At 35.8% G+C, this 55,291-nt stretch overlaps 1 protein-coding gene across 2 annotated transcripts; it reads left to right on the top strand.

Annotated features, from left to right (window-relative positions):
* Positions 1-11,158: 11,158 nt before the first annotated feature.
* LOC113099582 (maestro heat-like repeat-containing protein family member 1) lies at positions 11,159-40,192 on the top strand. Of its 2 annotated transcripts, XM_026264439.1 has the most exons (43): positions 11,159-11,392; positions 12,181-12,277; positions 14,020-14,165; positions 14,783-14,914; positions 15,309-15,471; positions 15,979-16,077; positions 16,506-16,657; positions 17,007-17,147; positions 17,405-17,497; positions 18,046-18,124; positions 18,756-18,869; positions 18,987-19,060; positions 20,160-20,282; positions 20,634-20,741; positions 22,511-22,655; positions 23,142-23,185; positions 23,616-23,757; positions 24,321-24,373; positions 24,564-24,671; positions 25,159-25,278; positions 25,574-25,696; positions 25,914-26,060; positions 26,969-26,995; positions 27,658-27,780; positions 28,013-28,092; positions 28,216-28,354; positions 28,463-28,558; positions 28,644-28,748; positions 29,382-29,517; positions 29,648-29,760; positions 29,867-30,019; positions 31,563-31,717; positions 31,824-31,989; positions 32,757-32,962; positions 33,048-33,185; positions 33,483-33,597; positions 34,117-34,263; positions 34,621-34,809; positions 37,699-37,848; positions 38,028-38,162; positions 38,442-38,544; positions 38,793-38,858; positions 39,171-39,253. In XM_026264439.1, the coding sequence occupies exons 2-43, from the start codon at positions 12,247-12,249 to the stop codon at positions 39,245-39,247; spliced, it is 4,956 nt and encodes a 1,651-aa protein (XP_026120224.1). In that variant the 5' UTR covers positions 11,159-11,392; positions 12,181-12,246; the 3' UTR covers positions 39,248-39,253. The 2 variants fall into 2 exon arrangements, with proteins under 2 accessions (XP_026120224.1, XP_026120225.1); XM_026264440.1 differs by lacking the exon at positions 11,159-11,392 and having other exon boundaries at positions 12,247-12,277; positions 39,171-40,192.
* Positions 40,193-55,291: the final 15,099 nt, after the last annotated feature.

Below are 55,291 nucleotides of genomic sequence, written 5' to 3'. Positions count from 1 at the left end.
GAAAACGCTTATTGCAGGCCATAAAGTGTTCAAACTTACAGCAAATTGTCAATAAAATGTATGAACTTTCAGATGTACTTTTTGAAGCCTAACAGGAAGTTTTTGCTATTCGTTTATGATGGTGTTTTAGCACATTTGGTCATGCGGTCTATTCATAATTTAAACTGATTCCTGTGTTCGCAGAGTTCGAAGGATCCTTAGGACATATGCTTGTCATTATCCATTGAGGAAAAGCTCTGAGTGAGCGTAAGGGACAAGGCATATATCAGTCATAGATTGGCGGAACATTTGCCCTCACACATCTTTTTTCAAAAAGTACATTCTCAATAGCATCCAAAAACAAATAATTGTGGTCACTCCGCCATCTGAAATGAGTTGCCAGTTGCCCTCTTAATACTGCCTCATTTCAGATGAATTTTTGTTGCTGAGTTAAGCCTGAAACCGGCCGGAGACAGAGAGGGGATATCAGCACTTCATCAGCACACAACAAAAACCTTCTGTAAAAGAGTTTCATCAGTGCTATCACGTCATCATGGGATGATAATGGATGTATCATTGATGAATAGTTTCATAGATGTTTTTCTTTTTTTCGCCATTCAAGTGAATGGGAGCTGTACTTGAATTAATGGAATAGCTGCCTGGAGATGCCAAAGATGGCTGCAAAGTGGACTGACCGACTGAAACTGGAAATGTCTGGGTTTCTGGAGTGTTTTTAAGAGGTGAGTGACACAGAATATATATATAAATAAAAAATTGCTTCCCATCCTCACTTATCTCACATTATCTGGATACCTCATTCATCATTTAGATTATTCATGAATATTTTGAAAGTTTTCATTTCATAACTATTTCTTTTACTGAGATGTAACTTGCTTGTTTAGATGTGCAGTTTTTCCTGAAGGTGGGTTGGAATGTTGCCTTGTTGATTTAACCTTTGCCCTGAAACGGTCTTTCAAGAGTATAATGCATTAATTCAGCTGAAATGTCCTCACGGCGGCCTGCAGAGATTACAAATCACACAAATGTGTTTGTAATGGCTGTAAAATAGAAAATAAATGCAGGGAAAGTGCAGCTTACAGCTCAAATCCTCTGAACGCTCGATGAAATGCAATAAATTCTGGCCGAAAAACCCTGCACTGGAACTTGACAAATATTTGTATTCTTATTTCTTATTTAAGCGTTGCTTGGCTATCTTTGAATGGAGAGGAGGAGCTTTAGGACTGAACTGAGAATGTTTCAAGACTTTTAATTTCTACAACATCCACTCAGGCGCTGATTAGTTCTCTTCCAAGCCTTTCCATGCTGCCCTCAGGAGTGATCTCTATGCTTGGTATATTTCATGGCGTAAGATGTTTCACTTACACCAACACTACGTTTTCATGGACCTGCCAGAATCCAAAATAAAGAGTATTTTTTTTCTTCTGCTTTCCCTCAGAACAGCAACCAAACTGATGTAATCTATCAGTTTTAGACTAAAGTCAAAATCAAATCAAACTATTTTTATCTTGTGATCTAATATGCAACTGTGGTGTAGTTAATCTACCGTATACCCTAGGATTTTTACTGCTGCCAATTGTATTTAGTCTTCAAAGTTGTGCTTATTTGTGAAGATTATTATTATTATTATCAGATTTTCACCAACAATATGTTTTGATTCAATTCGCATATTTATTGTCATGATGCATATTTTCCATCTCGTCTAATCACTGACCAAATTGAAAACCCTTTGTTAACAAACTTCTTTGTCCTTAATTTCATGACAAGATTAGCAGTGCTTGTGGCTTGCAGAGAGTTTGTAAGTTTGGAATATATTTCCAGCTGTCAAGTTCACTCTGAAGTCATGAGCTAAGTGACCTCAGAGCATTTCAAGGCTCCGGTTCTGTGACTGTGGATATGCTTAGTTTCATTCACCGAGCCGATGCTGGACCTGACAGAGGATGGAGGGGTCTCCAGCCAGTGAAATGCGCTTCTGACACTTTTGTCTACTATGCTCATAAAGTTCAACCATATATGCATGGACAGAGGCTCCTTGTGAAAAACAAGATGGCCATGCAGAGCTTTGCCAAGAGAAACATAAGTAGACAGAAAAGCATGCTCAAGCCTGGAGAACATTCTTCTCCTCATGGCAGATCCATCATTTTTGAGTTCCACATGGTTTGGTGTCTGAAATGTTAAGCAGTGTGTTATAATGTGTTGGGTTTGTGGAGTTTGTGTAACCTTTCTTCTGTCCCTCTGAACCTGATACGTTCCTTTATTGCTAATTGACTTGTCTGATACGATCTATTTTTTACATTTTATGAATTGGAGTTATAACGCAACTTTAGCAAGCAATGCCACACAAAAATAGTTATTCAAATAATTTGTGAGAATTCAGAATGTTATATTTATAACACAGTATCATTAAAGATTATTTGCGGTGTTCATTCACATTTATGCAGAGAATTTGAAGATACAGAATGTTCTGTTTGAGCCACATACATATACATGTGGTTTTGATGTCAGCGAGATTCAGTATCACTCAAAATGTATTATGCTGAATAATTTAGATGCATGGAAATGCAAACTCTCAGCCAAAACAGTTTTCCGTCTTTTTTTTCACTCAAATATGTTGTTGTAGATAGTAATATTTGACTTGGCTTACACAACGGCAAAACCCAATGTAACACCTTCTGCTTCAGAAAAGCACGTTATGTGATTCAGAAGTGAGATTTAACAGTGACTGGTTGCATGTGTGTTCTGACATTTAATAAACTGTCATAATGAAGTGAAGAGGTCCATAAGGCTTACATTTTCCCTGATACCAAGCATAAAATGTTTGATTTTATTATTGAAAGTTCTCTTTATGAGATATGGCTTGAATAAACTCTTTTTCTTCAGTTTCCTTTCTTTCAGATAATTTTTTTTTGCAGATCTCAAATACCACCAGTGTTCCAGGATTGTGGGCCTCTTTTAAGGTGCGGTTATTATTAAATTGGTTATTTTGGACTTGATATGATGTTAGCTGATGAATATCCTCTCTCTATCTGTGGAGGGAAGTCTAAAGGATTTTTTATTTCACGTAAATAAAATAATTCCCTTAGGAAATAATGTTGGACTGAGTATGAGGATGAGGCTGTGATTTCTCACATTCACTTCAATTGGAGAAATATAAGAAGAGATTTGTTACAAAGTCAAAGTATAAAAGCACTACTGTAAGAGCAGGTGCTGTAGTGTTTCCTGTGTAATTCATTTTCTTATGAGGATACCCACTTGAGCACTTTAGCTGTCAAAAACTGACCATGGCAGCCGTGGTAAAGCAGCTCTTCCTGCTTCCTTTCCTTGATTACCCTTTTCTCTCTCTCTTCACCTCCTTCATAACCGTACTTTGATTTATCCTTCCCTCATTCTCAGGCATCAGCTGTGTATTGACCTTCAGCACAACAGGAAACCCCCAGAGTGCCGTGAGCCAGAAAGCCAGAGTCCTCAGCTGGAAAGCACTTACAGGGATAGTTAACCCAAAGTGAAATGAAAAATTCTGTCATTATTTACACACCATCATGCTTTCTTCCTCTATGCAGAAACCAAATTTGAAGTTTAGCAGAATGTCTGAGCTGCTCTCTTCCATACTCCATAAAGAGCAAGAAAGTTCCATAAAATTATCACAAAATTAGTCTGTGTGACTAACTAGATTATAAATCTATTTTAATAAATCTAGTTCTGTGGTAATCAGACTAAAGTTTACAGAAAATCTCACTTGACAGTTTTGGTCACCATTTGCTGGTGAAAAGAGCAACTTATAAATAACTATAAATAATAATAATTATATATATATATATATATATATATATATATATAATATATATATATATATATATTGTGCTCCACAGAAGAAATGCATCAATTTGGAATGAGGATAACTAATAATGAGTTTTTCTGTGATCCATCTCTCAGACTTAGTGGTTTAGAATTAAGAATCGTGTTGTTTGCTATTGAAGCTTGCATGAACATTGTACCGCAATAAATCTCTTAATTTAAGAGTTAGACGGGCCATTTTACACTCTTTAGGCATGTGCAGAATGACCGTGAAATGAATCCCTGGTCCTCTTAGTATAAAACACATGCTTGACAAGTGGCTTACTTCCAACAGATGGCACTGGACTAGTCTTGCTCCCAGACAACAAGAATTTTAGCAAGCAAAGACTGCTCCCTAATTTGAATAACAATGAATTATGTTTGAAATATGGCTAGATGAGGCGAAAGTTCTTTGTGGAGCCAATTACAAAAACATTTAATAAATAAATAATAATAATTAATAATAAAAAAGTACTCATTTACGGTCCCTGGTCTGTTTCACTTCTACAGACAGGTACCAAAGAATGAGGTAAATGAAGTGCAATAAAGTGGAACAGAATGCAGCACTCTGGGATGTGTTTTAAAAGTTCATTTTTTAGCTGTTTTTAATTTGACACAGCCTTCTAAATACAAGGCTGAAAAACCATTGGCCAAAGTCATCCATCTAGTGCATGTCTAAGCAAATACTTGCATTGATTTTCAATGAGATGCCTGTAGAAGGTAAAAGTTTGGATAGCCGAGTTGGACCATCTACTGGAGACCAATATAATGATGATTCCAGCATTTTATTCACCATCAATAAAAGTGTAGCTTATTATTATTTTTTTATGTATAAAAAAAATAACTCTATGGCAAAATGTGTTGATGGATTAAATTTAATGGTTCATATTTTTAACAGATTGACAGCTAGGTTAAAGTTAAAAGTGGCTTGAAGTGGTATATTCACAGAAACAAGGACATCTTCAGATAAGTTTGTTGGCTAGAAAGATTTAGGACCTGGCAGATCTTATATGCAGTCTGAACATGTCCTTAGTGGATCTTTAACGGTTCAGGTTTTCTATCCTAAACGTTAGCCAAGCACGCATAAAGCATAAATTCATACTTCTGCTTTGTAATAAAGTATCTGGTAGAGCCGAAATTTATACAAAGGACAGAATGTTTCTCTCTTTCTCAGATTTCTCTGACTGTCCAATCTCAGCCACAGTGATTTAATTAATTGAATACTAAGAATATATTGTGCATGGTGTTAAAGAGAAATATTGACATGCAGGGGCATATTTATTTCAGGGTATAGTGTGTTAAAATTCCGTTCATTCTTTCTGACTTTCAGTCTCACAGAAAAAACTGTGGGGCTTGTAAAGCACCACTGTGTGTGCCAGGACACTGAAGCCTTTCTCTAGCTGCACAACGAAAGATGAAAAATGTTTCACAGTTGCTGCTTTTCACTGTATTTTGAGGACCTCCCGGAAGAACTTTAAACAGCATTCATCTCCTTATTATGTTCTAGTTTATGTAATATGTGTACAGTTTGACGCATGCACATCAATTGCTTTGTTTTATATTCCCCTTATCAAAGCATTAATTTAATCCCAAATTTTCCATTAACTGAAAATAATGCGGTCTTTTTTTTAATGCAAAAAGGTTTTCATAGAGTTCGTTATTCACTGGATCAGACATTCTTCACACTGTGCAAAAAAAAAAAAAAAATTATGGTAAGTTTGAAGCAATAGGCAAAATGTTGAAACTAACAATGTTGGCGGACTTGCATTACTGTTGCTCACTTCAGCACTTCATATACAAAGTGCAGGTAATTTAACACCATTTTAGTTGGCCGATGGATATTTTTTTCCATTTCAAATGGAATGGAATTGAGACAAAGTAAAAATAAAATGCTGAAACAACATGATTAATTTTTTAAACCTTAATCCTCTTGCTTAAGAGAATTAAAAACTGATGCTGCCAATTCTTTCTTAACAAAGCCCTGCTTTTAATTTAGGGTGAAATACAATACACTGTATTTATGGTAAATGTTCATTTTTTAAATAAGGTATTATTGGAACAAATATTGACATTTTAACTCAAATGGACCATCACGCTTGTTTATGTCCATTGGATGTGTTCGGAGTATATAGAGTTCTAGTTTAAAGGTTTTAATTAATTAGTTACGTTCTTACAACTGTGCCTCTGCAATTCACATCCTCCGAGTAAGCAGTTAACTCCAAAAGCGCCCACCTCAGATTCGTGATTAATACAATTCATGTGCAAAACGATAAACTCTAAAAGATTTCTAAGCATGCCACCGTAGAGATTTGTAATGGGTCAGCGGGTACAAGTTGCTCTTAGCCTTAGATTTAGAGATTAAACCTGCAATTAAAGGATTCACTATTCAAACATGATCATGTATCATCTGACTCATTGCTGAGAATGGCCCAAAGCACACACACGTATGAGCTCAGCGCTGCCTGGTATATGAAGCCCAGCCTGCGGTCGCCAATCACTCAAAGCCTAGAATAAAACTTTATTCATAGAGATTTACCGATTTACAAGCTGGTGTCAGTGTCCAGGACGAAAGACAGGAGAGGGGTGAAACTCATATTTTTGCAAGTGTTGAGTGTCCTCAGGAGAAGTAAAATTGTAGTTCACAGCTGTTCAAAACACAAAGATATTTCAGCGTGCTTAATAAGAAAAATCCACAAGGGCTGTAAAATATTGTGTAATAAAAAGCTGTGTATGTGGAGAGTGGCAAAGATCCTAACACTGCAACTGTTTCCATTCATTCTGATAAGCTAGGACCTTCCGCTCCCGGCAATGGACAGAAATGAAGAATCTTAAAATGTTTTTTCATTTTTGGATCATTATTGCAATTGATCATCATCTAGAAAACATAGGCATGTAACTAGTTCCTGTTATGCTGGTTATTGCTGAAGTTGTGTCAGCCTTATGATTTTTGCCAGGCAAACAGGAAAAACTCCCAAAGGCAAAAATCCCATAGACTTAAACTATAAAGATCACAATTTCATCAATACTAGAAGTATCTTCACTTTCTAAAAATGTTTTTGAAAGAACACTTATGCTCACCAAGGCTGTATTTATTGGATCCTGAATACAGTAAGAGATGTCATTATGTTAAATATTGTTACAAAATTTATAGAACGATTTCTTGTTTTAATATATTTCAGAAAGTAATTTATTCCTGTGATGGCAAAGCTGAATTTTGCTCCATACTTCAGTGTGACATTATCCTTCAGAAATCATTCTAATATGCTGATTTATTATTATTATAAAATAGAAATCTTTTATAACATAATCAATGTCTTTAGTGTTACTTTTAATCAAAAGGTTAGAATTAAAATTGAAATATTTCCAAGAATTCCAGAGTGCAGGATAAGAAAAAAAGAAAGGGATTCATTGGAGAAATAAAAGAATTCAGACACACATCTCATAGGTCACTAAAATGACCTCATTATCATGACTTCATTGTTTCCTAAGGAACTAAATTCCACATGCTCAATTTCTCACTGGGATATTTTACACGCAGCTATATTCACATATTTTAAATCAATGACAGTGACAGCACAATTGGATCTTGGAGAGCGTGTTATTTGGGACAGGTATGGTGTGATAAATCTGGCCTTTGGAACAGAGAGATAGAGCGTGCCTGGATCTTTCAGATCTCTCTCCTGTGTTTGTAGATTGTATTAATGTCAAGAACGCTAGAGCCACATTTTAAAAGTTGAGAAAGGCAGGAGCATAAACCACAAGGAAATATTTCCAGGTTGGGCTGGTCATTTGGAAGTACGGTTCAAACAAACATACATACTTCAAAAATTGTATCTCATATTTATGCCTGATTTGCATGATGTCTCATTTGATCCAAGACACATATGTTGCCAGACTCTTGACAGGTAGATGCCGTATTAGCTTTTCAGCCACGGGGCCCTCGTCATATGGATTGCTTTACCAGCCAACAGCACTGGATTCATGCTGCACACAAAACAAGCCCAAGGAGAACCTTGGCTCCAGACCTTGCATACAGTTTAATACCATTAATAAGATCATTTCCTCCTCTTCCAACCTCCCGCCCGTTAGCGTGATATGACATCATAACAGGTAATCTCCAGCTGTAGATATGTGACTTAAAAACAGTTATATTAGACTCTAGATTTCAAACCTCTGGGCTTGCATATTCTTCATAACGGCAATAACTGTCAAATCTGTCTAGTATATAAAAAAGCATTAAAATACTGTTTTTAAACCAGCTGTCAACAAATTCATCAGCTGAAACGACCTAGACCTGCTGTCGGTGTCCTCAGGGGGATGTGTCACCTTTAATAAAGCTAAAATGCTCCTGCACTTTTTTTATCGGGCAAATATGTTTATGTTGTGTGTTTCATATGGAAGTTATGTAGACCTATACATGTAAGTGCAGATCAAAAAATCAAAATCACAGATCAACCCAATTAAGAAATGAGACAGAAGTTTTCTTTTAATTATGTACAGTCTTTAGTGCATGTGCACACACTTGTGCTTTTGAAGCCATGGGAAATCTACAAACTTCTTTTGGACGGTTTGATTCAATGAACCAGTCAAAAGAGCGATTCAGTAATTATTTTACAGCATCGCGTAATGATTTTCTCAATTGTTTCTCAGAATTCAATGAATGATTATTAGACATAATGTATAATTTTGATGCTGAGAAGGTCTCTAAATTGAAATGAGTAGTTTATTTTGGACTGTTCGATTCAATGCACCGGTTAAAAAAACCTAATGAATTTTTTTTTTCTTTTTTACATCGTCACAAAATGACTTCACTTGTACGTATCTGTATTTCTTAGTTGGTTCTAAGTAATCACTGATTGTGTTTTAGACAATGCATTATTCTGATGCTGAGAAGGTCTCTTGATTAAAATGATCAGTTTCTGTCAGATGATTTGATTCAGTGCACTGGTTAAAAAAGTGATTCAGTGGTTCTTACATGTCACCGTGTGGCTAATAACGTTGACTATAATCTATCTTTCTATATCCATCCATCCATCTATCTATCTAATTACTATGCCCCTGCGAGTCCTGCAAGTCACCCCCCCCCCACCACCTTTTTTCTGTTTTTTTTTTTTTTTCAACTATTCAAATGCACAATACTAAAAATAGGACCTGATCAACATAAAAACATTTGGAATGAACATTGCTTGATGAATACACTGTCCTGCACTGTTCTCAAGCTCTGCATTAGAGATCTGGTTTCAGATCAAATTCCACTGCCGTCTGTACTGATCCATACCACCCTGCACTTACAGCAAAACTGCCCCTGACGTAGTGCTGCTGTTTGGATTTTTTCCCCTACATGTGGTCTTGATTTCTAGGGTAGATTTAGAGCTTTGGCGTGTGCCTAACCTTTTTATTCATGTGATACACCTTTCGTTTCACTGGATATGAAAATATTCATTCTAGGAGTAATGACAGAGGTGCAAGGGGCTCTAAAATTGGTCATGCCATTAAAGAGACTGAGTGCATTACAGACACTACTTTTAGCAGTGTGATTGACTTTTGTTAACTTGATTTATTTATGCACATTTTTAAAACTAACAAATTCTTGTGCTGATATAAAGTCAGACCCATATGTGAATCTGATTGCTAGACATACACCAGATTTATTGAGTGTGTAAATGTTATATGAATTATTGATCTATATTAAAGGTGGTTTGCATATTTTGATGGCAGCGAAGCCTATCGTTTCCACATGAAAGCCGAAAAAAGAATCCTTTCCATTATAACTGGCTGTTTAAACGAACGTATATTACGACACATATTCAAAGCAGTTCTAAAATGTCACATTTTTCATGACTGAAGATATCTCATCTGCTTATTTGGCTGCATAGAGGACACATGTTTCTGTCACACATTAGGTGCCTCTCAGTAAAAGCAGCAGGTTTTTGTGAACGATCCATTCTGAGCTCTGTTTATGAGACTGACTCTGTAATTCTCTTTCAGACTAGAGTCCCTACTGGGGTGAAACAGAATGACTTTAAAGGTCCTCTCTATGCATTAACAGAGGAGAAAATGTCTCAGTAGTTTTTGGATTCCTAATTAAAAGGCCACACAGTCTAGTGGACGTTGGATTTTGTTTAATAAGACTCAAAATCCCTGTTGTATCTCATCAATTGCAGTAAAACTTTCAATAAACTCTCTGACAAGGCCAAGAAATAAAAGAGGGAGCGAAAAATATGGTGCATGCTGTGCAAATAAAAGCTGTGTAATTACAGCAGTGTCTGAAAAGCAGGCCACACAAATCACTTATGCAATACATCATTTCAAGACATTTGCATTCAAAGCTATGTTGAAATGCTGTTTGAATTTTAGCACTTAGAAAAAATGCTGGTAAAAAACATTTAAAGACATTCAAACCATTAAAAGAAAAGGTTATCATTATAAGAAAAGATTGGATGATTACAGTTTTAGAAACTCCTCTAAGCTAAATATTTGTAGAGAACAGATTTATAAAGAGCCACAAGTCCTTCTTAAGGGCAAATGTATTTGAGTGATGTAACCATACTCTCAGTACTTGAATGCATCAGATATCGAAAACTTCTAATATAAAATGTGCATGCATGATAACTATTTATTTTATGTTGGCCAGTTGCAGAATGCATTGTATTGAATTTTACAGTATATGCAATGTGACTGTAAATGTTTACAAACACACAAATAAAATTTGAAAATTAGAGATATTAAGTTTTTAAACCCATATGGAAAAGGTTTTAAGGCTAGGGATATCCCTTCTGTCTGACAGCCTGAAAGGTTGCTGATACACTTCATGTCAAAAGTGCTCACTATCTCCCTCTAGTGGGTATTGTGTGAAATGAGAATAACACCTGATAACTTCTAAACCTATTTGGGACAAGCTCACTGGAAAAAATCGAAATGTAAGCATTTATTTTTCGGGACATGGCACAGGTAGCAATACAGTAAGAATATAGTGGATATATTTTCATAAATCATGCATGCTGCTCAGTCTGTCTTTAGTGGTTAACTGTGGTTAGTGGTCAACACAATATTTTAACATTTAGGTTATTTCTGGTAGTACTGCTTTAGCTGGTTATTTTTAAATAATCTGTTGATCGTGATGTACATTCATAAACATCATATATATATATAAGCATGTCAACGTGGGTGAAAAATGCATATTCAGCTATCCCAAAATGTACGTTTTCATCTGACACGTCATTTATGAATAATTAAGTAGGTCGATTTGGATGCTGTGCGTTTTTTTCGCTGGTGTTTGGATGACTTGCGTGACAGACCACGCCCACTCTGATGCGTTCTTCCTGAGCAGAAGCACGTGATTAGGCGTGTTTACCTATGGTACAATGTAGCGTCTGTGAGAACGTCAACCTCAACCCAATAATCAATTATACGGTCACGTTTAGGATCAGAGGAGGTTATTGGATTTTCATCAGGCCCTTCGCTGACTATTAACTGCTCGATGCATCTGAGAAAGAGGGAGTCGTGTGTGTAGACTGAGGTCGAGCGAGTCAGCCAGCCAAGCAGACAGACGAGGGGAAAGGTAACACAAGATTGACATATTGCGCATCTATAGACATTTGACGTTGTTGTAGAATCATATTAAACCGTTGTATTCGTATTGCAGTCGTCTTGACTGCATACAGCTAACGCTATTGAAATGCAAACGCTGTCATAGTAGTTTGATGGGTCGCTTTGGCTTTGAGGAAGTTGACATTGAACGTGGCTGTGGATACTTACGACTGTTGAAGTGATCAACAATGCTTGTACAATAAGACTGGAACAAACATTATTATGTGTCAATATCTCGAAACGTTGTGTTTTCAATGGATATTACATGATCTGAGCTTTTTCTGTGTCATATTACCCAATCACGTGGGACGCTTTGTCGGACTGCGTCTCAAAACCTATTGAGCTGCCTACCTAGACCGCATTTTTAGGTTTCATAGGTGCACTAACATATGATACCCCACACCGCTGGCTAGGCTTAAACACTACCTGTAGTTTAGATATGTTTTCTATGACTGGTACTCTTGTGTACAACGGATAAGTTTATGTTTTCGATTTATGACAATGATAATTAAATATTCTTTATAATGCAACAAGTATGCTACATATGCAATGCATACTACAATAACGTTGATTTTAACCCTAAAAATACTAACAAATCATAAAGTTGTTGAATTAGTTATGTATGTCCAAAAAAAAAAAACATTTTTAAAGAAAAACCTGATCTTTATTGGTAGGCCTGATATTACGAAATTTGAATAATAGTGGTTAAACTGATCATTGGTTCTGATTATGTCTTATGTTGTTTGTTTATATCTGTAGAGTGGGCTCTTCTGAGGGATACTGGACCACCAGATGAATTCCTAAATCTTTGCTGCTAGCCTCATTATGGGCCTTATAGAGGAGACCGATGTAGAGCGTGAGTAACACACTTATCCACTTTGCCCACTATATACTTCGTGCCAAATAATCTAAGTCCTAATGGCCACACACCTACACATATGCAACTTTAAGCAAGATTGTGAGAATTACAATATCATTTATGTTTGTAACTGCACACAGCTTTACCATTTACTGCTATTGTTATTTATTTATCGTTATAGCAGCTAATGAAACAGAAGTCTCACCCATAGGCTTACTTCCACATTGATTAAAAAGGTGGCTACAGCTCAACATTTGTATATTTGTCCTGTAAATTTTTCTCAATTAGTGGAACTATAATTTTAGGCAAACAGCAAATGTTCTTAAGTAGATTCAGAATGATGAATGGACAGTAATTAAGAGTTTCAACAGTAGAAAAAAAAGTTACAAATGTTAACAAAATGTACAAAAATGTAATCTTTTCCTGGAGAAGTGCCCAATCTGCCCATACAAAATTTCACAATTTATGATGTCATACAGGGCCTCACTCAAAAAACATTCTGAAACTTAAACGAACCCTGAAGGAGTATATTTGCCATACAAATTCTCCATTATATGTCTTTTTTTTATTTCTTTTTTTTACTTTGGTCATGTTTATTGTGATAATACAACAATGTAAATAAGTCAGAATGCATGAAATAGCGTTAGACCTCTTCAAAATGTAATTTATTCTTGTGATGGCAAAGCTGAATCTTCAGCAGCCATAACTGAAGTAAAATGTCATATGAGCCTTCATAAATTATTTTAACATGCTGATTTCTTATTATTCTGAAATTTTGAAAGCAGTTATTTTGCTGAATATTTATTATTTTTATTTTTTTTGGAAATTGTGATATATATATATATATATATATATATATATATAAGCACCTGTTTTTCATATAAAATGGACTCCCACATGAATCTAACAGAGTCAAGAGTTTCTTATCCCATTAGTGTCTTTCAGCACTATCCTTTAGGTTGGATTTGAAGCTAATTGCCCAATGAGTATGTTTAGGCAACTCGATTACTCAGTGCGCTGTAGGTAGATTAGAACAATCTAATCAGATTGGACTGTATGTGAAGATTAAGTGTGGTTAAAATGTCCAGATGTTGCAAAGTCTGTCTTAAGATATTCTGCATTGCAGATCTCCCCCCGTTATGCTGTACTCTCTGTAATGTGAGTTTAGGAGCAGGAGTGAGTCATATGCATCCATCATGTCCTCAGTGCAGAGCTTGTGACCAATTAGCGCACATCTCAGGCAGAGTTAATAACACTAATCCCAATGATTAACTGGTCACTCACTCACTAAAGAGTTGTTTTTCAGTAGGCAAGAAACTGCAGTTCCAGGTGTTGAAAGAATATATTGTGTAAGAGTGTTCTATCTGGATTTACCACATGGTCTGATATATACTATTACTAGTAAAATGATTTCAGATGAATTTGTCTTTTGAGGAACAAGCACAGTGGCTGTTCTTTTGAACTTTCTAATCAACAAAGAATCCTGAAATATATATATATATATATATTTAAATACAAATATCAGGCAACACAACAGTTTTCAACACGGATAATAAGAAGAAATATTTCTTAAGCAAATCATGTGACATTGAAGGAGTTTTTGACTGCTGAAAATTCAGCCTTGCCAGCACAGGGATAAATGACATTATAAATATATATTAAAATAGAAAATATGTACCAGTATACATATATTAGCAATTCATGTCTATCAAATTAATGTGTTTGTTTTATCCAATCAGAGGTGACCCTGGCTCTTCTGGATGCTGCCAATGACAGGGATCCAGTGGTGCAGGAACAGGTCAGGAAGTCCATCTTGACACTGGGGAACCAGCAGCCTGATAAAGTCCTGTCCATGTGCCAGGACTACCTGCTCAAACACCCCAAGGTCAGTCAAAGAGTTTCCATCTAGATATACTACCATTCAAATGTTTGGTGTACCATTTACATTTTTAAAATGTTTACTCCGTAAGGATGCAGTAAATTGATTATAAGCGACAATAAAGATGTGACGAAGATTTCATGTCCCATTAATATAGTCAGCACCACTGTTTTCAACATTTATAATAATAAGACATTTCTTAAGTGCTATTTGCTTTGTCATAACAGGAATAAGTCACATTTTTAAAATATATTAAAAACAGTTTCAAGTGCATGTTCATTTTTGAGTTCAACATTTTCTTTTGAAAACACTTCCCTAAACAGAAATAAAAAGATGATAATTTAGTGCATGTTTCAAGGTGACTCATCTGTAATAAACCTTATCTGTAACTAGAGCTTGTCCTTTTATTGATTTGTATAACCTAATGTTGCAGGGCAAGCCGATTGCTCACAGACATGTTTCTGTGTTTCATGCCTCTGATTTAACTCCGGTCTGTTTTAAGAGTTGAATATGGGATATATGAGTCTGATAAATTTAGTACTGTGAGAAGCATGTCTTTCAAAGTGTATCTCTGTAGTACATGTTCATGAGTTTTACTTGCCAGTCATCTTTGTCCTGTGTAGCTGGTGGTCGGGCACAGAGTGTTGATCTTGCAAACCATTGAATTGGTGGTGAAGAGCAGGATTGATGACATCAGTTACCCCAAAATCAAGAGTGTCATACAGCTGGCATCAGATGAGATGACTAAATCAAAGGTGAGACTGCTGATGTTCTCTACTGTCCTAAGATACTAATGCTTCATATTTCTGAAGGATCATGCTTTGCCCTCACAGGAATGCATGACATTCTAAATATACAGTAAAATAGAATAGAGTTATTTTAAATTATAATAATATTTCACAATTTTACTGCTGGTGAGTGTTTGAGACCTCTTTAGAAAACATGAAAAAATCTTACCGACCCCAAATATTTAAACATATAAAAATATATATATATAAAGGTCCTGTTCTGATTCTCTTGCTTTTAATACAAAGGATTACATTTATTAGTAAGTTATTTATCATTTGTGTATTTAACATACAACACAAATTATAGAATGGTGATTTTTATATTTAAACGTATTAAAAATCTTTGTCCGCTTCTGTATAGGAGGTCGTCCCAGAATGGCAGCAAGCAGCCAGTAATATTCTGGTTGCTGTGGGAAACAAATATATTAATGACATCATGGAGGAGATACTCGGCAAGTTCCAGCCTGGAGTTTTGCCTCACTTTTTTGTGGTCCAAACACTAGCCAGTCTCTCGGACTCAAATGGTAACGTATCAGAGCTCCTAAAATTAGTTATGTCTTTCTGTTCTGTATCCATACAGTTTTATTTAATGTTTGGACACTTTGGTACTTTATTATTAACTAGAAAATGATATGGAAGTTACAGTATGACCTGCAACCTTTATGTTAGATTTGCATTTGACCGTTGATCATGACAATTGTTTCTGTTCCTCATTTCACCAAACTTTGTTTAAACTGGTTTATAACATGTGAGCGTTTACATTTTTATTTTCACTTGCTATAAACTTTTTTTTAACATTACAGGTTTCAGTGGGATCAACACCAATGTTTCCCAACATATTTTGTACCTTTGTAGCCATTTTAGCAAGGCTCATGAGTCCTTTTGAGTCGGTTTACACCACATACAGCTTAAACTGTCCTTAGGCCTTTTTTGAAAGGGAAATGACATTAATAATTAATTAAAAGGACTTTGTTTAGGTCTTGGGTGGTTAAGTTTTTGACCTGTTTTGATATTTTGACCTCTGCCCACAGTATATGGTATGGTGCCTTTTCTCAATGCTATAATGGGGACCATGCTGCCCATGCTGGGCATGACCAAACAGGACAACATGAAATGGGTCTTCTCTTCTGGTAAGCTCAGTTACAGCTCTGCGTAAGTGTTAAAATAAATCTATATATATATATGTGTGTGTGTGTGTGTGTGTGTGTGTGTAAGATTATATATATATATATATATATATATATATATATATATATATATATATATATATATATATATATATATGTAAGATGTAAACATTGAAAAAAAAAAAAAATATATATATATATAAACATTGAAATATATTTTAATATATTTAAAAATAAATAGGATTCTTTAAAGCATAGGACGTTAAAAAAAAAAAAAAATTTAAAATATAAAAAAAAAGTTACATCGTAAAATTCTTTATCTTCACCTTCTTCCAAAAAAGTATATATTGTCTTTTACTTGTATGAAATGCTTTGATTACTGTTAAATTGTGTAGTGACGTGGCTTCTTCTCTCTTAACATTTGCTCTCAGCTCTCTGCCGCTTCAGCGAGAGCATTCTAGAATACCTGGCCAACCTGGACAAGGCTCCGGACCCCACTGTACGTAAAGACACCTTCTCTAGTGAGATATACTCAGCCTACGACGTCCTGTTTAACAGCTGGATCCAGAGCAGAGAGTCCAAGGTACACTCAATGAGAAAGAGCACACAGCCAATTACAGCTAACTCACTTTGAGACTAAAGAGGGACATGAATGTGTGCCAACTGGGTTCAATTTAGTTTTCTCTGGGATTGAGGCGGGAAAAAACATGAGATTGTTATCTAAACCCACTACTTCCAGAGAGGTGGATTTATTTGATTTATTTTAATTGAACTACTTCCTGGTCCATGCTCATTTAAGATTAAAAAATAACTATTTCAGATTTCCTCTGCCTGGTTTGGTTATTATCTGTTTCAGTGTTTGTGTTCATTTGCTCTAGTGTGAGCGTGGATTCAGTTATGCGTTGCAATTCCTCTTGTTTGTCATTGTGCAGTTGCGTCTGACTGTTGCAGAGGCTCTTGGCTCAATGAGTCACCTGATGGCACATGATAAACTGGAAGAACAGCTTCCCAAACTACTCCTAACTATACTGGGCCTCTATAAGAAGAATTCAGAACACTACATCATCACCAAAGTAAAGCCCTCCTCAACAATTTTACTATTACAGGAAATGTTTGGTGGAAGTTAATGGGTCAATGCAAGTTTCCATATGTTTTCCACTCTGTTTCCACATTGGTTTTGATAAAGACATGTATTTGTATCATTGTTATTGTATTATTTAAGCAGTCTGCTGTGACTTTGACGGAATCAGATCAGATTTTAGGACCAATCGATGAGAAAATCCAGTACTCTGTACTGCCTAATATAGTCTAATTCAGTTTGTTTGTGCAGAGCTTATGTCAGGTCCTGGAGGCCTCTGTGAATATGGGCAGCAGAGTGCTGGAGACACAGATTGATGGTCTTTTACTCGCTCTGCACCAGCAGGTCAGTGTCTCTCTCGCTCGTTCTTTATGTGCACCACTTTTCATATTCATAAGTCATGATGACAAAGGCATTTTATAGACTTCTTCTAAATCTCTTTCACAACTTCTTGCAAGAACAGGTTTTAAGTTGCCTAACCACACTGTTACATTGAAAACAGCCTAGGGCAATTTAGCGGTTTACCATAATAGGAATCGTTCACAGATATTCACCTCTATGGGTTTGGAGTTTGTTTTGATTTAATAGGATAATATTTAGAATCATATTAGAATAGTTGTTTATTGACTAATGTTTTTATCATTTTGTATTCCTTTTTAAGTTAACAGCTTCTTGCTAGTTTAATTTTGATCATTTTCATTTAGATTATTTCATTGTATTCATATGTTATTACTGCTTTTTCCATAGAAAAATGTATTTTTGGACAACTGTCAGTTACTAGAACAAATAAAGCATATACTATAAAGCACATTAAATTAACTTAAAATATTTTGAGGTGACAGTGTTTTAAGGTACTCATTGTTATTAGATTTATAATTATTTTTTCCTTCCAGGTATGCTCACCTGTGGACTTCAGCAACCCTCCAACTGTGAAAAATCACAATGAGGTCCTGCGATGCTTCACTATCCTTGGTGGGTCTTGGTTAAACCTTGTATTTATTTATTTTTGAAGGTGCATGATAAACATCTGATTGAAATCTATTTTTGGGCTAGTCATGTGGACATGAACCCAAGCAAAGGTTGCATTCTCAGTCAGCTGTCTGCTGAAGCAATATCCCTGTCATGTGCTGATGGAGTTTGTGCTGAGATTAAGTTAAAGTGTCAGACCAGCAGACTTCTCCAATCAGTGAGATCATATCCTAGAGTTGTGTGCTTGGTGGCTAATTTGAGGTGACACACACCAGCTGGACAGCTTTCCTCTTGCTTTTGTGTTTTGTAAAGAAGATGCAAGGAGTCCAGGAGTTGTTGTGCATTTTCAGTGTGTGCATGTCAATCATGATGTTTTAATCTTGAGCGAGTGTTTCAACTGTGAAAAGATTTGCTGTTAGTTCCAGACCTGCACTAATGCATAAAAAAATATAAATTTAGAACAATGACACCTTACATTTATTAGAATTTTAGAATTACCCAGGTTTTGAACCAATTAATGTTCAACTTAGTTCCTTTGTCAAACTGTTCCACTGTCAAAGCCTTCGTTAACTGAGGGTTAACTTGACAAATTGCATTCATTGAAGTTCTATATTTGGCTGTTTTTGCCCCCCAGCCAACACGTTCCCGGACCGTCTGATGGTGTTTGTCCTCCAGAGGTTGGAGAACAGCAACGAAAGGAACAGAATGGGCTCGCTGGCTGTTCTCAGACACCTCATCAACTCATCCAGTGAGTTATAAACATGTAATTAAATTCATGAGTGATTTCTTCCTCAGCCAGATTGTCATACCTGGCTACGAAAAGATCCGAATCTCTATTTTTAAAACTCTGCTCTGTCTGTTCAAGCCTCTATTATGGAAACCAAGAAGCTCCTGATTCTAGCCAGCATCAGGCAACCTCTGGCTGACCACAGCAATAAGGTACAGAAATACATCCTCTCAATGTGATAAGTGACAAAATATGTGTTTCATCAACTTTGGGCTCTCTTTGTCCTGCGGACCTTTACAAAATAAACTCCTTTAAAATACATTTGTCACAATATCACTATTATATTTAATTTGTCTACTAAAATTCCCAACAGTTAGTCACTGTACTTACATCGTAGGAGGATTTGACATTGGCTGTACTTCCATCCAAAGTTGCAATTACAATATTGGATAAAATATTTGCGATTAAAAAATGATTTCCATCCCATGAGTTCAAAACAACAAAATCATCACTTTCTGGGAAAGTGCGGGAAAGTATCTATAGTATAAATGAAAGATGCTGCAACAGGGGAAGCCTGTGGCTCTTTTTTCCTACATAATAAATTATGTGTGCATTTATATTCTGGGTTATATGCTTGCCTGTACTAAGTATGAATCATTAGTAAGGTGCCTACTGAATTTGCCCTTTAAATATCACTTACTTTATTACTTCTTAATGCAAACTTCGTAAAAATAACTGCTGGTCAGTGGAGGAAAGCCTTGTTTTGCCCTCCATGAAAACGATGAATTCCAGTCCTTGCATACCACCGATCTGCATATTTTGCATGTTTCTCTTATTTAACACACCTGATTGAGATCATCATTAGGAGAGAGCTCCATGCATGAACTGTGCTCTGATTGACATGGTCCCTACACAGTGTTCTTTGCTCCCTACTGCCTGAGCAGGGGAAATCCGTTAAACTTTACTTCGCTTTGGAACATTCATTCACATATTTGTGCTACACCATTTGGATAAAAGCGTCTGCTAAATGCATAAATTTAATTTAATATATATATATATATTCATATTGATTTTTTTTTTTTTTACCACAATTGATATTTGTTTTCAGTCTTTATTTTATCTTTATTTTATCATTTAAAGTCAGACAAGGGTCAAGCGATTAAAATATTTACCAAAATGTATATTGTTTTATGTGTTTCATGTTTTTAAAAGTTATAATGTGACAATAAACCATATAAGTTATATAAATATATGTGATCTGTTTCTTTCATGTGAGATAATTTTGCTGAAATGCTCATTTTGTCTGTGCAGGTGAAGAAGAGAGTGGTGCAGGTGATCAGTGCTATGGCTCATCATGGTTACCTGGAGATAGAGGGAGGAGACCTGCTTGTCCGTTTCATCATCCAGCACTGTGCTCTACCAGACACTTACCATGTACAAACAACCATTACTGACTAACACCTCTCTTACTGCAGATCAGCAGTGTCACATGACTGTAGATCATATTTGAACTTCTCTTTGAGTTACAAATCTCATTGCTTGATTTCTTATGCAACAAATTCCAAAATTGTCTGTACTTGATTTGTTTGAGATCTATGTAGCAAGCTTTTTTAATTTAGTTAAAAGCCCATGCTGTGTCATATGTCAATGCACTCCTCAGCTTTTAAATATTTACATTAGCTAGGGGTGATTCCCTTCTCTTAGTTAGCTTTGAACTGTTATAAGCCCTAGTTATGCTAGGTTGTGTGATCCATTATAGCTTATACATTTTCATTATTCACACAGCGAGGACCGCGATCTCCAGACCCAGAGGAAGTGACCAACGAGGCTCTGCGTAGCATGTGTGATAACACATTGCATCTTTTCACTACCACAGTGGGTCGCCTGACAGATGTGAGTATACAGACGAGTGCAAACAATTAACACCTACCTCATATTGACACTTGAAGTCATGGTTCTTCTTTCAAAATGTGCTGTCCTCACTTTTGTTTTGCTTTATTCTGTTACTGTTGTGCAGCATTATGATTGACCATGTTTGCATGTCATTTGTCATTTTATGCCCTTATAAGCGAGTAAATGTCATAAAGCTGTTATAACTTAACTGTCAATCTTAAGGCTGCTGATCAATCTTTGATCTAATTTTCAGTATTGGTGGGGTCCGAATGTAATAATTAAAAAAATCAACCATTTGAAAACCAATATTGATCACTCATTATTCTAAATACCCTTAAAAAAATAGCCATGGTTTTACTACAAATAAAATCAAGAAACAATTTGTTTCCTACACTAACCTTAGTTTAACCATGGTGTATAAAGTAATCAATCCACCAAAAAAAAACATATTTACCACACTTTTACTATAATAAAACTGTGTTTAATTAGGGAGAACATCAGTGTCTATAGTGGTGACAGTCCTGCTGCCACTAAATCAGACACCTGCACATCTGCAATGCGTCTTATCCTACAGACAACTCAATGAAACGCTTCCATAGTGAGAGATGGCCTTTGCAGTCATTCAGCACACTCCATCATCTTCACAGCCAAAGTCAGCAGCCCCGGCCCGGCACTGCCGCTTGTAAGAGAGAGTGTCTAGAGTAATTTTAGATCCTTTTTTCCTGTGAGCTTCCCAACATCAACAGCAGGCTGTTGACAGTGATCTCTCCTCAGCAGACAGACGAAGACAGTTTATGTGCAGATGAGACCGTCTCCATTCCTTCCTCCAAAACAAATGAAAACCAGGAAAATGTCAGGAAAAGAATATACAGCCAGACTATTTTTAGATTTTCGTTGTTAACGTTGTTTTAAAGCACAGAGTTTAGACTTTTGAGATTTATTGTGAGTATGGATTTATGTTTCGTGGGATTTATCAGGGCAGACACTGATTTGTTTTCCTTGAGGTCTTCCTTTGTTTTATTTATATATAAACTTTAGTTATAAATCACTTTAATGGCACAGAAAAGGTCCTATACATTGCCATTGAAGTAAAATTACTGAACTTTAACATACAGTAGGAGCCAGATAAAGATTTTTTTTATTCTTTTTACTTATATTATGGTTTTTATACTGTACAAACTGTATATTCTATCGCCCTACACCAACCCTACAACTAAACCTAACCCTCACAGGAAACTTTGTGCATTTTTACTTTCTCAAAAAAACTCATTCTGTATGGTTTATAAGCGTTTTGAAAAATGGGGACATGGGTTATGTCCTCATGTGACCCCCTTTCCTTGTAATACCTGTGTCATACCCATGTCATTATACAGAGTTGTGTCCTGATAGGTCACAAAAACAAGAACACACACACACACACACCTACATAATTATTCATATTTATGTATTACCTCAAGGAAAATGTTAAACAAAAGTCCAATGTAAACATCATAATTTTAATTGTAAAAGACTGTGTGTAGTGAAAATTTAATAAAATGGTAATAGAAATTTCATGTAAATTTACAGTAAAATACTGTTAAATGTACAGTTTTTGAGTAAAGATTCATATCATTTGCATTCTTTAATTTGTATATCGCATTAGAGTTTAATGTAATAATTGTGGCCCTGATGGGAGGTATTAACCTTAATTGACCAAAACTAACGCTATGTATTTCTTTGGTTTTCTTCATATAATTATTGCATTTGAAATGATGTTGTTTCTTGTGTAGGTTCTGTGGCCTATGTTGCTTTGCTACCTGACCCCAAATCAGTACGCCAGCGCCACTACCCCCTTGTGCAAGAGTTTAATTCTGCTGGCCAATAAGAAACGAGCAGCCCAAGAAGCCAGCTTCATCATCGACTTCAATGCACAAGGTGTGGACACTCACACATACAGTCATGATGTCACTGATGAGCCTAGTCCCAGACTAAGAGCTTTTCCACTGTCTGACCTAAAGACACCCTGGAATCACACGTTCTGTCTTCTTGGCAGTGTGGCGAGTGCAGCAGCAGTTATTAAACCTTTATTTTCCGATGTTGGCCTGAAACTAAATTGCACTTGCCGACGTTTTGTTTTTATTGCAAGTCGTTTGCTTTGCCTGTTGAGTCTGTTTCTAATTAGTTAAATGAAAAGTGGTATTTATCAAGTTAATAAAGTGTTTGGGGCAGATGGTAATTGTTTCTTATGCTGACAGTGATTACATTGAACTCTAGTAGGACAAATAAGTCCCAGGTTCAGTGATTATTTATTCGTTAAATGTAATGCTTTTGGATCATGTGCTTCACTAATGGGTTACTTCCCTTGTCTGCCCCCCCCCCCCCCCCCCCCTGTCTTACTCTGTTTCTTCCTTCTTCCCACAGGCTCTAGTCTTCCCTCACAATATATCCTGATGATAAGGCTCTTGGTAAGTGTTGCATTCCTAGTGATTTTTTAATTAGGTTGTTAATTCAGTCAAAAGTGACAGCTTAAATGTTAAATATTACGTTGTACAATATATTCAAATAGAAAAGCTATTTGAAATAAAAAATAAGTGTATTTAAAAATATTACTGTTATTACTGTTTGTGAATTCTTTGTGAACATAAGAGAACATAAAGTCATACCAACACTAAACTTCTAAAAGCATAATAAACACTATATTGATTTCAAGCTAACAATATCCATTTTGTTGGGGTTTTTTTAGTCTTGATTGCTGCATTTCTTTGTCCCTTTTTTTGTTGTTGACTTTTTTCTGAAGACAGTTTCAACTCAAACAATCTTTTGAATCTTGATGTCATTCAGTCACTGCTAAATGCAGACCTTAAACATCTAAAATTAATGTCGCATTTTCCTCAGGTGAATGCAGCGTTCCCGTTTCGATGCAGGGAGCACGGTGCTCCCTCCCTGAGTCTGCTCAATGCTCTCAGCCCTAACATTCACCCTAAAGCCGAGCCTCTTTGGGAAAACGAGATTCCAAAGCTGCTCAGTCATCTTGAAGGTTTGTTCAAACATACCACAGTGATGTAGTGTACGTGTGGATTAGGTACAGCCTCATAAGGCAATCAGACCATGCTACATATTGGTCATAACATCCAGCTGCACATTTCAGTGTTTCACCATGATTGCCAAAGTGCAACCATCTCAAAACTAGTTTTGGATATCAGCTCTGTCTAATCTAACCTGCTGTGATATTTTAGAGAAGTAAGTTTTTCTGGCATTAGAGGTTGTTACCATATTTAGTCTAGTAACTGATACTTCACAGGTTCTCAAGACTCGCTCGAGGTTCTTAAATCATCTGCTTTGACGAGGTTTCAGTGAAACCTCTCGTGTGTCTTCCAAAACCACAACCACCTGTCTTTGAGACTCACAAGACAACCAGATGTTACAAAGATACAGCCAAAATCATATTTAAATATGATAAATCGTATTTCACATTCTTCCAAGATAGTTACACGGCACAGCTTTAAAAAATTATATTGGGCACCCCATTATCTTTGACTCTTTCCAGAGAGTGGTTTGAATGCATCTCTGACTGAATATTGTCCTCTGTCTTCTAACCAGAATCAACAGATGATTCTCTGGATCAAAAGAAGTGGGAAGAAAGTTTACTTCAGGTCTGTAGTAATATATACGACTTTATAAATGGGTATTGCAAAAAAGGCTTGCGTTATTAGTAATCTATAGGAATAAATTATATCTATATCTAGAAGAATAAGTAAAAGATCTTGCATTGACAAGATGCACACATCCTAATGGCCAAAGTTAATGTGACTAATCAGACATTGTTTTCTGATTGTGATGAAGCTCCTGTCTAAAACCCTGGCAGCTATTGACGACAGCCAGTGGACAGGTCAGCTTGCAGTAGAAGCCACACGATATCTTCCAACCTACAACAGTGCTCTGGAGGAGAAGGTCAGTTTAGAAATCTATCTAGGAGTTTTCATTTTGTAGACCTGTTTCACATAAGAAACATTCTAAGTCCTAAAGATTTAGGAATTTTATAGGAATCCCCTTTTTCCCCTCTATTTTATAAGTCTCGTTATATTTTGTATTACTTTTGTTTTGTTCTTGTTATTTTGTAGGGCTTGAAAATAAAACACATAATCATCATTGTGATTGCAGCTGTTGCCAATAAGTAATCATTTCTGAAGGAACTGTGAGAGCAAATGTTTCTCTAGTATTGATGCGTTGAATGTGTAAAAGTTGATTTGGAGAAATATAAATGTGTATAAAACAGCTGTTCAAGACAATTGTTCTCACCTTTTTTTATTATTATTGCCTACATAATAAATCTCCCATGCAGTTAGCCCAAACAGAGTATTTGAATGTACATTTTACATCATTTCCTGGGTTCTTGTGGTAAACTGTTCTTTCCTTCTCTTTTTTTTTCTTTCCTCAGAGTTTTTTGTATAGGTGTATCGGCGTGATTCTCCAGCAGTGCTGTAATAAAGAGCTGGTCCGGAAACAGCTGCAGGAGATCCTGATCAGCACTCGACACAATGATGCAAGCGAAAGAACGGTATGGCACTTATTCGATCACGTTTCAGGTGATTAAAAACATGACTTCTGGAAAATATGTTCTGCCATTTGTTAGATGACCAGTCAACCATTCTGACCCATTCCTTTACCCAAATTGAGGTCATTCTTCAACTGTCTAGTATCAGTTATCTCAAGAGAACACGGATCACATAATTTCCAATCATAGATTGGTATATAATTGATTCAAATGTTCCACAGTTTGGATATCTGAGGTTTCTGCAGTTATTTTAAAGCCGCTAATTAGGAATAATGAACAGGCAGTAATTGTTATGCAGGGTGTTGCCATGGGAATCGGGCTGTGTGCCAGCAGTCATCTCGATGGCACTCTGGAAAAACTGGAGGAGTTTGGGAAGTCTGACGCCTTCAGGAAAGCCTCCGGGATATTTGGTCTTCTCAAAGTAGGCCGAGCTTCATTGTACTTCTCACATGATGCAAATTACATTTAATTTCCCACATTAGATTATTAAAAACTGTAACTTATAAATATGGTTTGCAATAATTGTTTTAACATAATATATATATTTTAATAATAGTAATTGCAAAATGTAACTAGTCAAAGTGGTTCATTGTACGTTTACATGTATCTTGTTGTGTGTCACTTGTCTTCTCATTAAGGATAAGAACGATGTTGATGTGGAGAAAATGAAGAGCACTCTCATTTTGTGTTATGGATATGTAGCGTTGCACGCTCCAGAAGAACAGCTCCTCACTCGCATAGACAGTGACATTCTTCAAAACATCTCCAAGAACTTCAACACCAAGGTAAAACACATTGGGTTCAATTGAAAATCCATTATAATGATGGTCTACAACAGCATCTTTTTGTGATTCAAATGTATTTGTGTGGTTCAGAAATACAGCACAATTACTGTAGTGTTAGTGAGATTCTTTTCCAAATTCTAAAGTGTTATTTATTCCACTTAAGTTAACAAAAGTAACTTCTAGTTGATTTTTCTGGGAAAATGGTCTAAAAATATGACTCAACTTGCATTTGCAATGTTACGATGCTTGGTGGAGGTTTTTGGATAAATTGAAATGCTCATGCCTCTGTAGTTCTATTATGTTAGAAGAACAGCTCATTTATTTGATCAAAATTAATACATGAATCATTTCTCATTGTTTGTTACAGCAGTGAGGAGCAAAACATGTGTTTAAAAATTAGTTGTTTTGCTAAACGAGTCCTCTGAAAGTCCTAGTATATTGTTGACAAGATTCAGTTGGTTGCTTTTGATGCTGCAGTTATGACAGTTTGATCTAAATGATTTCTAATGACAAGGATCATTAATTGTCTGAAGACTGAATCATACCTCATCAATAATCAGAACGTAATTGTGCAATTTGAAATAATTTCACTGTTAGGGAACCTTGTGACTCATTTTGTTTTAATGTTCTGCAGTATTATTTGAATATCAAAGTTGAGTTCATTCTTGGACTTTGATGGGATTTGAGGAGAATTTTGCTTTTTTTCTCTAGCGAGTTCGCTAAACTGAGATGATATATATACAACAGATTAAAGGTGTTTATTAGATTTATATCTCAGTTTACAAACAGTATCTGAAGGGTCACATAATTCATCATTGTTATACAGTAATCCATTCTGTTGTTAAAAAAAAATGATTATCTTTAATGTGTGTGAATTACATTGGATCATTACTTTTATTGTTGTACAGGTCCTGGGATTTAAAGTAGAGACCAAGGTACCGTGAAGGGAAGCGATCACAAGGAGCTTCTCTCACCTCTGACCTTTAAACTTTAACTGACTTTCTCTTCAGTCTTGATGCTGCAATCAAAACCTTTACTGTATAACCTTTTGAGCTTCTCAAAAAAAGTGCATACACCTCTCAGCTATCTCTTTATGACCCTGAGACGGATTTGAAAAATCCTTTATAGGCATCCTATTTATTTTGGATCCTTTAAAAGGTCTATTGATATATTAAGTGTTGATATGTTCAAGTTTAAACTCGCTTTACACTACAGTCGTAAGTAAAAGTAAATTGTTCTTTTGAGAAGGTCAAAAAGTGCTCACTAACCTGATAACCTTTGTTTCACTAAAGCATCACAGTGTCTAGATACTTGGTTTTCTGGCTTTTGTGGATTTTAGGTGGCTTGATTCATCAGTTCAACTCTTTTTCTATTGAATCACAATTATAGTGTCATAGATTGTCTAGATTTGATAGATTTTCTTCTCTTATAGCACTGTCAAACATGTAAATTGAGTTATAATGAGCATGCTGAGTACAGCTTTGACCAGGATTGCCTGTGCTGTTTGATTGACACATGCACTGTTCCATAGTTTGAGTGTGTGTTAACATCTCTTTCTGTGTGTGTGTGTGTATGTATGTAAATGGGCACTTCATAGGACCTGACTATGAAGCTCAGTCTTATTCATAGTGTCGGACTCATTGCCAAGGCCATCAGCCGAAGTGTTCGTAAACAGGGCTTCCTGTTCTCCCGCAAACAAGAGCTAATGGGTGTTATGATGGTGAGATGATGTATATAATTCAGTTGTTTTATACAGTATATGCATTTATGTTTTCAATGATAGAAAAAAAACAAAAAAACATTCCACTGGTTTCCATTGGCCAAAATCTCGGAGATAAATATGACATCATGTGAAGTGGTGGTGGTGGTGTTGTTGTTTTTTAGTAAATCTCAGATCAGTTTCAGAATTATATGCAGACTTCTTTGACATTTTGTCTTTTATTTACCTGCAGGATTTCATAAAAGCAGAACCAACGGATGTCATGCGGACTCCTGTTCGCCATCTTGTTTTGACCACATGTGCCAACCTTATGTATCCTACCATTTCCAATAATTATTTTGTTGTCCTTCTGCATTCATTCATTTTTAAAACTTACCCATTTGACCATTGTGATGCAGTGCCACAATCTATTAAGTACTTGACTCAAGCCTTCAGAAACTTAGATCCTCCTTTAACGGAAAATGAAAACTTTGACTTGTTAAAAACGTGTCTTAATGGAGTTTATGGGCTTCCTACTGTGGACACTCCTGACAAGGCTAAAGATGAAGAGGTGCTGGATCCACAGCAAAGAGAGGTCAGAATAAAATATGCATGCGTTTGCACATACCTGGGAATGTGACTACTCTCTCCTGTAGGCTTTAAACATAAATACTATTTTTCACTGCAATGCTTTTTTCCTCAGATCTTATATTCAGACACTTTTAATGCTCTTCATGAATTGTTGAGGAATGTGTTAGCCAGAGACTTGAGTCCTGATGGTCTGCAGTCTGTGTTCAAGGTAAAGGAGAAACTATAAACATTTCCTGCCAATTTGTAGTCCCTTTGTCTGAGCCACATTTATTGAGTGCTTGTGCATTTCCCAGCATATAGAGAGCTGGCTGAGCTCAGGACAAGACCATGAGCGGGAGAGAGCAGTAAAGACCACAGCAGAGCTCCTGCAGTTCTACTTGGACAACCTCAGTGTGAAGGTAAGGAACAGCATTAACTAGTGTGTGTGTGTGTGTGAATGTATATTACCTACACATATGTAAGATCCTTAATGCAGTAATTAGTGATAGTTCTAATGTTGGGAAAGGTTTTGTTTAAAGGGTTGTGTGTTACAATGTTGAGTTACTCATTATTATTATTATTACCTTTTTTTTAAGCATCTCTTAAATGCACAACATGCTCAAATATATTTCAGCAATTTTTAAAATACTTGTGCAACCAAGTTAATTAAGTGTGTGAGTGTCTTTCAGTAACACTTTATTTTAAGGTGTCCTTGTTATATGTACTTACTATTATAATAACAATTAATTATGCATAATTACATGCAATAACCCTAAACCAAACCCTAATCCTAATGCTAACCATGTAGTTAATTCATATTACTCAGCACTTAAATGTATAATTACAATGTAACAATGTAACATTTACTTTGAACACCTATTATTTTTTATTTTACTCTGCCCAAGCTGAAATGTTAACTAAGATCATTTATTTTGCTCTTCCTTAAAGATGTTTAATGAAGTATGTGCTTTGGGAAACAAATGTAGTATTTTTCTACTGGATCTCCAGCTCAGTGTTAATGAATCTTTTTCTTTCATTCTCTCGTCGTCTAGAATATAGTGTCATTCCATAATTTGGGAGCTCTTGTGGGGCGTCTGGGCCCCCGGTGCACAGACCCAAACCCTGAGGTGCGACGGGCAGCCATAGACTGCATCTATAGACTAATGTACATACAGCTGCGCTATGAAGGTACTGATTGTTTTTATAGCACAAATCAGTTTTGTCTGTAATCAGTCTGTGTCAATATGAACTTGTTTACGGTGTTATGTTATGCTGAAATGCTTAGCAAAGTATTTTGCCTCCTTCATTTACCTGACAGGCTTTTCACTGGACTACAAGGATGATTCAGTTGAGGCCCTGTTAGATGTTCGCGAGAAGCTAAGCAATCCTGACCATTCAGTCTTGTATAAAACATGCTCTGAGCTGACTAAGGTTAATTGTCCTGATGGAAAATACTGATACTTTCAAAAAACTTTACAGATCCACCAGTTGTCTTTCTGAAAGTGACTCTCTCCACTCCCTGTGTCTTGTGTTTTAGATCATCAGTAAGCGTTTGCCCCAGCAGCAGTTGAGCACGCTGTTGTTTATGCTGTTTGATGGTTTGGTGGACTCCCAGTCCAACTGTTCCAGAGCATCCAGCGTGATCCTCAACACCTTGCTGAAGAACAGAGGTGCTGGCCTGCAGGATCTGGTACATTGCACTTTCATCAGATTCTGAAAAAAAAAAAAAATATATATATATATGTATTCCAGTATTCTTTGAAGAACAGTACTTAGTTGAAATAGAATCTTTTGTAACAATGTCAAACACTTTATCCTTGCTGAATAAAAGTATTAGTTTGTATATTGACTCCAAGCATCTGCAATTTATGTCATTATTCACTGATAATCTAACTCTTCAGCTGATTTGTTAATGAATCATTCATGAAGACACAATTTATTGTCAAATTGAGTAACACTTCTACAGTGACCAAAGCAAGAAGCACTAGAGTGGATTTTTAGCGAGTAAAGACTTCAATTTCAATGTGGAGTTTAACTGCTAGTAGCTCAGAAAACTAGTTTAACACTAGCACTACCGGAATTCTATAACTACTAGAACTGCCAATAGCGGTCATTTTGACTGTTCATACCAGACAGCAGTGAATGTCATTTTTGTCATGTTATATTTACTTCAAAGCTTCTATGGTCATGTTTTATGAAAAATGTGGGGTAATTTAAGCATACATTATATAATGTTCGTGACATTATTGTGTAAGAGCTACTAGACCTCCCACAAAAGTGCATGCCGCAATTTGCTTTCTGCAATTTGCATCCGGCAAGATGGAGATCTAAGTTTTTCACCGCAGTTAAAATGTTGTTTTTGAAAGTCAAAATGTCAACAAATATAAAATTAAGCAGAATATTTCGTTAGATAAAAACATATTGTGAATTTTGGAAATTATTACTTCTGTCTTTATTCAATACATTTGGCTTTTGGAGTTTACAATGCTTTAGCATTATCGGAAATGTTTGGACCACACGAATCGGAAACAATTTTATGCAGCCTCTAATGAAATCTAGAATGAATAAATAGTTCTGTTATATTAGGACAGATAATAAACTCTGAATCACTCTCAGAATCAGTGTCAGACGAACTGTCAAGAGACCAAGAGACATCGCTCTCTGCTCCTCCATCAGACTCTGCATCATCAATGTTCTCAAGCAAGGATAAAACCTCAGTGACAGTCATTTTCTTTCTTGTTGCCATTTTGACGGTAAAGCTAAGTTTTAGCTTAGCAAAAGCATACAAAACTGCCAGAAAAAGGTTGCTAGGCAACAGCTACGCACATCTTTAACGGTGGGAAAAAGCGCTAAGGAGATACAACGCCTGTAAATATGTGCGGTCAAATTGACCGCTATGGCCATTCAAGGTAGAAATACTCAGAACTCTTTTGTGTTTTGTAATTTTAATAAAATAACAATGTTAAAATAAAATGTACATTAATTTAAGAAAAGTCATGGAACTGTAGTTATATGGGTTTTATTTCAACAAAGTTATTACATTGCAAATCTTTAAAACGGTCAAAATGACTGCCTTGGTAGTTCTAGTGTTAAAAGTAGTTTCTCCAACATTCCCCAAATCCCTTACATGTGATACAAGTGTTCTCTTCATACTTAGGTTTTCATGTTCAATTAAATTGTAATTATTTTCTGTTTTGTGAGATTTCACTTCTTTTGTGTTGACTGTTTGTCAGGTGCCAGAGATGCTGGAGGTGTTGCACAACCGGCTGCAGGTGATTGGTGAAGAGCAGGTGAAGGTGGCCATCGGTCAGTCCGTCCTCATCCTCGCTACACAGCATCTGCAGACAGTGGTCAACACACTCGTTGCCTACCCACTACCATACGACAGGTAATTACTGTTCGTGTTGTTTATGGGCATAGCATTCATTGTCATGTGCTCCGTGATGTACATGCATAATAATAATGATGTTTGTGTCATTGTATGTTTTCTCCAGCTGGAGCTGTGAGATGTGGATGGCTCTAGGAGCAGACAGCACTCTGGCCCTGCAAATCATGGAGATGATTATCGAGAAGCTGACTGTTATGGTTCCCTATGTAGATAAGAAAGAGTCTATGTTAAGACCCGGTTTGACCAAAGTTGCCACAAGTCAGCCACTGGCTGTAAGTATTAATATCTGTAGGATTTATATAATTCGGCTTTTGAAACCCTTAACGCTTCATCCTAACTAGGCACAATGTGTCAATTATGCAGCGTTGAATAATTTCAATGAAGGAGAAATGCTGCATGAAGCTCCAAAGTCTAACAAATAACCCTAGATTTGAAACAGAATGCTTAAAATGCAGCTTTGAGAAGCAGGATTTAGAGATTTTACTGTGAGCAGTGCCTAAACACATCAAAAATGGAGACTGTTTGCAAAAAGTCTTGACATGTGATTCCACTGACTCTCACAGAAAATTGTCAAATTAGTTAGGAAATGGTGTTACACTTTTTAACCTTTTTTGTTACATTTATTTATTCAATGGCTTACTCAACTGTGCATAATTTTGGGCTCGGTAATTTGTTTTTGAAAGAAATCTCGGTCACACTTTATTTTAGGGTCCAATTCTCACTATTAACTAACCATTAACTATGACTTTTGCCTCAATTGACCCCTTATTTGCTGCTTATTAATAGTTTATAAGATAGTTGTTAAGTTTAGGGTATTGGGTAGGATTATAGATGTCATGCATTATATGTACTTTATAAGCACTAATAAATAGCCAATATGTTAATAACAGACATGCTAATAAGCAAGTAGTTATTAGTGTGAATTGGACCCTATACTAAAGTGTTACCGAAATCTCTTATGCTCACTAACTGTTTTCTGTTTTAATATATTTTATTTCTTAATAGTAGGGATTTAGTTTTTTAATGCAATGTTTTCTAGATGACCTGTGCCCTGCGTGAGATGATGCTGAATGGCCAGTCAGCTGACGCCGTGGCGTACGCGTTTCCAAAGCTCTTCAGCTCTCTGCTGGTGCGTTTGGGCTCCAGCGTGGGAGTTCAGCTACCTAAAGATCTCAACAGCAACAGCATCATTTCAGACCGCAAAACAACCAACAAAATGAATGTGGCCAATTTTGATGTTTGCGGGTGAGTGGCGTAAATATGGGATTCAGGATTTAGATATCTCTAACAGTTTATAAGACACCTGTGTTTCTCTTTGCTGTGTGTTCAGGGTGGCAGTGGAGGCCCTGCGGATCCTGCTGGGTCGAGCTCAGCTGGATGCTGTCGTGAAACCGTTAGATCAGGAGGGAGCTTGGGACAAGATGAAGGACCCACAGCAGCACACAACAGGAGTCACTCTGCTCGCCAGGTACACACACCTGTCCTCCGTCATACCCCAGTCCTCTTGGAACTTTTCTACTTTGATAAAGGACATCTGAATGACGGTAGAAATGTTCTTTTTTTTTTACCATATATTGTGAATGCCACATGTCAATTTATAGCTTTTGTAAAATGCATGGTCTCATGCAGTGTATTCAAGGAAATTAAGTTCTGAAATATAAAAGTAAGAATTTGGAGCTAACATGCTGCTTTCTATTCCACTGTGGTAAGATTAAGTGTGATCCTCTACAATGCTACATATTGAAGAAGCTGTTCTTTCTATCAGAGCAATGGCAAAGCATGCTGGTCCAAGACTGCCTGCAATTGTGGAAAATCTGTGTCCTTCTCTCTGTAATATTTATGAGTGTCAGAGGATCACAGTCACAGCGTTCTTCTCTGAGGTGAGATCTTTTGATTTTGTTTTAGATATCTTAGTCTAGTTATCTTAGTTCAAAATCGTAGTCTTTCTTTTTCTTTTTAAGTGTAATTAAGAGTGTAATTGTTTAAATTTCTCATGGTTCGATTTGCTCTAATGTTTGGGTTCAATGTGAATTCGTTTTTTTTTGTTTTTTATAAATTAATCTTTCAAGCATTTAGCAAGGATGCAATAAATTGCAAAATACTGCAAATATCATTCAGTTTTGCTTGTATGTTTTAATATGAATACTTTCTGAGGCATTGTTAGATCAGAAATGAACCATGCAACAGCAATGTACCAAACAGTGGGTGTTTATACACACACACACACACACACACACATATATATATATATATATATATATATATATATATATATATATATATATATATATATATATATATATATATATATATACAGGAGCCTTTTCACCTTTTGTTTGAATGTGTACTAATAAATGTTGTAAATTAGATGTCAATATTTATTTGTTTCCTCCATCAAGCTGCTGAACCACCACGTAGTGACTGAACTGATGATTTTGGACATGTTGATGAACAACATGATGGAAAGAATTACTGACACCTGTGGTACGGTTCGCATGCTGGCGGTCCGAGGCCTGGGGAACATTGCTGTGGGTTCACCTGAAAAGGTATAGACACTCTGCTTGACATCTGAAAACACTTATTGGATGAAGAGTCTAATTGATTTTCTGGGCAGTGATTTTTGGCAACAGCGTGAGACATATGTCAGCTCATTCATGCAGCAGTCAGTAAGGACGTTTGCAGTAATTTGTCTGTATTCTGAAATGCTGCCTAACAACTGCTGTCTCAAAGCTCCCCATGTTGTTCTGCTCTGTTATTATTCTTTTCTTAGCAGTTTATGTCTTCTCTCTATAGTCGAGTGAAGTTTTGTCATTACTCACAACAGCATTGTAACAAAAGCGTTCCGTTAAGTGTGTAATTATATGTTGCTGTATGTTCATCTCAGTGCCTTTGTTCCCATTCAGGTGAATAAATATGCAAAGGAGCTTTTAGCAGCCATGAGTTCGGGTATGGAAGAAAAGGACGATCCAGGGAAACTCATCACACTGGAGGCCATGTCTGGAATGTCCAAGATTTTGCTTTACCTGGACCAAAAGAACGTCCAACTGCTTGTGGTTTACATCTTCATGAAGATTAAACCATTTCTGGAGAATGTGAGTCTTGAGTCTTGAGACAAGACACAGAATATTTAAATAACAATTGACCCTTTGCTGGGAGCTTGACTGATCAAAACAAAAAACTAATAATTAACTTGGACTTGGACTTGAAAAATGGTGTGTATTGACATCTTTCAATTCATGTTTATTTTGTGCTATTAAACTAGTGAAGAGGAAGAGATGATTGGTTCACGTGTAGCTGAAACTGAATGTGTCATGACACATTAAAAAGCCAAAAAACTGTATTTATTGTTTGAACTTCTTTAAAAAATGACCAAATTTAAAAGCTGACAGTGTCCTCTTTGCTCTGTGATTGTATTTTTCTACTGCGTGAGAACAGATGTTTGCCTTGAGAATGCTAGGGGTGCTCCGATCACGATCGGCCGATCGTTATGCGCATCTCGTCAGTAAAGCCGGTTCTCTAATCAGCGGTTAATTCCATCAGGTGCGTGATTTCACATAGAGCAGCTGTTACTACACAGAGCCGTTGTTAATAGAGAAGATGCGCAAATCCACTTCATTTTCAGCGTTTTTTGGTGTATCTTCTCAGTTAACAACGGCTCTGTGTAGTAACAGCTGCTCTATGTGAAATCACGCACCTGATGGAATTAACCGCTGATTAGAGAACCGGCTTTACTGACGAGATGCGCATAAAGATCGGCCGATCGTGATCGGAGCACCCCTAGAGAACGCCATGGCTTGTCGGACGTAACAACAGTAACAAAGCGGAGCGGGTCTTCACAAAGGGTCAATTGTGGAGCTAGAATTTGCACACAGTAGTATTTATGCTGCTGCTTTAAGATAACCTCAGTTTGATTACTGATAAAACAGGTTAATTTGTATCACAATTTTTTTAACCCTCTGGGGACGGATTAGGCGGTACCGCCCAAAATTGCATACTTTTACAAATGTGTAGTTATCTCAAAAACTATTAATGCTAGAGAGATGCGGGTTTTTTTTGCCGTCTTCCTCAGATTCCGCTGAAAACAGCGGTGTCCAGTTTGTATATTAAACACTTCCCTTATTGCGCAATACCACTGCGTAAACAGGCCAATGAAAAAGATTGTGCTAGGCAGATTCAACACGCAACAGCCAATGGAAAAATTGCCGCTGGGAGGAGTCTTTTTCTAACCCAATCAGAGGAAGGTTATGTCTTCTAGCGATTCAGAGGACTCTGTAGCTCTGCTGTAGCCTCGTAAAAGCTGGCTGGACTAAAGTAAAAGACATGTAATCAATAAGCGTTCAGAGAATCAGCATCAGGGTGGAGAAAGCAGAACGCGATCGGAGTATTAGCGAGCACAAAGAGCTAAATTCGAGCGATCGGAGAATCAGCATCACGTGGAGATAGCAGAAAGTGTGTTAGCGAGCACAAAGAGATCAATTCGAGAGAGATACAGCATTATTACACAATTGTTTTATCAAAATGGCAAGCAGTAAAAGATTTACGGCAGAACAAGCTCTGGAACAATTACTGGAAAGGCCTGGAGAGGCCTTGCTTTGCTCACTGGCATGCCTAGGACTGTTTTTTAAAGAAATTAATTATTTAATTGTTCTTTACACATTTGATTAAACAATAACACATTTCTGTCAAGCAAAGAGTTTTAAAAAATATATTTTCTTTGTTCAAAAACTGTTCTATATTGTGTGTTTTTCAGTAATAAATGACAAAAATCTAATTTTCGTTTTTGAAATGCTCTAGTTTATTGTAAAATTTTTCACTCATACTTCCTTTATATAAACATATTGCATGCATGCTTATGGTAGCTTAGGGTCTTCTGAATCCATAGATACCAAACACAGGGTGTTTCATCTCCTTTACATATGATTTATACGCCCAAATATAAAAATAGAGAAAACAGACCAAAAAGGGCTTAGTCCCAAAAATAAAAAAACCGCCTAGGACTGTTTGTAAATAAAGTTAATTATTTAATTGATCTTTACACATTTGATTGAACATTAACCCATTTATGTCAAGCAAAGAGTTTGAAAAATATATTTTTGGGTCAAAAACTTTTAACTATTGTTGTGTGAGGTAGGATTTTCAGTAATAAATGACAAAAATCTAATTTTCGTCTTTGAAATTCTCTAGTTTATTGTAAAATTTTTCACTCATACTTCCTTTATAGACATATTGCATGCATGCTTATGGTAGCTTAGGGTCTTCTGAATCCATTGATACCAAATACATGGTGGTCCATCCTCATTACATATGGTTTATAAGCCGAAATGTAAAAATAGAGAAAACGGACCAAAAAGGGCTTAGTCCCCTAAGGGTTAAAGGATAAAAAGGAAGTAACCCAGTGTTTTATTAGTAGCTAAAGTTATGTTATGTAAAACCATTACCAAAAACATTTTACGTGTGTCCTACATTTTGGAACCCTTTATACAGCATAATGGGAGGACATAAATAATTCGATAAATAAATTATTAATAAAAAAAATCTAGTAAAATCTAATAAAGGAAATCTAGTTTTTCATTAATAATTTAACTCATCAATATTTATATTAATAAATAAAAAAAGTTGACTGCATACCAATTTTTTTTTTTTTTTTTTTACAATTAATTTGTAAAACATTTTTTTATATGTGTATTACAGCTTTGTATGTAGAGACATCCCTAATGTTAGTAATAGGGTTGCAAATATTTCAAACAAAACAAATATAATATTTTGTTTGACCTCCTGAAGCTGACAATCAACACACTAAAGGGTTAAACACCTACATTCACTGTCAATTGAGCTGTTTTAGGCCCAATTGCATTCTATTTGTAAAAATTGTCTTTTTTTTTTTGGTAAATACAGGCTATTAGAGTACAGTGTTTTGGAAAGCATGGGTTTTTTGGTTGTTGTATGGCTTTACTTAAAGATCCGTTGTTATGTTCTGTCAGGAGAACGATGAGATCCGTTGTGCTTCCATCATGCTCCTGGGGAACCTGTCGAAGTTCGGCTCGGGTGAGCCAGTCTTTAAAGATCAGATCCACAATGTTCTGGTCAGCTTGCTGTTGCATCTCAGTGATCCCAATCCTCAAGTGGTCAAGGTCAGTGTATAGTCCACAAACACTCCTACAAAGATTGATTTTCTTGTAATGTCTATAAACACTGAAAATTATAAAGATAATGCAAAAAGTAGTCTTTTAAGAGTTATTCTAATATGAGGAATATAAAGTATGACGTCTGCTTATGTGTGAGTTTAGTACGTGTCTCTTTGTTCCCCTAGGCATGCAAGTATGCAATGCGCATATGTGCTCCAGTCGTAGGTTCAGAACAGATCTCTGCCATGTTCCAGAAACATCTTCTTGAGGAGAAGGGACTGCATTATGGAGAGTTCATTAATGACCTCACCAAATACCTAGTACGGCAAGAGCCAAAGATTTCTTTATTATAAGAACTCATGTATAATATGTGTTCACAGATTCCCTTTTATAAGAATGTTATTATAACTGCTCCGTCACATTTGTATGGATTTTTTTTTATACCCACTGTTTTTTCTGTTTATGAAATGAATAGATGATTTTTTAGTAGTATAATTTAGTAGTTCACCCAAAAATGAAATGCTTTTTTTTCTCCTGAACTGTGATCTGTTTGAAAAGGCTAGAGAGAAATAAATAGTCATAATGTGTTTTCTCCAAAGATCCAGGATTTTCCAGGCATGCTGAACTTCTACCACATCACAGTCATTCAGTTCTTCAAGAGTAACTGGGCTGAGATCAGAGCCAGTGCTGCCATGTTTATTGGTAAATATATATATATATATATATATATATATATATATATATATATATATATATATATATATATATATATATATATATATATATATATATATATATATATATATTTTTTTTTTTTTTTTTAATTTTAGTCCAGTATTTAGTATTGCAAATATTTGTGCTTCACTAAATGTTTTATTTTCTATTTTTTGTACATTATTGAAAAAAATTGAGTATGTATGTTTTGGTTTTGTAAACGTGTGTGTGTTTAGGATTTCTGCTGGGGAACCTTCCTGATGAGCATTTCTCCCATATGAACATGGGGTCAGTGACCAAAGGTAGGTACCACAGTTCTTGAATAATACCTGCAGTCAAGAGATATATTTAAAGAAGGACAGCACATCATTGTTATGTTGCTACATTTGCTGTTTCGTGGCACCTAAGGAATATTATTTTTGCTTCTATTTAATGGTGATATTGTCTGGTAGTCTGTAGTGTAGAATATATTGCTGTTGTAACTCTTAACACATGAATGCACTATGCATTTGTTTGGTTATAAACTATCTTGTATGTTTAATCTGTTTACTTTGATGAATGGACAAACTAAAATACTTTTTTTTTTTTCTCATGTCCTTTTTTCCTCTCTTCAGGTCTGGTGATGCTGCTGCAGGATCCAGATCCTCTCGTGCGGGTGAAAGCCGCTGAAGCCATGGGTCATTTTCACTGACGTTACCTCCGCTCTATAGCCAATCAGATTAGTCTTTGATTTTTGTTGCTTTGAATAAGGAGGAAGCTTTGAATTGTTGTGTTAGAACAAGCCTTGAAAGGCTTTTATCATTGACCAAAGACTGTGCACTTATTCTGTAAGAAATGAGAAGAATAAAATGGAGAAGACATTTATTGACGTTACAGCACTTAACTTTCACCTGTGGCGCTTTTTAATGTGAGGTATGCACCTGTAAACCCTTTACAAATCTGACTTACTAAAATTGTACACAAGTAGACTGATATTGCTGATATTACTTGCTTGACCATTCATGTAGCGTGCTAAATGCATATCACTACTTGAAATCATTGAGTCATTAAAAAATTATTTAGATTTTTTTTTTTTTTGGTAATAAAATCAGATGTAGTGCTCACTTTAAATCCCATAATTGATCATACAGTATTGACCACCATAAACCTTCAGCAATAAATCACCCTAATAAGGATGTGCATTAGCATTAACTGCAACTGAAATCTCCTGTTCTGAAATCACAATCAAAAATGATATTTAAATAAGCATTTGTAGTGTTTTTGCTGTGAAGTCCGTGGCTCTGAATGTATCTCATGCACTAGTAGAGCAAACACAATTGTGCTTCCTTCTCGACCACGTCATAAAAGTAGACAAATGCTGTGCCAAAACATAGATTTTTAAAGAATAAAATGTAGTAGAGTAGATGTTAAAAGATTTCTGACAAGGTTCATACTCATTTTGTGAAGTGTCTGTGTAGCTGAAACACCAGTGCTGGCCCTGTCTATGGCACTTGTCTTGTTCCGTTTTGTAAATTGTATGTTAATTCACAAGTGTGGCCACTGTTTCAGAGTTTGAGCATGAAGATTGTTGACATTTAGTCAATTAAAGACTTTTTTCTTTCTTTTTTAATCATCTTAATAAACAAGACAAAAGTGATGATGGTTTGGTAAATCAGCTGCTTTTTATAAATGCGGTAGCTACTGTACTGTGTCCTGTACAGTAGAAGTGGTTAAACATACTATATAGGAATAAATCACAATCATGAATTCTGATTCTCTATGAGATATTATGTAAACACATCAATTAAAGTCATCAATTAAAACAGTTCATGGAGTGGGTCTATTTCAGTGTAAAGGACCTAATAATGTCTTCATTCTTCCAGCTTATTAATATTTAATGACTCTTGGCATTAAAGAATTAAGCTACAAAACCTTTGTAAACTGCATTGGTGTGACTTTTAGTGAGAAATAGTAAAATATTAAATCTTTGTCTTAGAATATACACTACTGTTCAAAGGTTTGGGGTCATCAAGTATCAGCTTTATTTATTTAAAAAAAATAATGAACACTTATTCAACAGGGATGCATTCAATCTATCAAAAGTGACAAAAATGTTTATAATGTTACTTATAGATTTGTATTTCAAATCATTGTTGTTATTTTGAACTAACGTTTCATAAAAAATCCTTATCCATATAATATATATATATATATATATATTATGGTTTCCACAAAAATAGTAAGCAGCACAACTGCTTTCAACATTGACAATGAAGACTAATGAAAATAATTTCATTGCAATAGAAAATAGTATTTTTAAAAATATTTCACAGTATTGCTCCTTTTGCTGTGTTTTTGATCAAATAAATGCAGCATCACTTATCTTATCAAAAACATTAACAAATCTTATTGACCCCAAAATTTTGAATGGTATATGCAGTTTATAAATTTAATTGCAGAAAATAGATTTTCTTCAAAACAGTGGATACTGTATGGCGTTATGTAGAAGAACGGAAGCTCTGGGTGCAGAGAGTGGAGGAATATTAACAAGTCCTTTGTTGCTCAGAGTGTTGAATATGCATTAAGTCAATCAAAGTAAAGTGTTTACAAAGGACGCAGACCATTACTCTAAAAACTTTAGAATTAAGCAATTAGTGGCAGTTATTCCATTCGGTCAGGAACCCAGTGTGGTAATGATATTGGGATGCATTCCTGGATAAGTCACAGAAAGATTGTGTTTGTGTCTGGGATGGATTTCAGAGGAATCAAACTGCCACTGCAGGTTTTCTGCTGGGCGATCATAATATTGGGCGCTGTGTCATGTTTGCATGTTTTATGTCTTTTGTTTCCTTTTTAGACATTTTTATTTTTTTGTATCATGTAAAAGAGCGGATCTTTGGATGATGGAAATGAGAATATGTACTAATAAATCATTAAAGTTATCACGGAGACTGTCATGTTGTTTTAATTGATGAGTTCTGAAAATTTTATAGAAAATCCAACTAAAATACAATCTCCATATAGATCTGTGTGTGTGTGTGTGTATAAAGTATTGATATATAAATTAATTCGTTTTTTTAATTGTCAACACTATCAGAAAAAAATGCAAAAGCTGTCACTGGAGCACTTTCAAAATATAGAGGTTTCGTTAAATGATGTCCTTAATATTTTTATTGTTTGATTATAGTAATAAAAAAAGAAATGATAGACTATGACCATACTATATTGACTCATTCACATCACCTCCACGTGGTAGTACTATATAAATACCATATGCTATACTTTATTTATTTTCATAAAGGTATCATGACGTTGGCATCTGATGCTATCCTGTTATGGTCACACAGCAGCAGCACGTTCTTGTACTGTGGTACAAACAGTGTATTTCACTACCAGAGGCAGCCACAAGAGGCCGCAGTAATGTGTGCTAAAAGAAGCCCCATGACACTTCCAGCACAAAAAGCTGACTAACAACATAAATGACCTGTTTAACTGAATGAGATTGCTCGTCCAACAATAATTCTACTGGACCAAAAGGTCAAAGCTACCTTGATTAGATTCTGATTTTCAAAATCACATTACATTTGCAGGCAAATAGAAAGGCCTTTTAATCCCTAATGAAGGTGTTTGAAAGATTAGAGGCAGAACTACATGAGATTGTGACTGTGGACACGTGATGTGTACCTGAGGGTAATTTTCTTTGTTTGATGCGCTGGCCGTCCTTCTCCCTAATCAATCTGATCTTGCCTTTCGGCTCACGTCTATTGACTCTCTCCACCTATTCCGCCGGCTATAGCAGCAAGATTAGCCTTCATTTGTTTGCAGTTTGATAACGTTTTCATTACGCACAATCCCTTAAATTTAAAAGTAGGCAGAGAATGGGGAAAATTGTGTGTGTGAGAGAGAAGGAACTGGAGCACATGGGATATATTAACTTTTAAAGCGTCCTCTGCTCCATCATCTAAATGTGTCTGATGATTCAGGTTGTGAATAACTCTCTTCTGTTATTAATTCAGTTGCTTTCATCATAGCAATTTTTTTATGACAGGGCCTTCTGCATTTAAAACAAGCTGAAACATCAGAAAACTCCTCAAGGCTTCATTTAAAACTGTGAGAGGAGCCAACTTCTGATGTTAGGCTGATATAATCAGTGGATTATATCAGGATCAGTATCGATTGCTGTATTGTATTCCTGCCGCTTACCTAGAGAAGTGATCTTGCCACTGCATAATATACGCACTATTTAATAATATCATTTATAAATGGCTCAGAGCTCTTGAGTGCGCCCGATCTTGGCCTTATAAATAGTAATCTTCTGAAAAATGAGAGTACATGCTGTTTACTTAGTTTTTATCGACCCTATTTTCAGAATAATTTTCTAAATGTTATTTTCTGTCAGTATTACTTTACAGAACCCAGATTGTTTATTCTATACAAACGCTCTGGTTTCTGCACCGTAATGATTTCCGCACACTTTCAAGGGAAAGTTTCTATCTCCCGCTCATTCCCTCTCTCTGTATCCATCCTTCTGGCTCTCCCTCACCCTCTCTCTGAAATTACACTCATTCATTCCCCTGTGTCAGAGCAGGAGAGAGAGACAGCCAGTGCGTATCTGCAGTTGACCTGGCTCTCTGAGAACATATGGATCTAATCTAAGACTCGATTGCTTGGCTCACATGTGATAGTGCCCATCAATTTATACCCTGTGATGCAATGGGAGAAAATCCTTCCAGAGTTCTGAGGGTATTATATTTCAGTGAAGATGATGCCGGAGCAGACCAGGACAAAATAGATTGTGGCCTCATGTTAAAAATTTTAGCTGCTGCTTTTTTATGAAATATCACCTTGGACTTTAGTTAAGCATTTTGTTTAAACAGTGTAACCCACAGTAAGTAAAGTTGTATTTCTTGATGACTTGATCCAGGCCTGTTGCTTAAATTCACAACCCCAGGCCCAATATTTTTTTCTTAACAGAAGCCTTAAGATTCGTGAATGGGTGCTCTGTGTCTGGGTTTGTTTTGTAATAGTCACCTCCATTCATCTGTCCATCCACCTGTCTGTCCAGCATTTTATCAATTTATCAGTTTATTGATTGATTATGAGCAGATGTTCTGCATCAGACTAATCATGGTTTATTTTCCAATAATGACATCAATAAGGATTTTTAAAGCATTGCATGGTATGTATCATAACATCTTTTATTAATATATGTGCTACATACATTATTTTAGGCAATGCTCAGTTTTACATAAAGTCTACAAAACTGTAGATATAAAACTCTCTATCCACTCTTTTGCCAACACTATTAAAAGATTTTAAAAGAACTGTTTTTTTAGTGTGAAGAACATTTTAATAATAATCTGAAGAAATGTTTTTTATTAACAGTTTTCCATATATTAAAGGTTCTTCATGGAGCCACAGGTGCCCATAATGAAACTTTATTTTTTAAAGTGAAGAAAAGACCGGGTTAATGGCTTGACTAAATCTTTTTAAAGTAGTTTTGCATTTTAATAAACCTTATCCATCTGTACTGGGCATAATTTGGTTGATAATGCTTTTTTTTTTAAATGGAGAATCACTACTTTTAATAGAACCGTAATTAATCAGAAATCACTCACTGCTTTAAACTAATTAAACAACGTTTAATCAAAAGGACTCCTAAGTAGTTTTCAGTAGTTGGAGAGGACAAACATCCTTCAGGGAGAGAGAAGAATTATTTTGTCAAGAGGACATTCAGAAAATTACTCTGCCTCTCCAAATGTAACGTCTGGTTGAGCCACTCAGAATCAATTTAAAGTGTCGCTCCGGTAGAGGACAAGCTATCTTTGCGTGTTAATAACTGTCAATTAATGAATTCAACTCTCAGATGGTTAAACTAATCACAGCTCTGTGCTGTTGTCTAATATTAATGCTAATGATGTCAAGATCTTCTGAGGGCAAACTTCAGACATGCTGAAATGACTCTTAATGGTTCAGAAATATGTGTCTAAGGAGTGGACACCCGGTCTGGAGACTAAGAGGCGATAATTGCACGCTGCTGTGATGTCAGCATGTTCTGACTCTGACCCAGGATCACAGAGAGAAGTTAGCCTCCGTTTGGGTCAACAATGAGGCATTTGGAGAGACTGACTAGAATGTCATGCACACCAAATAAATAAATAAATAAAAATTGAAATATATAACATACAAAATAAAAATAAAATAAGACATGACTTAATTCTTACTGTCACCATACTAAACATATTTCATGTGTCTCTTTCCCCTTATAATGCCTCAGTTATTTTATTAAAATATGCCGGAACACAGTGCTGTTCAGCATTCCTGCAAACAGGGAATGTTTTCAACTTCTCCCAGTGTGACTAGATGAGCCCTGGTCCAGTTTGTTTGCTGGAAATGGCCTAATACATCCTTGTTAGGCAGCTGGAGGGACTGTTGAGTGATGCTGAGCTCACCAGTGATCCCACATACACATTCGGCTGCTTGTTAGTCAGAGGAAGGCCGAACGATCGAGAAGTGTAAGAGTAAAAAAGGCAAAAAAGACACAGAGAAAGAATGAAGTTTGTGCAGTTCAGACTGATGCTTGCGGCCCTCTGTGTCCTGAGTTGGCTGCTTGTTAGTACGCTAGGACCTATGTTTTCCTTCGCCTCCCCTCCCCTCCATCTCTACTGACCCGTGTGCTCCTGGATGGCCAGGGGTCACTCGCAGCCAATTTAGAGTGATGCACATCTACTCTGTCAGCCGCCAGCTTCCACACCGAAAATAATTATAGAGTGAGCATCTGCTGTCCCTGAGAGACAAACGATAGAGTCTGACACGAGCAGGACGGAGAAATTCCACACTGTTTCTCTTTCCCGCCTCTAAATGGTGGAGCAGGCCCAGAGGAGGCTATAGAGAGAGAGAAACACCTGGTGAAATTCTCCCGAAGTGATCTGTGCATATGCTTAATAACTTTGCTCTTTAGTTAATTGGAATAATTGCCCGGAATGCTCTCGGAGAAAAAGAGCGCAGGAGGCCCTGAGGAGAAAGGAGGGAAAGACTGCAGCACATGCATTGCAAATACTTTACATGTTCCTGTCAAGCTCAAAACACATATGCTGTGTCTAAAACCAAAGGCAGGTGCCTTGTTGCCTCACTTCCTTGCATAACCAAGCAAATGTTCAGTTCTATACTGAAAAAACAACCATCACCAAATTAACCTGAAAATAATAATTTATACCAGTAAAAAATGTAATGGCTTAAATCAGCTGGAAATAGCTCTTTAAAGTAACAATTGTATGTTACCAATTTTCACATCATAGCTTATTCCCCAGAAAAGGCAGGCATATTGAAAGTTAAGAATACTATTAGCTATTTAAAAAATATTGTTTCCTTTAAAAAAAAGTGTAATTTAATTTAAATGCTATTAGTGATCAGTATTTATTATCTTGTATTATGCCTGTTTTTTGTATCATCTATATGACAGAATCTTAACTTTATAGAAAACTTTACTTAAATATTAATAAATCATACTCAACTTAAATTCTAAAACTCACTCAAGATCAGATACAACAATGTATTTCAAGTTACAGACAACCAATAGCATCCTAATGACAGTTCGAAATGGCTAGGCTAACCCGCGAAGCTAAGTTTGCTGAAATCACGTTGACAGTGATTTAAAACAAATGATTCGTGAATGTTCCTAAGCCTTGTGATGCTGTGTTTCAGAAGGTGTCCGTGCGTTTAGAAATAAAAGACGCAGTGCAGTGGAATGGAGTAGAAAGCCAAAGACAAACTTTTTTAATGGGGTCATATGATGTTGCTTTAAAAGAACATTATTTTGTGTATTTGGTGTAATGAAATGTGTTTATGTGGTTTAAGGTTAAAAAAATGAAAAAATTTTAGTCGCATCATATAACCCCTTTAAAACGACACCATGTCCCACCTAAAGCAAACCACCCCCCACCCCCCAAAAAAACACATTGCCTGCACCCTTTCTTCCATAGGAATCGATACTGCCATAGGTTATTCAGCCTTTTCTGTTAATGGTGCATTTCTAATGGTCATATGTTTATGTTTATGCATCATTTCTCACTGTGTTTGTTAAACTGTATACTTGTTAATGTTATTTGAACCTGTGTCACCTTCATTGTTTTTTTTTCTGTGCTTAATAACAGTGTTTGCTGTCCAGATCATCCCTAGTTGAGTGTCTTTACCCTGAAAAACAGTGGCATGTTCATGCATGCTTGCTGTGCCCTGTCATCAATGATGAACCGCTGATGGGGCAGAAATGTGAGCTGACTGTCCTTACACAGAGGGGTTGCTACCCTTTTCTGTCATCTCACTGTCTCTGAACTGCACCTGATGCTTGATACAAGCCACTACAGGCTTGATGTCTGTACCTGCGGTAGAATTACTCTTGGAAAGGCCCCTTTTTCTATCATTTAAAATGAAATACTAGCTAGTGTTAAAAATATGATGAAATGTTTCAAAGGTTTAGGTGCTTTTACTATCAGAGGATGAGACTGGAGAACTTGACACTGTTTCTGTTAAGTGAATATTGTGAGCAACTGATGCTCAGTAGTTCATTCCTGGGGAGTGATGTTTCAGTGCATTGGAATGATTTCGATAATCGGACGGCCCGAAAGATGGCTCACTTGTCTGTGTATTTAGTAGTTACCTAGAGATGGGTTGATGCACAACCTAAGATTCTGTTAATAATGATAGGAATAGCTGAAGATCTGCCGGTCTAGATGAAGCAGCAGATGATATTCTGTACTACAGCCATACTGCATAATATTATGTTTTTTATATTTAAACAATTGTTGATGAAGTTGATTTTGTTAGAATATACAACATTAAGTCATATACCTTCATGAAGAAAGTAAGATATCAAAGTGTTACTGTTGAGAAATAAGAGACAGACAGTTAAAAAGAGCAGAACGAGTCCAGATGTTGTGCTTGTGGATAGCTTATTAACAGACCTAAGTGTGAGGCGCTAAAACGTCCCAGAGCTCTGCAAAAATGTCCACAACAGAGACTAATTATAAAAACACACATTTCCACACTTCTCATCACACAGCAAGATGAAGCAAGTTAAAACTGAAGTTTGAATTTGATTAAGGCTTGAAATACCACAGTTAACTGTTGTAAATTTTTGGGCTGACTTTTGCCTTAGATGTAAAACGTGCCTTGTTTCATTGGTTTAAACTGCACATTTTTTATTTGCATTTGAGCCTAGGTTTTTTAGTCAGTTACATTGTTTAAACTGCACATTTTTTATTTGCATTTGAGCCTAGTTTTTTTAGTCAGTTACATTGTACATTATAAGCAGCTTTGACATTTTTGTAATAACTATTTTTATTTTTCTTCATTGTGAAGTTAATTAGATGAGATTCAGACAATATGAAGGTGGACATAATTTTTGTTGAAAGTGAAAATGTAGCTTGACGTGGCCTATATATATTTTTAATTTGCATGCAGTATTTTTTTTTTATATTTGGAACATAAAATATGTATTTAAAATCTACACCTGTCCATCTTTTTTTCTATATTTTTATAATAATATTGTATTTAAACAATTAACTTTTTTATAAAAATATTTATGCAACTTAATATATATATATATATACTGTATATATATATATATATATATATATATATATATATATATATATATATATATAATGTATTTATTTAATTATTTATTGTTTAAGATACATTTAAAATCACATGTGCTCTCTCAGCTTGGATGGGCATGATGCGTATAGGAATATAGGAAAAGGGACTGGAGTGATCGATTGCTGCAAGAGCAATAATGACCCATCACTGAGTGTACAGAGGCTAATGCATGCCATGTATTTTATGCACTGTTCATTTATTCAGCCGCTCTGTACCTACATTCAAGTACTCTTACAAGCATTTTGTATGTTGTATTATTGGCCGATTAGTGATCTGTGCTGCTTTACTGTACATTATTCAGCTGCAGCTTATACAGTGTGTGCGTGCAAGTGTTTGCGTTTGAGCTTGCTGGGTGTAACTCCCAGGTCTTTATGTGAGAGAAGTACTCGTTCATCACTGTCTCGGGGGACAAAGGAAACCTGTAGCGCATGCTAAGTGGCGCAGCCCTCCGCATGACTGTAAGAATACATTAGGATACACACACACAGCCCAGCACATGGCTGCCTGAATACATTAAGCTCTACACACACACAAATACACTCACACACACATTTCCCGTGATAATGAGTGCTGAATTCTTGATGCTTTCCTTTCTCATTCTCTCATATCAGCGCTCCGCAAAATCAGTATTGAGTGGACTGATAAAACACATGTATGGACAATAGACACCTCCTTTGTTTGGTGGCGTGCTTGTTTATTATTCAGTTGCATTGTAGGACTACTTGCTTTTGCTCCCTGCGGCATGTGCTGTCACTTTCTCATACGCACTCATACACACACTTCTCTGACAATGTTTTTTGTCTTCTTTCTTGGGCATAAGCAGGTATTCCAAAGCAATGCTTCTTGCGTGTTCAACACTAAAGCTGAAAATGATGGTAAACCCTGAATCTGGAAGCAATCAACCTTAAAACAATTTATTTTTTATCATAAAAAGTATCAATACAATACATTCCGGCTGCTGTTTTGTACTTATTTCCTTAAATTATTAATATTATATATTTTTATACATTTTATTATATAATAAATTACAGCTAATTTCACCTATGAGAATAAAGATAAAAATAATGTTATTAGTTACAAATGACTACAAATTATATCATTTGATAAATAGCAGTCAGTTAATTCTAGAGATAAAAATTCTAAATGAACTAAGCTAAAAATAAACTAAATTAAAACATTTTAACTAAAAAATTTATAATATTTTTCTGATTTATTGAAACAAGCTGAAATTAAAGAAACTGAAATACTGAAATAGAAATAAATTAAAGCTAGAAATACAAAAATAATAATAAAGGACAAAAGCAAATAAAAGTATACTAATAAATAATACAATATAACAAATAATGCTAAAGTAATGCTTATTATACCTGATAAATAGCAGATGTTAACTTATATTAAAATGCTATAATAATTTGTATAAATAAATTAAAAATAATTAAAATTACATTTAACACTGTTTTTATGAGCATCAGATGACAGAAAAGTTCATTTAAATGTCAAAAAACATTACTATTAAATATACATTATATGTATATACTGATACATATTCTGATGGTCTAGTATTTATGATAAAATTATTGCATTATGTCAATAATATTATTTTATTTATTTTGATCTTTTATTTTATTTTTTTTATTTTTTTTTATCACTCACTCATGTCACATACCACTTTGGAAACCTTCACAGACCACCAGTGGAGCACAGTTTGAGAACCATTGTCATTACATGTGTCATTGGATCTCTAGTGGTGGATATATTCATCATGTGTGTCTATGTTTTAGGAAGCACTCCCATCAGGCCCTAGCTTATCAGACAATGTCAGTTTGTTTCGTACCGATAACGTCTAAATTAAATCTAGATCCTCAACCAATTATTTCCCTTATGATGACAATAATTGTCTTTGTTAGCATCCGTAAAACCAAAATACATGCTCTGCCAAGGCAACCCACGGCTGCCGTATGTTTTGCTCTTGCTTTTGTATGTTTTGGTTGTAATGGCATGTTTAGAAGTGAGTTGATGTGTTCGTAAAGCCTATTGCTGGCTGTTTTTGTGTGAAGGTCCAGACTGCTTCAACCCTGCCAGGCTCTTTTGTCACTGAGCATATATGCACCCCCCTCTCTACACTCCCACCTTCCTTTGTTGCTCTAGCACAACATTAATATGGTCAAGAAGCACTTCAGGGTTATTTGGGAGCTTTTCAGGGAAGTGTGTAAGCCGAAAGGAGAAGGAATAATGAGGTGTGGTTACACAAACAGACTAAATGAAGAGATAAAACAAGATTATTATTGTGAAAATGGCAAAGTCAGCAATCTTCCTTCAGGGTTCTGCATAAATCTAAAATTACAGAATTATAAAACTATAAGAAACAGAATTGGTGTCTCATGCACCAACCATCTTGTGATTTTTTTTTTTTACTTTTTATCACTACATTTTCTTTATTTATTTTTTCTCTATTTTTTTTTCAGTTGCATGCACATGCTGTGAATGTTTTGAATTTCAAAGAGTTGCAAGTGCTGAATTATTTGTGGGGAAAACACTCAAATGCTATGGATTTATTCATCCCAAAATAATCATGCATATTCATGAGTCCCGTCTGCATAATATTTGGGGGAGGGGCAGACACAATAGTGGGTACAAAGCAAATCTGGTATCTGATATCATTTGTGACACCTTCTCTTTTGAAAATCTTGGTCAGTTTTAGACTTTCTTTTCTCCCCTGTATAACAATGAATAAAATGCTAAGTCTTAATTTTTTAAGTTTAATTAGGCCATTTACATAATATATACATACACACACACACACAGTAAAAGCTTTATAAAAACCTGTGACCCATGTAAATGGGAGATAAGCAGGTTGAAAATCAGCCTGCAGCAGCAAGGTAGCCTGTATCGAGGACAGCAGACATCACCCCCCTCCTCCGTAACACAAACAAACCCAACACAAACACACACACACACAACCGCTCTGAGGAGGCAAAGACTTTAAAAGTTTTTTCTACTGCAAAATAGCCTTCGAGAACAAGAGTGGGTTTACACACAGTTATGCCGTGGAAGCAGAAGTGTTTGTCTGTAATAAAAGCTCCTCTGGGATTTGCTTTTGTTTGTAAATGCAGTGAAGTGGTTGGCTTAGAATCCACAGAGTTCTGCAAGACATCTTTACTGCAATTGATTTCATTTAATGGGCTGCGTTCTTCTTTGAGAACATTTTTTTGTATTCTTTTTTATTTCTTTCCTTCCCCTTTCCTTTTCTTTTTAATTCCAGTTATCTAATATACATTTTTATATAGTAATTATTTTATTTTCCCTTTCTTGTTTTGTTTCCATTTACTGTATTTTCCCTCCCTTCCTTTCCTTTCCTTTCCTTTCCTTTCCTTTCCTTTCCTTTCCTTTCCTTTCCTTTCCTTTCCTTTCCTTTCCTTTCCTTTCCTTTCCTTTCCTTTCCTTTCCTTTCCTTTCACAAGTGGTTTGTGACTTAGCATGATGCTTCAAATTACATCTGTTAAAGGAAAAAATGGACCCCAGTAGATAATATTAGATGATATCTGCTAAAGGCAGTTCATTTTTTAAATTTTTTTTTTTATGATTTTGGCATTCTGTCCTCCCTAGGGAAGTTTTGGGCTTTTGACCAACAGATGAAATCAATCCCACAACTGAAACGGTATGATGATATTAGACTCCCCATGAAGAGCAGGTTTGGTCCAGGGAGACGTTGGTGGGATTTAGCTTTACTCTCATCTTTTTCCTTCTTTCTTCCCCATTACACATTCTCCTTTATCCTGGCAGGTTTTCAAGCAACGTAAGGCAGGTGGGGAAAAAAAGGGATAGAAAATGGAAAGAGAGGCAATGGGGTAGAGAGGAGACAGGCAGATAAAGAGCAATCTCCTTGGCTGGTTGTGAGGGTGTAGGTACACTCCAGATGGTGACCCAAGAACTGGATGGGCTACACTGTGGGAAATAACTCAGAAATCACTCATGTCCAATAACAAACCTCTTTCTCTGAGCCACAGCCACCTCAATCACAACAAGGACACCTTTAGTAGATCGATTCTGAGAAGCACCAGTAACAGTTTTTCAGTTTGCTGGAAATCTCCATTACGAACAACCAGTTCATGAGGGATCTAGCAGAAACACGAGTGTAAAAATGTACTGACATTTATTAAATATTAGGGTAAGTCAAGTTTAATATCTGCTTTTATGTGCTGTCCGACATAAATATATTGTATGAATTCTATAGACAGCACTTGGAATAATTTGCTGTATATAATAATATAATAATAGTTGCATTAAACTTTTAGCACTATAGTCCAACTTACAACTTTATTCTTTAATTGTTTCTCCACACTTTATTTAATAATTTTCTGTCATAATTTACTCACTCTGTGATGTAAAATAAGATATTTTGCCCATTGTATGGACAAAAAAATACAATGGAATTCAAAGGGAACAGAAACTGGGTTACCAGTATTCTTCAAAAATAATCTTGTTTTGTTTTCTGGAGGTGTCAGAAATGCGTACAGGATTGGAATGGCAGAATTTTTTTTGAGTGGAATGTCCCTTTAATCCTTCATTAAAAGTATTTACTATTGTTTGAGCACAGTTTATGGCTAGCAGAAAAGGAATGAAAGGCCAAAAAGAGATAAATAATATTTTAAGCTTGACTTCACCAGTCCCATCACGGTACAAGATTTCTCTCTGCTTTGGGATATTAAAAAATGGATTTTTGTCTTTGCTATATGTATTTAAAAAAGGTGTTTAGTGAAAAAGCATTGACGAGATTTGATTTAAACATGAATATTAATAAGTTAACAGCATTGTCCTTTCCTCGGCATCACAAACACAATCAATCTGGCTTTTCAGCTTTGTGACTAAAATACCCCTTATCCCCAGCCCACCTCACTAACTTTACAATAATCAAGTGAAATCTGCATGCTGCACCCCCCTTCACCCCTGCTGTGCTACAGATCACATGTATGGTCTATTAATATGTGCAGTGCTGCTCTGTTCCTCAGGAGATCCGCCGGTTCATCCATGTGACCCTAGAATGCTGATAATTAACTTGTGCTAAACCGGGTTATAGCCACCTGGTAGTCAATGCACATTTGCATCAAACATCATTGTTGAAAACAGCTGTGCTGCTTAATATTTTATGGAAACTGTGATAGGTTTTTATTTTCAGGATCAGTTTAACACATCCTGGCTGAATAAAAGTAACATTTTATGTTACTATATCGCCCCAAAGTTCTTAAAGCTAGTTTTAGTGAAGTAATATATTTAAAAATTGATTTTAGAAAGTTTCAAACCCAGTGGAATTAGTTTTCCACACTAAATAAAACTCATTTATGCTCATAAATATCAACAAAAGTTGTTAAGATGAACAATATGAACATCTGACCGACACCGCTGAGACCTTTGCAGTTTAGTAAGAGCAACAACTACACCAACAGCAAGCATCCACCTGCTATTTCATATCTCCCACCTGTTAGTAAAAATCCTAACTGAGATTAATTCTGAAGTACAGCAGAGTGTTTGCATTTGCGTTTTTCACCAGTGTGTCTTTGTGCAGCATACAGTATAGAGACTGGGAAGAAAGACAACAAGAACTCAAAATAAACTGTGTCTTCTGGAGGGCTGTATATTCAGGTAAAGAGCACCCTGTATAGAGTCAAGGCAAGTTCGCAATAACATTCACAACCCTCTTTCTCAGGCCTAATAATAAAAGGACACAAAGAGAACATGAAATAAAAGTAAGAGTTGGAGCACCTCTTCACTCTGCTATATCCTTATTATTGTCGACTCATCTTGAATTATTGAACACTACAGAACTTATGATTACTCAGATGTACTCAGAGGCTGAACAGTTGATTCAGCCTTGACTTGTTGTGGTTACTTGCAGAAATCTACTTGTTCTTCTTGCTTTATCGATTGTTAAGCTATTGCAAGAATATAAACAAGCATGTGTACTAAGACAACTCTGACAACTCGACTCTTTTAGTTTATGCTGATATGTCTTTATTGTTTTCATGTTTGAGGCACCAGAGACACCAGTGACATATGTTTAATAATAATAATACAATGATAATACTGAATTGATCAAAATTATATATAATTTTCTCTTTATAGTTTCTCTGACTTGATTAAAACCCAATCCAGTTAATGATATTGTGACAGCAAAATATGGTTTTCAGTTCATACAGTATCTCCTTTGTATACTCACCATTTTGTTAATAGATCTCCAAAGTAAACTCTTTGCTGCTTCCAGATTCTTATCACCAGAGCTGCTTAAAACCTGCTGCTTCCACAAATCCAGTCAGAAATCATTAGGATGCTTTCAACACATTTCTACTGACACGTATGTTAATCAGTGCTGTAAATTGAACCCTGTTTAGATGATGGGATGACACAGGAGGCTTACAGCCACTGAAAGTGACATTTCATTGACTTTTGCAGGCCTGTGTCATCCTTACTTGGACAGCCAGGATCGTTTTCATCTTAAATGGTGTATGCTGCTGTTGATGATAGTTTACACACAAACACAAACACTATGAGACACTCTATATTAGCAATGTGACCTTTTGTAGAAATAGAGGGTGAGCGAGTTGTTTGTATGCTGGAATGTTCTCATCTTATCTGTGCTTGTGTTATCATTGAAGAAGCAGACAGGGTAGAAGTCTTAAGCTGCAGTGTACAGTCCCAATCCATCCTGATTGCTTACAGCAGATGTACTGTACACATTGCCATTTTTAAAATAATATGTATATATATATATATATATATATATATATATATATATATATTATATATATATATATATTTAAAAAAATGTAAAGTCTATTACAAATAAATAAATTAAAGAATCTTGAATTTAAAAAAAAATCATGTCATTATAATTGTCATTATAAATGACAAGATATATTAAAATAGAAACCAGTTATTTGAAATTGTGATAATATTTCACAACATGACTGTTTTTTATTTAATTTAAATAAGAGATCAACACAAAACTTTTAAACAATAATGTATCCTTTACTGTAAAATGAAGACATATGCGCCAGAGTCTGATTCATGAACAAATTACTCTTATGGACTGGTTCTTTTCAGT

The sequence above is a fragment of the Carassius auratus genome, unplaced genomic scaffold, assembly GCF_003368295.1.
Source record: "Carassius auratus strain Wakin unplaced genomic scaffold, ASM336829v1 scaf_tig00216978, whole genome shotgun sequence".
Taxonomy (NCBI): domain Eukaryota; kingdom Metazoa; phylum Chordata; class Actinopteri; order Cypriniformes; family Cyprinidae; genus Carassius; species Carassius auratus.
Note: the sequence above shows the minus strand (reverse complement) of the source record. Positions and strands in the feature narration are given on the sequence as shown.

Coding starts and splice junctions, on each gene's coding strand:
- LOC113099582 (XM_026264440.1), top strand. CDS start 12,247: ATGGGCCTTATAGAGGAGACCGATGTAGAGC. Junction 16,658..17,006: donor TCCAGAGCAGAGAGTCCAAG/GTACACTCAATG, acceptor GTCATTGTGCAG/TTGCGTCTGACTGTTGCAGA. Junction 38,545..38,792: donor CAGTGCTGCCATGTTTATTG/GTAAATATATAT, acceptor GTGTGTGTTTAG/GATTTCTGCTGGGGAACCTT.